The sequence below is a fragment of a genome, unplaced genomic scaffold (genome assembly GCF_019419815.1).
Source record: "Pyrus x bretschneideri cultivar Hongxiangsu unplaced genomic scaffold, Pyrus_bretschneideri_v1 Contig29, whole genome shotgun sequence".
Taxonomy (NCBI): Eukaryota; Viridiplantae; Streptophyta; class Magnoliopsida; order Rosales; family Rosaceae; genus Pyrus; species Pyrus x bretschneideri.
In genome coordinates this window covers 3878906-3950994 of record NW_025999601.1, presented here as the reverse complement: position 1 = coordinate 3950994, position 72089 = coordinate 3878906, and the positions used below count along the sequence as shown (strand labels likewise).

Below are 72089 nucleotides of genomic sequence, written 5' to 3'. Positions count from 1 at the left end.
TCCGAACTTGGTCACTCATTCAACCACACGAACACAAAACAACAAGTTTCTCTGTGGTTTTGTCTGACAGATCTCACGCTAGTCTTATCCGGTTGAATGTGTTGTTGGTCAGCTACCAGAGATCCGGACAATAAACTTTTACACATTACAGACATGATTGCTTTGTAGGTCTCCAATGGTTGCGGAAGCCCATGACCTAAGTCAGAAACATGTCACCATTTTATTTAGGAGAAGGATTCTCTACCCTCTTAATTTCTCTACCTTTTCATTTCCTCTTATTTGAACGATCACGGTTAAGCCACGTCAACATCTTATATTAATTTTTTTATAGAAATAATAAAACAAAAAACAATATATGAGAGGAGAGAATAAAAGAGAATGAGAATAAGAGGGTAGAGAATCCCCTTCCTTTTATTTACCCATTACTCATACACCATTATGTAGCCTTGGTAGTTTCCTACACATGTTGCTGAGTAATTGCAGGTGCAGATATGATGATTAAATGAGTCATGACTCTGATCGTTAACGACAGTGCTGAAAATGATATGACGTTTTACGAACAAACCTAAATTGTTCTCTAAGTTTAAATTTTAAGAATATACTTCAAGATATCCTAAGGTTTGATAAATGGGATTCGGAGATGTGATTAATTAGCTTCATATATCCTCTTTCTAGCTCCCGAAAGAGTTAACTATTGAGGCAAAGTCATCGGCTGATCTCTTTTCTTATAAAAGAAAAAAGCCTCATAGGCTCTTGTTGCTTTATTGGTTACATAGTAGCCTTTAAGAATTGATTTGCCCTGCCCTTGATGATTTTTTAATATAATCAAATTTGGGAAAGAGAATCTGAGCCGGGTTCTTAGGGGTGACCATAGTTTGCTTTGATTCAATTTGATACCAACAATATTATATAACCCAATCGATTAGAATTCAACAGATTGATATGGCTTGGTTTTGAATAATATTATCATTGAAACCATATCATTGTTAATTGGTTTGATTTGGTTTGGTTCAATTAGTTTAAGCCTATTCCGATACATTAATAAAAATAGGTCCAACATTCCAAAGGTTCTAATTTTCTAAACATACACACCTCTTATCTCACACATATTCAATCAAAATGATTAAGTTTCTCAGAACAAAACAAATTCATCAAGTCAACTAGGACAAAGTTTCAATTAATTAAAATCTCACTAGCAAATGACTTGTTAATTACACATAAGCATAAATTGCAAACAAATATACCAATTGTTAATGGTCATTACTACTTATAATATGTTGACACTTATAATGTGAATGGTAAGACCTCTAAATAAATTAAATTAATAGTTGGACATATGGTCGGTTTGGTTCGGTTGGAATTAAAAGTATCAAAGTTGAATGAAGCCAAAATTGGTACTGTTCAATTTGGTTTTTAATTTTTTTTTACTTTTTTTTTTTCTTGATTAAAACCAAACCAAACCGACCAAAACGGATTGAATCGATGAATTTGATGCCTATCCCTACAAGTTGAGTAAGTTATAATAAGTATCAAACTTGTCGCCCATTTGAGTCGAAGTTAAACCTTCATACTTACAAGTGAAAATGATTATTACTACATTGTAGTACTAATGACCACTCTTTTAATAGTTTTGTTTGTTCATATTCTACATTCCGATCAATTACAATTAAATATCTGAGTTCAAAATAACACTTTATATTTTTCGATATTAAAAAAAGAAATACTATATAGAGTTTTGGCTCAATAATGCATGCATTCCATGACACGTGAACATTGTGGTGTTGAATTTGATGAACGAATACAAGAAAGGAAAACGAAAGGGCATCTCAGGCTAGATATCCTTCATTTTTAGGGGCCATACTTCGCCATGTGCCTTTAATTTGAAATTGAAAGTGTGGTCCTCCACATTACAGGACAGCCACGGGGTAGCAAGCGGTCCAGCTTCCTACATGTGCAGTCATTATCAATGCATGTGTTGGATTCTCTTCTTTTAAATTTTTTTCCCCTGTTAGTTTCTTTCTATTTGAACAATTACAATTAAACCAAGTCAAACGTCGAATAAATACAGTCGTTTCACAAAGTTGGCGTTTATGTTTTGTTAAAAAAATTTTGGATTGAGGACCTCTTGAATTTTACTCAAAATGTTCTCGTTGATGTTTGTATATCAATTTTTAATATTAGAATAAAACCGCAATCGTTTGGTTTAAAAAAAAAAAAAATAGAATTACACATGCCTTAGCATTATTAAGGGGAATTGTGATCACTTAATGTTCAATCTAATTTAACGACATATGAGAAAGTAAAACAATGAAAGTTAAATATGTTGAAATCTCCCACATTAACTATATCAATGACAAAAGAAGAGTTTAAATACCCTAATCCCACTCCAACTGATACCGAGGCCTTTTGTGATAAAACCCCACACCTGATGGATTGTGCCGGCAGTAATTACCAAGTTGGGGACAATATCGATGTTGTTGGAAGTGGGTCGTATGACCCGTCTCTCTAATAATTCTACTTGGTATCAAAGCCAGGGAGCGAGCCCGTACCGTACTGCCACATGATGGGTGAGTCCCCTTGGCCCCTTGCGATGATGGTGGTTCCCTTAGCCCCGCGTGTAGGGTGAGTTCCCTTGGCTCCACGTGGTTGTCAATATGTGAATCTCCCAAATGTGACCCACTAATTGGGTCCCACGTGAGGGGGCGTGTTGAAATGTCCCACAATGATCGTATCAATGACAAAAGAAGAGTTTAAATACCCTAATCCCACTCCAACTAATACCGAGGGCTTTTGTGATAAAACCCTACACCTGACGGATAGTGCAAGTGGTAATTACCAAGTTGGGCACAATATTAGTATTGTTGGAAGTGGGCCGTATGGGCCATCTCTCTGATAATTCTACTATGAACACGTATTATCCTTTACTATTGGATTAAATCGAATGGTAAGTGACCACAATTTTCTTAAATCATAAAGTCCAAAAGAATGAGGCAGTTATGTTACTAGCTATTGATATTTGCACTCATAAGGGAGAGCCAAAGGTGTAAAGTGAGAAAACCTAGTATGGGTGTTTGAGCAGCTATAATATGATTAGGGTTGGAAAAAATTTCCGAAAATTAGAAAGAAAAATACACTTGTGAGGAGTGTAGAATGAGATTTTTGGAGTACTAATAACAATTCCCTATATATATATTTGAATTGTTGCTAACTAGTAGCAATATAATTGGCGTGGTTTACAGGTACTAACCATAAACCTTTAATGCCACATTGTAGGTACGAACCTCCCACACACACACCCACCCTACACTGCTACTTCTCAGCCAAATTTGTCTATTTCTTCAATACGAAATCAAAAAATTGTATTGTTAGTTTTCAAACATATTAGGTTGGTAACTTATTTTTTTGCTTTTGGGTTTGTTACTTATTTTATTTTGGTTGCATGTTAATTTGACTTGGTATGAATGATTGGTATTTCAATTTGAATGAAATTTGGGAATACTGAACCTCCCGAAATACCGAAAATATTTCGGGAATCCCTAAAATTGGGAATACCAAAATTTTAGTTTGGGATTGGTTTTTAAATTCCTGTCTAGAAAATTTTCAATTTGGGGCTTGGGATCCCATACCAAACCACCCCTAAATATGATAGGATGGATTTTTTGTGTTATATATATTATGGTAGCTTGGATTTTGTGGAGATTTTGTGTTGAGAATAGTCTTAACTCCTCATCAGATTAAGTAGATTAGGATTTAATGTATACATTAATTTAATATGTAGTAATTGAATGGATTGTCAAAACATCCATTAATTGTATTTGCATAAGTTAACTGGGGTTCATGTATTAGTCTTTAAAATCATCGAGTTAGTGCTTATTAGAGGAAATGAAATTTTGATGGGTTAACTAAATTCAGGAATAAACTTTCCTTCTAAATAATTGAGGATTCTTTACATGAATATACAAAATAAGGAAATAACGATGAGAAGTTGGTAAAAGTCTACTCTGGTTTTGACCACTTGGAAATTGTAAAATGTACATCTACAATTAGGCTGTGTCTCCATTTTGATGAAGAGCTGTGAGTTGGAGGAGAAAAAGCATAAATATTGTTGAAATTCTACATCAGTTAGAGAAAGAAACAAAGAGGAGTTTAAATATTTTAATCCCACTCCAACTAATACCGAGACTTTTTGTGGTAAAACCTCACGTCTAACGGATTGTATAGGTGGTAATTACCGAGTTGGAGTATCAGTGTTGTTGGAAGTGCGTCCTTGGCCCGTCTCTCTGATAATTCTACAAATACATGGAGCTCTTTATCACATAAGAAGAATGTTCTCTTGGCATGTGGTCAAATATCCTAACGGACATGATGTTGGGTTTTCATCCTTGCATTTTGAGTTTGAAACTCTCTCATCTCCTAAGTTATTGTAATAGTTTTGAACTCCCCCTCCCCTTAATAATAATATTTTTTTTTTAAAAGGAAAATTATCCTGTTGCAGATGATAAAGAAGCTCGTCGCTAAACTTAAAGGATGTTCCCACCAGTGAACAACCAATGTCATTATAAGGTGGTAAGAATGAGGCATTGGCTCAAGCCAAGTAACTACAGTTCCATATGTCGTCCAAACACATAGAAAAGCATTATCACAAGATTTGAGAACTTTAAAGAAGGAAACGGTTCAGATACAAAGAGTTGTCTACGCATAAAACGTAGTGAATCGATGATCACTATGGCGATGACATAAAAGCAGTTTAATTAGTATGGGTGTTCGTTATTATGATCATAGGCTTAAGTGCAAGCCAATTTCATAATATTGGATATTACGTAAAAACTTTATTTTTATTAATTAATAAAAGAGAAAATTTTATTCATTCATGGGTTTGGCTCCCAATTGACATACAGGATAGAAACAACGTCCTAACTATTGTTATGGCAATTAGACTTGTATTTTTTATTTTTTTTTGGTTTCTTAGTCCTTAAGCATTGTTCCTTGCCGTTGGAAAGTTAACTTGACGTTGACTATCCAGAAAAGTCGATGTATATCACACCAAGGTCAGCATGGTCTTATGGTACGCGTGTTGAACACTTGGTGGATATACATTTGCTTACATTTTGAACTAGTTTACTAACACTGAGCAATCCTAAAACCTTAAACGTATGTATGTTTATCACACGCCAAATGTTACAAAGCTTCCGGTTGTAGTATTCAAATAGTTCTTCAACTTGTTGCATCATCAACTATAACGTGCTCCTAGGTATGAAATTTGACTTCACCTCCCTTGCTAACTCATAGGGGCACGATAGTGTGTTGCTTGAGTTCATATGTATTAGTACGAAGATACATGAATGCACTGTTGGAGAACAATTTAGAAACAACAAAATAATAGAAATACAGAACCGAAATACTTATACTTTATTATTCAAAAATACTTGCACTACAGAATGCAATTACACAATAATTACAAAAAATTAAAATGATACTAACTTGAATGAATTGAAGTTAGAGGCTAGCGCAAAAGCTATGTCCTTCGAACAGTATTTCCGTCTCACTCTTGTGCTTGTGGTTCTACAACATCTGCTCGACTAGGATACAACTACCTAATTCTACAACCCGCACTGGATTATAGAGTGTTTACTCTCTGGAAATTTTGTACGGAAGACAAGGAGGAAGAAAAGATGATGTTTGATGGAACTGAGGATGTTTGATGGAATTGAGGACTCCAGTTATATAGGCTCTTTCATACCTCTTTAAACACCTTTTGGATGTATTTGAAGCTATACAACTCTTTCCAAAAAGTTGTGTCTATTAATCAAAACGTTTTTAATTAATTTAATTAAAAACTTAATTCGAAATTAAAACTAATTGATCAGATTAATTTTAATTCCTTGGCCCTAAGGCCCAAGGCCCTTGTCTTGATTAATTTATATTAATATTATAATATAATCATCAAGCCTAATCCACACAATTAGTGGCCCAAACCTCAATCCTCATTCCAAATGGTCCAACACCTAATCACTAATAAAAAGGACTTGACCTATATAAGGCCTTTGACAAATTGTTATTTCCCAATGTGGGACAATGGGAGCTCAAAACTCCATCAATATCCCACATTTTGAGCCGACTATTAGGTCCTAGGGTAAGTTCAAGAAGAGAGTAAACAATAGATGTGACACACATCAGGAGATGTGTCTTTTGGATTTGAACCTACCTTAGTAGATACTTATCGGATTTACTAGATGACGCAATGAATATAAAATATTGAACTGTTCATCTCCGCAATAAACCAAGACAATAAGCAAAACATATGTCACACCAACACATTGCAAATTCATACGTTTGTGTTCATTTTGGTCCTGAACAAATCCTGGATTCATGAGAGCTTTAGAGAATGTAGCTATGTAATTCTCATAAATGCGACCCCACATTTAGGTGATATTGATTAAGAATAGGCTGCTACTATTCCACTTGATTTACAAGTATCTATATCATTAAACTAATGTATCCTACACCATCAGCAATCACCACACTTCTTCCATCATAGGAATGGGTATGTAAGTATGTTTCTTCTTGAATCTAGCCAAACCAGTTTGCCTATTGAACCTAGACCATGGGATCTCCAATCAACTAGGTTAGGTTTCCGTTTGGCAGTTTCATTTTACTCTATTGGCTTTAAACCCATTCCCCTCGATGTATGCTTAACTTGCTCTCTAGATAAACCTTTAGTAAGTGGATCCGCAATATTATCTTTTGACTTGACATAGTCAATAGTAATTACACCACTAGAGAGCCATTGCTTTATTGTATTATGTCTTCGTCTAATTTGTCTAGACTTCCCATTGTATACACTATTTTTAGCTCGATATTGTGCAGCTAAACCATCACAGTGTATACATATTGCCGTTACAGGTTTAGGCCATATGGGAACATCTTCCAAAAAATCTTTTAGCCACTCAGCTTCTCCTCCAGCCATATCGAGAGCTATAAATTCCGATTCCATAGTTGATTGGGCTATGCATGTTTGTTTGGAAGATTTCCAAGATATTGCTGCTCCTCCCAAAGTAAATACATATCCACTTGTGGATTTTGTATCATTACTATCTTATATCAAATTTGCATCAGTAAATCCTTCAAGCACAAGAGGACACCTAGTATAATGCAATCCATAATTCATTGTATGCCTTAGGTATCTTAATACTCAAATTAAAGCTTCCCAATGATCATACCCAGGATTGCATGTATATCTACTCAATCTACTCACTAAGTATGCTATATCAGGCCTTGTACAGTTCATAATGTACATAAGGCTTCCAATAACTTGTGAGTATTCACGTTGAGATATAGCATCTCCTCTATTTTTCTTAAGTTTGCTATTAGCATCAAAATGAGTAATTGCATCTTTACTTTCCAAATGACCATATTTTCTAAGTGTAACTTCTATAGAATGGGACTGTGTAAGAATATATCCTTCTTGGTTTCTTTTTATTTTTACACCAAGAATCACATCAGCTAGTCCAAGATCTTTCATATCGAAACTTGATTTCAACATCTTCTTGGTCCAATTTATTATCTCTTTGTTAGTTCCCATTATAAGCACAGCATAACACAAGCATTATTTTGAGTTTTTGTGTAGACACACTTATCACACTCATTTATCTTAAAACCATGTGTGATCATGATATGGTCAAATTTTTCATGCCATTGCTTTGGAGCTTGTTTAAGCCCATATAGCGATTTCACAAGTTCACAAACTTTGTGTTCTTGACCTTTAACTACAAACCCCTTGGGTTGTTCCATATATATTTTCTCATCTAAGTCTTCATTTAAGAGCACAGTCTTTACATCCATTTGATGTATTTCCATGTTATGGAGTGCAGCCATAGCAATCAACAGTCTTATTGATGTAATTCTCGTTACAGGTGAGTATGTATCAAAGAAATCCAAACAATGTTTTTGACAGTATCCTTTAGCTACCAAACGAGCCTTATATTTATCAATTGTAGCATCAGGTTTCAATTTCTTCTTAAAGATCCATTTGCACCCAATTGGCTTATTGCCAGGGGGCAAATCGACTAATTCCCATGTATGATTTTGCATAATGGAATCTATCTCACTGTTAATTGCATCCTTCCAAAATGGAGCTTCAGGAGTAGACATGGCGTCCTTGAATGATTGAGGTTCTGTCTCGGTTAATAAGGTCACAAAATCAAGCCCAAAGTCCTTTCGAATTTTTGTCCTTTTACTCCTTCTAGGTTCAAGTTCTTCTTCTTCTTCTTCTTGAACTCTAGACGAGGATGAACCATCATCATGTTCTCTAGGTTCGTCATTAACCTCAGATACATCATCATGTAATCTCTTTTTCAATAAATTAGACTTACCTATTTTGTATGGAAATATATCCTCAAAAAATATTGCATTTATAGATTCTATAATAGTATTGACATGTATATCACTTACTTCGGAATGAAAAACTAAGAATCTATAAGTTGAACTATTAGATGCAAAACCAATAAAAACATAATCTATAGTTTTAGGCCCTAATTTTGTTCTCTTTGCCAATGGGACTTGTACTTTTGCTAGGCAACCCCACACTTTAAGCAATTTAAACGTTGGGGTTCTTCCTTTCCATAATTCATATGGTGACTCCTTTCTCGTTTTAGGTAGAATTCAATTCAAAATTTTATTTGCAGTAAGTAAAGCTTCACCCCACAAATTGTGTGGAAGCCCATAGCTATTCAACATAGAATTGATCATGTCTTTAATGCTCCGTTTGGATACAGTAAAATAAAACAGAATTTCACTTAAACTAGGGAATTAGGATGGGAAAGCAGTTTTCCCACGTTTGGGAACCTTCCTGTGAGGGAAACGGCAATTTCTACGGGAAAAAAAAGGGGAAATTGGGGATGAAGATTACCGAGTTTAATTTCCATCTAAATAGGTGGAATTTCACAATTCCAACAACAGAGAGAATCCCAAATCCATCGGGGGAAATCTTGCAGGCGCCAAATTTTGCAGATTAGGGCGCCAAACTGGGAGTAACAGCCAAAGTTCACAGTAAAAAGGGCTCTCACCAATCTTCGAAGGGATTCTCGCTCGTGCGCTCGTGCTTCATCTTCTTCCTTCGTTCTAAGTCAGCCTCTTCCCTCTTCTCTCTTCTGTCTTGAATTATTTTAAGCTTTTTGGGTATACTCTTTATAGCAATTGTGAATTTTGGTGATAGTCATATGCTTGGTGTGCTTATGAATTTTTTTTATCCGATTGACAACATCTTTAGTTCCTGCTACATATCTTCTGCGTTTAGGGTTCGTAGGAATTTATCCGCTTCTATTTTCAAGCTGTGGTCTAGGTTTTGCAGACCTGCTTTTCCCCAAAACTGATGATTTTTGTATGAATTTGAAGGAGGTTGGGTTTCAGTTATATCTAATTGACTTGCTTTTCCCGAAAACTTATGATATTTGTATGAATTGGAAAATTTGTAGCTTAGAATTACACTGTGTTTGGATGGACAACAGATACTTTTGAGGGACAATTAAACGAATGAAATTATACATGGATGTTTGGTGTCATATTCATGGGGTCAGAATCTTGAGGCGGTTGGTATACTACAATCTGCATGTTTTCGGGGTTTCCACGGTCTGTATTCTCTGACCACCTCGCCTTCAACTCTGCTGTTTTTGCCTGTGTAAACTGAAAATGTTCCAACAATTACCGTATAGTCAAATTCCAGTTAAACCAAGAGTACTTTTTAATTAGAGGTGAGGGGCCAAATTAGCCAAGAGGCAGGGACTTACAGAAATCAACAGGGGCCTGTATCTCATGCATAGTACTACTCGAGCCCTCCATAGGACTAATAATACCTTTTGGATCAACAGGGGCCGGTATTTCATGGTTTTCAAAGGGTAGGACTCCTCGAAATACCATTTGAGGTGTGGAGGATGGTGAAACAAAAAAGTTTTGAACATCATTTGAGGTTAAATTCAAAAGATCTTCAAAAGGTATCCTGATGGCATACTATCACATGAGAAAGACATTTTGGAGAGGAGATTTAGGGAGAGATAGAACTACTTTGTGAAAGGAATAGAAGCAAGAGTACAAGGACCGATGGAGAGACTGTATAAAGATGTAGGGAACAAATGCTAGTTCTAAATTTATAGCGAAGAAGGAATCTGCATAGAAGGCAGGCACATTAGGCACGGAGATGTTTTGGAAAAAAAAAAAAAAAAATTTATTGCGGGCCTTCATTTGGATAAAGGATTGCCAATTAGGAAAGTTGACGGGCCAATAAAATGCTTAGAGAGGGGGAGGGGGGGAATTATCTACACACCGTGTCCAACTGCTTGGCAAACCACTGATTTAGCTCCTTGATACAAGATGAATCTCCAATTAAGTATGGATGAAAGTCTGCGTAAGCTAAATAGATGCCATCCCCTGCAAGTTAAGTAGGGCTAAAAGCTCATAAATATGAAAAGGCAGAAATAGTGAGCTTGAATGTGGAATTCCTAAGCAGAAAAGTGAACATGCATTCCTCCTTCAGTTGTGCACAAATCACATAATTATTCTCATGTCTCTAATGCACAGTTCCAGAGGTCTTAATAATTAATACATTGATCATGTCTCTAATGCAGTTCATGGATGATGCTGCTCCTAGTCCGAATATCTTTAATTTGAATGTGACTTGTATTGCTACTCTTTTGGTTAAAGCAGAAAGTTGCATATCCCATAACTGTTGTTGCATGTCACATTATATCTTTGTTCATATATTCAAACAGGTATGGAAAATACTGATGTTGTAGACATGGTAACGAGGTTAAAGCGAAAGCGTGCTATAAATGAAGAGGAAAATAGGAAAAAGAGGAAAATTATTGTCGGTACGATTATATATGTTATTGTCATTGTCATGCATTGGTATAGTAAGAGTGTTCTTCTCAAAGAACCTTCAAATGATTGGGATCAAGAAAGACAATCTTTCCTCGGCCGATTGTTTAATGGAAAAGATTCAACTTGCATTGAACAATTACGAGTTAGCAAGAGTGCATTTAAACGGTTATGTGAAATTTTACAAGGGATTGGTGGATTAGTTCGCACTAGACATGTGTCCATTGAAGAATCTGTTGCAATTGTTTTGCATATACTTGCCCACAACTTGAAGTTTAGAGTCGTCGGTTTTCACTAGTATCGTTCCAAGGAAACAATTAGTCGGCAATTTCACAATGTGTTGCATGCAATGATGAAAATAAGTCAAGAATATGTGAAATATCAACCATGCATTATTGGTAATTCTGAAAGAGAGAAGTGGCGGTGGTTTGAGGTAATTCTGAAATGCATTAGTTGTTTGTTTGATATCTTCACTGGCTTTTTAGACTTTAATCTTTTTTTCATTGTATGAAATTTTTATTTAGAATTGTCTTGGAGCACTTGATGGAACTCTCGTTCCGGTAACAATAACGGCTGAGGAAAGACCAAGATATCGAGATAGAAAGGGTGATATATCCACTAATATGTTAGGAGTTTGTGGTCCAGATTTAAGATTTTTTATGTGTTACCTGGATGGGAAGGCTCTGCATCTGATGCTCGTGTTTTGCGTGATGCTTTACATAGGAGTAACCGGTTTCATGTTCCAAATGGTAATGTGTGATACCAATTAGTTCTATGTTAGAAAAACAAAACTTTAAAATGTATCTAAATTTGTTCTCTAAATTTTTATTGTAGATAAGTATTTTCTTGTGGACGCTGGCTATACTAATGGACCGGGGTTTTTAGCACCTTACCGTGGAACTAGATATCACTTGAAAGAGTAGGTTGGAAACCGTCGACCTAAAAACTACAAAGAATTATATAATTTGCGTCATTCAAGGGCAAGGAATGTTATTGAGAGGGCATTTGGATTGTTAAAAAAACGATGGAGCATATTGCGCACACCATCCTTTTTTGATATTAAAACACAAGTTAGGATTATAAATGCATGTTGTATCTTGCATAATTTTATTAGAACTGAGCAAGCAGCTGATCCAGTTCTAGAAGCTCAAGATTTACAATTTTTAGCATCTGTGGACTCAGAGTTGTTAAATCGTTCAACAAGAGAGGAAAATGAAAATAACTCTGATGGGATTACATCTGTTCAAGCTACTGCCGAATGGACAGCATTTCGTGATACATTGGCATTGCATATGTTCCATGATTACCAAGCTCAGATAGTTGCCAATACTTCTTAATCGAATATTAGTTGTTTTTCTTAGCATGTTATCTTTAACGTCTCAGTTAATAATTTTGTCAATGACATTATTGCTACGAAATGCATTAAGTTTTTAAATTTTATGGAATGCCCCGGTTTTCAGATTTTGGTTTGATTATATTGTCTTAATGAATGCTAATACTCTGATTCTTGATATGCATGCTATGAAATGCATTAGTTTTTATATTTTATGGAATGCCCTGGTTTTCAGATTTTAGTTTGATTATATTGTCTTAGTGAATGTTAATACTCTGATTCTTGATATGCATGCTCTGAAATGCATTAGTTTTTATATTTTATGGAATGCCCCGGTTTTCAGATTTTGGTTTGATTATATTGTCTTAATGAATGCTAATACTCTGATTCTTGATATGCATGCTATGAAATACATTAGTTTTTATATTTTATGGAATGCCCTGGTTTTCAGATTTTCTTATTAGATTTAGTTTCCTGAATTGAGTATTTACATCATGATGTTGCCTTCTGGAGTGTTATAATTTACTTACTCAGTATAATAATCATCCAGTAAGCTGGATTTACCATCAAATTGTTTCAGTTATGAGTTCCAAAGTTAGTTCATAGTTTTTCTAGGGGAACAAATCATTTGTAATGGGATAGTCGTGTGATGGTGGATATACAAGCGTCACGGAAGGAAAGCAAACGATTGTAACCTAAATGCATTGTCACAGACCTACATTGCCATCTTTAAAAAGTAAAACCATGTGCATATTTAAACAAGCTGGTAATTTCATGAACATGCCTGGGTGCGCTAGCTCCAAAATATGTCTTCAACATGTTGCTGCCAAACTGTGTCTTCAGTGCACATTGCAGAACGATTTCAATGTGCTGAATCATCATGAATGGCAAGAATGCTTTGATGCTTCATTCCAGGCACATAATGTTGTACTTGATTGCGTGCCCGAGCACATTTATCCGTTGTCTGTTGGTATATTGTTGTTGTTTTCTTGTTAATAGAATAAAATGATCCAAACAATTGTATGACTCAAATCCATCCCTCTTTTTCAGGTAGTTGGCAAAAAGTATATTGCTTAGTGAATGTTAATACTCTGATTCTTGATATGCATGGGTTTACGAATGACTTAAAATTTCAATTAATATTTGTTTAATGTTAGGAGCAATGGAAGGATCCGATAGAAAACCAGTATGCAAACAAAAACCAAGGAGAAAGAAAGAGAACCAAGAAATTGAAAATGAAGGAGATGAAAATAATTATTTTAGATGGAATGTAGATATGGAACGTGCTTTGGCTGACATACTTCGTGAAGAACGAAGATTGGGTAACAAAGGAGATGGTGGTTGGAAGACAGCTGCTTATAATTCTGCTGCATCTATATTATCTGCTCAATTTGATATTCATGTAACTGCTGATAACATTCGAAATTGTGTGAAGTCTTGGAAAAATTTCTATGCAATTGTGAGTGATATACTAAGTCAAAGTGGATTTAGTTGGGATGCAACCAAGAAGATGATAAGTGTAGATGAAGATCATGTCTGGCAAGAGTACGTGAAGGTATGACAAATTCATTATTTTTCTTTTGTGTGTGTGATATTATTTTAACTCTTCTTATACTTACGGTTTGCTTTTTTGATTTTTATGTTTTGATTGGTAGTCACATAGTGGCGCTAAAAGTTTTCGTTGGAAGGTCATTCCAAATTGGGATGATATAGTGGATTTGTGTGGCAAAGATAGAGCCACGGGTGAGGGTGCTGAAACAGGTGTGGAAGCTGTTGAGATTATGACTCCTCCGCATAATGAAACTAATCATATTGATTTGGATGGTGATACGCAAGGTTTAGAAGATATTGAAATTATTAATAATATATCACCTACTTCAGCCAATGTTCAGAAGACTCAAAGTAAGAGAAAACCAACAAATTTTGTTGATGTGCCTCATACAAAGAAAAAACCAACCACCCCTAAAGATATGATTGCAGATTCACTTGCCAAGATGGCTTCATCCTTTCAAGAATATATTTGTGCAGACACAAAGAAGCTTGATCCAACAGAGGTATATGATGAAGTAAATGCAATACCAGATCTCAGTGAAGAAGAACAAATCAAAGCATGTGCTTGGTTGATCGAAAATGACAAACAATTTCTCATGTTGAAGACACTCCCAGTCGAGAAGAAAAAGAATATGGTATTATTGTTTACTTCACGAGGCGCATAGGATTATTTTCATTATATTTCCCATTTTAGTTTTCCAGTAAGATTTTAGTTAGAATAAAAGCCTTGATGAGATTACGTTGGTTGGTCTCATTTCGGCTTCTGCACAATTAGGTGCGTCTAAGTATGCTAATTGGGTTCGAGACATTAACCTTGATGTTTTTTTCAGGGAGTGAGGGAAAGAAACGTATTTTCTCATAGCTCAATGATTTTTGTTTCATGACATTAACCTTGATGATTTATAACCAGTTTAACATTTTTATTCAAATTTGTATTCCTCTATTTAATACAAATTCTAGAGAATATCCAAACAATGAAATTTGGAATTCCCTTCATTTTGTAATTTCTATGTATCCAACATCCAAACGATGAAATTTCAATTAACGGGAATTTAATTACTGTCAATTGTAATTCCCATCATTTAAAATTCTGTGATAATTTAGAAATTCTCCATCCAAACACAGTGTAAAAGTCCTATTTTTCCATTCGGCAACATCATTTTGTTGCGGTGTATATGGGGCTGTTGTTTGATGAATTATGCCATGTATGACACAAAATTCAGCAAAGGCATGAGACTCATATTCTCCTCCCCTATCGGACCTTAAGACTTTAATCTTCTTGTTAAGTTGATTCTCAACTTCTGCCTTATATGTAAACATATCTAAGGTCTCATCTTTACTATGAAGTAAATAAACATAACAATACTTACTGAAATCATCTATAAATGTTACATAATAGTTCTTTCCACCACGAGTTGGATATGATCTAAAATCACACAAGTCACTATGAATTAAATCTAATAAATCATTGGATTTTTCATGCACTGATTTAAAGCTTTGACTTGCAAATTTCGATTCTACACAAGTCTCAAATTTAACATTATCTAGATAATCAATTTTGGGCAGCAAACCTAAATTATGCATTCTAAAAAGAGAACGAAAATTTACATGTCCTAATCTAGAGTGCCATAAATTAGACGAATCAACAATATAAGCAGAAGCATTATTTATTTCATTCATAGTATTAGCAAGTACATTTAGTTTGAATAATCCATCAGCAAGGTAAACCTTCCCTACAAACATTCCCCCTTTAGTTAGTACAAACTTATTGGACTCAAAAACTAGTTTGAATCCCTTGATACTAAGGATAGGACTAGAAACAAGATTCTTCCTTATATCGGGGACATGCAGGACGTCAAAGAGGGTTAATTCATTTCCAGAAGTGAATTTCAGAACACATTTCCCTATTCCAACCACAATAGATGTAGATGCATTTCCCATAAACAGTTGCTCGTTCCCCTCGATTTTCTGGTACGTAGAGAACATATTTCTATCACCACATACATGGCAAGTCGCACCGGTATCTATACACCAATCAGCATGGTCAGATACAATGTTGACTTCAGAAATCATTGCAGCCAAGGCATCCACATTGTTTTCAATCAGGTTCGCGCAGTTGTTGTTGCCTTGATTTCCAGGACCTTGATCCCTTCGATGGCGCCATTCTTGAGCCCTATGGCCTTGCTTTCCACAAACCCAACAACTTCCCTTGATTTTCTTGAAGTCTTTGCCTTTCGCACCAGGGACAAAGTGTTTTTCCTTCTTCTTAGTTTTCTGGAATTTCAACCTTTGCTTTGATGAACTTCCGTCAACAATATTAGCCTTGGCTTCCATACTCGAAACCAGGCTCTTCTCATTTTTTATGTTGTCTTCTTCAATTCTCAGCCTTACAATGAGATCCTCAAGGGTCATGTCCTTACGTTTGTGCTTGAGATAATTATTAAACTCTTTCCAAGAAGATGGCAGTTTTTCTATAAAGGACGCCACTTGGAAAGACTCATTGATCATTATCCCTTCAACATGAATGTCATGGATGATTTTTTTGGAGATCTTCAGTTTGAGAGACAATGGACTTGGAATCCACCATTCTGTAGTCCAAAAATTTGCCCACGACAAATTTTTTTGAACCGGCATCCTCGGTTTTATATTTTTTCTCAAGTGGTTCCCAATGTTCCTTGGCTGTTTTGCCACCAACAAAACCAAACCAAGAATTGGCAAGGTTGGAATTAAATTAAGATGTCGCGCTTAAGTTTGACGTCTAACCAAACGATTGAACGATCAAGTAAGAAACCATGTCTTGGTTCAGGTCCAATCACTAAATTGTTCTAATTACATCCACCCAATAAAAAAAGACCAATTAAAATACTTCGGCGCCAGTTGACAAACAAAAAGAAGAAAATACTTTGGTATCAATCGAAACTCTAAACACGTACACAAAAAACAGTTTCGACCAATGTTTCGATTTTTTCTAATACTTTATCGGGTGCCATCAACATATTCAAAGTTGCTAGCCTGCTTTAGAACTCCGCGTTTCTTGTACCATGATAGTTCTCAGACGTAGAACAGGATGTTACTTAAGTGTTGATGAACATATATCTTGTTTGTTCGTCTTACTTCATACCCAGCGCAAGACCTGCACAAATAGCTAGAATAATATACAGTGAATGTTATATCAAACTGTGATGCAACAAATTCAACTTCGATGTGATCAGCATCTTGTCGTGTCTTTTCCTTAACCTATCCTCCCATTAAGGTTGCTCGCGAATGGGAGGGTGAAAGGTGGCGGGGGTGCCCATTGAGCATTGCCTTTTTCCACTTTGAGCTCCATGTGCCGGATTGGCTCACATAAAACTCTCCACAATATTATGTGCTGGCACAGATTCAACTTCTCACTTTAATATATAGCAAAGAGTAATGCTTCCCGAGGACAAACAGTCTACAGTGTTTTCGAGTATAGAATATTGTAGATTTTTTAACCATTAAATCTTTAATTTTTATAATTTTTATTGAAGATCTAACCGTTAAAAAATTCGGAATATCCAATACTCTGGAATACTATATATAAGCAATTCTTCAAGAGAGGCACAAACGAAATAATTAAAACCCTTTACTAGCGAGGAAATCTACGCTAATAATTTTTTATGCTTATTTAAGTACTAATTTCTCGTCCTACCTATCTTCTTCAATTTCAAGATAGTTAGCAACTTTCATATTTTGATCTTCTCGTTCTTTCTTTTCGGATATCCTTCTCATTCTGCCATTTTACACAATAATATGTGTTGTTTGTCTTTTAAGCCACCCTTCAAAGACCAAATCTGCTAAAAATCAAGAAAATAAAAACCATTAGGGCTTGTTTGGTACGCATGAATGAATTGGAATGGATAAATCTCAAATTTCAAGGTATATTGAAGGTGGAAGTGAATGGTCTTCATTTGGAGGGAATTAGACGAGGATTAGCTATGAAAGAAGTCCATCCCTTCTAATCCGACCATATTAAGGAGAATTGGAATTAATAGGTTTTATTTATGAATAATTCTTCTGTCCTCTAGGTTGTCCGTAGTCATAATTGTATAAATTCTCCCTCAACCTATCTTTAATTTAGTAGATTATCCATTATAATCTAATTACGTACACCAAATGAGCTCATAAACATGTAACTATTGTGTAATAAATAGACCTAACAGTTATTTAGTTAAACTCTCAAACATTAATCAAATAGTTAAACAAGATTAAAAGCTGATTTTTAAATAGTGAACTAAAAATGAACAAATAGAACTAGAAAGTTCGACAAAAAAAAAAAAAAAAAAAAAAAAATGTCCCACCTTTTCAAATGCAATATTGAAACCCACATTTTAGTGGATCCCACACGTGTTATATTTTTTTCCCAAATACTACGCTTTTTTACAGAATACTAATAAAATTCTTATATATATATATATATATATATATATAATGACAAGAATAATCCAAAAGAAGAAACTAGAAAATGAACCAATGAAGAAAGAAAAACATTCAAAAAAAAAAAAAATTGTAAGAAGAGAAATGTTAAGTAGATTCTTTAAAAATAAGATCCTTCATGAATTCTTTGTCATTTTACACAACTTAACGTTAATTTCTGTACTAGCAATATAAAATATATTCTAAAAACTTTAAGCGACAAAAAATTTATATAAAATTTCATTTTGAAAAAGCCATTTTAGTCTTATCATTTTTCATGTAAAAAATCAGGGAAGGTGAGGCGAGCGAGGGTAGGTGTGGGATTTTACCAAACCCGCCCTCCATCTCCTCCCAACGGACTCGTTCACTCATTCCCCCTCTCTCAATAAATACCTAGCGCCAGCCTCAACCCCTCTCAGCTTGACGTTCCTTCTCCCAAAGAGAACACCAAGCTTTTTCAGTTTCCCATTTTTCTCACCATATAAGCAAAAAACAAAACAAAATCTCAACTTCCCTTTCTGTTCCCATTCTTTTCTCTTTATTCCATCCGAGTCCCCGACACTTCCCCACACACCGCAACACAATGCAGGCTCTTCTTCCACCCTCAACTTACAATCTCACAAAACCCGCCCTACGCCTCCCCCGGGTCGCCCCACCCCGCCTCGCCGTCCTCAAATGCGCCTACCGCTCCGACTCCGTCCACTTACCCAACAGCGTCGGCTCCAGCCGCGCTGACTGGCAGAGCTCCTGCGCCATTCTTGCCAGCAACGTCGTTTCCCAGCAGCCCCAGCCGCCATCTGACAAATCGAGAAACGCTGACCATGTCGGCTCGGTCAACGGCCACAAGACCTCCGTTGACCTCGAGATTGTCCCCATGGAGAAGCTCTCGTCGTCGTCGTCGTCCCCGGAGGACAAGTCGTCTTCTCCGCCTCCCAGGGCGCTCACCATCACCGACCTCTCTCCAGCTCCGATGCACGGAGCCCAGCTGCGTGTCGCCTACCAAGGCGTCCCCGGGGCGTACTCCGAAGCCGCCGCTGGAAAAGCCTACCCGAAATGCGAGGCCATCCCCTGTGACCAATTCGAAGTCGCCTTCCAAGCCGTCGAGCTCTGGATCGCCGATCGAGCAGTCCTCCCAGTTGAAAACTCCCTTGGCGGCTCAATTCATCGCAATTACGATCTCCTCCTCCGCCACCGCCTCCACATCGTCGGAGAAGTCCAGCTTCCGGTCCACCACTGCCTCCTAGCCCTCCCCGGAGTCCGGAAGGAGTACTTGAACCGAGTCATCTCGCATCCTCAAGCCTTGGCTCAGTGCGAGCTGACTCTCACGAAACTCGGCCTCAACGTCACTCGCGAAGCCGTCGACGACACCGCCGGCGCAGCCGAGTTCGTCGCCGCCAACAACCTCCGCGACACGGCGGCCATCGCTTCGGCACGTGCCGCCGAACTCTACGGCATGGAGATCTTGGAGAACGGGATCCAGGACGACTCGAGCAACGTGACCCGGTTCGTGATGCTGGCCCGGGAGCCGATCATTCCCCGCACGGACCGGCCGTTCAAGACGAGCATCGTCTTCGCGCATGACAAGGGGACGTCGGTTCTGTTCAAGGTCCTATCGGCGTTCGCCTTTCGGAACATCAGCCTGACAAAGATCGAGTCGCGGCCGCACCGGAACCGTCCGATCAGGCTGGTGAGCGATTCGAACGAAGGAACGGCGAGTCACTTCGAGTACCTGTTCTACGTGGACTTCGAGGCGTCGATGGCGGAGGTTAGGGCACAGAACGCGCTGGCGGAGGTTCAGGAGTTCACGTCGTTCTTGAGGGTGCTGGGAAGCTACCCCATTGATATGACTCCTTGGAGTCCATCTAGGGGGGGTGATTAGTGCAATTACTTGATTCTTTAGACCCGTAAATTGTAAAATTATTACTGCAAAGAACAAGGACTTGGGAGAAAATTTGATATTTTTCGATTTTCTCTATCATTCACTTTCCTACTTTTTTTTTTTTTATTTTGTAATTTTGATGGGATCTGAATCGAGATCGACGGTTGGATCCACTCCGTCACAAACAAATCAGAAACAATTTGGAACGTGTTTGGGTAAATTTATTTTATTGGCGTTACATTTTTAATTTTTTAATGAACTTTTCGTATGGGGTTACTCACGTGTAAGTATGTAAAAGCTCCCCTCTTCCCGCCCCCATGGATATGGGTTCAAATCTGGGTAGGGGCGAGCCATGGTACGACGGGAACCAACGAACGGCGACGGAGAGCAAATTCTCGACAATAATCAATTCATAATATATTCGAAGAAGAATGCGTACACAATTTAAGCATAATCTATAATTCAAGATGCGTAAAAGTTAGGTTCAAGCATCATGGTGTATGTTGTATGCACTCAATTTGAAAAGTATTGATAATTAAGACTTTGCTTTTAGAAGAACCTCGATTGAGTGATGATAATTGTGAACTAGTTTATAGTAGAAAATACATTTCAGATTGCTTAGCGCAACGACATGAACGTACTTATAATGTGTTGTGGCGATTTGCTAAACGAAGAGAGAGTGTGCGGGGAGAGAGAGAGAGAGAGAGTGGAGAGAATAAGGTGGAGAAAAATTGTAGTATGTATTCCCCCTATGTCAATGCCTTTATCTAAAGTAAACTATAAGGAGAGAGAAACTTGTTTCCTAAGTAATATAAAATCTAATAAAAAAATCACTAGAACAAAAAGTAATCATAAACTTATACTACCTAAGATTTACACAATTACACATGTGCTAAATATTAATTACAATATTTTTGAGATTTATAAGGCTATCGCAACGCCCATTTTCCCAAAATATGATTTCCACTTTCTCACTAGCTTAACCTTCATATTTTATACTTTTTTGAGAATTAAGTAATTTTCTTTTTCAATTTTTATCAAGTCTTATGTGACATCCCAGTCTGACTCCGCCGTAACGTAATATTGTCCGCTTTGGGCTTACCATTCCCTCATGGTTTTGTTTCTGGGAACTCAGATGAGAACTTCCCAGTGGGTCACCCATCCTAGGACAGCTCTCACTCAAGCTCGTTTAACTTCGAAGTTCCAATGGAATCCAAAGCTAGTGAGTTCCCAAAAGGTCTTGTGCTATAAGAGGTGGGCATGTACATATAAGGCACATCACCCACTCTCCGTTGGTCGATGTGGGATGTTACATGTTAACAATGTTTAAAATATCGATATAGCTCAAAATATTGACATGCAAATTTATGGAAATATCGATATTGATTGCCTTCGACAGAATTATGGAAATTTTCAAAGGGATGAGTATATTAACTCATTCAGATTTAGTCGAAATTAGAGAAAGTTTTCTAAAAAAAAGATTCAAAAGTTTAAATTCTGCAATGGGTTATGGCAAATTTCTGTAGTGAATTGATAAATATCATCGATATTTATTATTTTTTTTATATCTCGCTGATATATGGTGAAGTTTACATTTCACCCCCTTTCCATATTGATCATTGATTTTTCGAATATTTCGACAAAAATATTAACAATTTCATAAATATTTTAAACTCTAAGTGTTGCTTGTATAGCGATTTTTGCTTGCTCTAAACTTTTAAAACACTTCCTATTAAAAAAAAAAACTTTTAAAACATTTCCTGAATTTTTTTTTTTAAAAACATTTAACATTGTATTTTCTAGGACAAGCATGCAAGCAACACCATTTCTCCAAATTAGAAACATGCAAAAATGCTCAATTTAGGGAAGCATTTTTGGTATATGCTCACCATATAACTAATTATTTGTCATATGTTCTTTCACGTAACTCTAATTAACTTTCACATTAAATGTTAGTTTTTCAATTTTGTAGAAAATTAAATAAAATTAAGTGAAAAGACTCGTGAAAGATGATTGAATGTATGGTGAGCATACAACAAAATTTGGAATGATGAGCAAAAATGCCCCCCCCCCCCCAGGTGAATGTGGCACTTGTGTTCTCACCCTTGGGTTTAATTAAATGTTTCTAATTCTACCAATTTATAGCATTTTGGTAATTCCCATTTTTCTATATACTCACTTGAATTACATATTGTGTTTGAAACTCCTTCAATATAAGGTCGTTTGATTGTCAAATCACACAATTATAGAGATAATATTGGCCCTGACACTTGATAGGAACAACTCCTCCCAAAATGTTATGGTGGGGAAGAACATTTCTCGTCCTGTGGAGACAAATTGTTACAACATGTTGTTAATGGGACAGACTATATTTTAAGGGGCATCAAACTCACAGATTCTCCCATCTTCTTTTCTTTAAATTCAGGAACATACCGACATGTTTGAGATGCTTCTGGAAGATTGAAAGCATTTTTATTACATTTGAAAAAACTTAGAAATGTTATTGATTTATAGAATTTTTTTATTTTTTTTACAAAAAAAACACCTGTCTCAGTAAGCATTTAGATTTTTAATAAAATTTCAACGTATTTATTCTAAAATAATAAATCCTAACCAAAACGCTTAAGAGAGTGCCTACTAGAAAAACAAACCTTAGGTTCTACAAGAACAAAATAGTCAAATTATTGATACATATTTTATGTTTTTTTTTTCCAAAAAAAAAAAAGGGACTCGTTGGTGGTTTCATTATGGCAGTCCCCACCTTTCTAGGGGCCGAGAAGACTCACAGAGACAATCTACCCTCCCCCTGGCTACCATCTTGTGATTCACCTGTACTAGAAATCGAACTTAAGACGTGCCATGTGGAATACAAGCATGAAATTCGTCCCCGATCACTAGACCACCCCGTGATGGTTATACAGATTTTATGTTCACATACTATTTTTTTTTTTTGTAAATCTATTATTATTAAGGGGAGGGAGGATGGTTCGAAACTTGCCCAACCATTTAACCATTTTTATAAAGGAAAACTAATAAAATGACATGAAAACTTTAAGTTTTAATGATAAGGACAAAATAAAGGGTAAAGTGAATAGTACCATGATTGACTTTTTAGTGTAAAAATGTGGTTTTTCGTTAAAATGAACAGTACCGGAAGTTTTTTTTGTTAAAGTTCCCTTTTTATAATCAAAGGAAGTGGTAGAGTTAAGCAAGAGAAGTAGTTTGTGAATGGATAAGAATGTTTGGAGAGGCTCGTGCTTGGGGTTGTTCAAAAACTTACCAAGGCTTATTTTCGCCAACCAAAACCGAGTGACATAAGTCTAAGTTTTGATTCAAACTATTGCGAATTAGTCAAGTCTCCAAACTATATATAGATTAAACTAGGGGTTCATGCACTTGTCTTTGTTCTTGCTTCTTCACCATTTTCATGGCTTCACCAACCAAACAAATGACTTCGATCAACAACATCACCAAGGTTTCAAATTTTCATTTTTATACAAATGTGAAATTACCTTCTATTATGATGAACTATTCTCCGCCATCGTCAATTTTTTGCGCACATGCGTGGAAATCAACAATTTTTGTGTAATTTAGATCTTAAGGTAGGAGCTACATTAATTAATCGCTTTTAATTGTTGATGCAAGAAGCAAACGCATGGCGCGCGCGCGCGCGCATATATATATATATATAAATATGTGTGTGTGTGTGTATTTAGGATTGGTCCAAATTTCACTGTATTTTAGATTTTGTTCATGATCTAAAATCAATTAATTAGGGTCCCTCAACTTAACAAAAACCATTGATCTATGAACATATATTTAGAATTGGATATGTATATGCCCTTTAACGAAAGGGATCCTCGTTTTTGGGGTAAAAATGGGGACTAGTTGTAGAGTCCATTCTACATCGAACTTCAATGATTTGTCTATTTTGTAAGTCTTGATTCATAGTTCATCCTTACAAAAATTTAATTTATTCCGAAACCATTTACCTATTTAATTATCACGATGAAATTTCATTGTTTCTTATAAAACAAAATATTCGTCAATTTCTTTAAACTTAATTAGATGTCTCAAATATTTTCGAATTGACTAATGTTTTGCAAGGATAATCTATAAGATCCCACTTAAAATAGACGGTTCAGATCGTTGAAATTCAATTTGATGTGAGCATCACAACTAATCTCTATTTAAAAAATGAAGATTCCCTCCCTTAAAGGCTTTCTAAATATGTATATTATTATTATTTTTTAAATTCAGCAACCTCAGTCCATGAATTTTTAGTGTATGGACCTATTGTAAACTATGACGAAAGCTCTGACCATTTCTATCGTTTCTTGTTTCAAAGTGCTACTCAAAGGAAATATCAACCCAAAACAAATGTGTACATGTCCTATATCTTAATAGGAAAGTCGACCCTTAAATGATTGGATTATGACCAAAATTATATTCAAGTGTCATTAAAGTAGAACAATAAACAATGTTAAAAAGGGTGATTTGGAAAAAGATAGGATTAAACGAAAAAAAAAGAATAAGATAGGATTAAGTGGGTGAATATGTATAAACCCAAAACGAATATTAATTCAACGGTCATATGGTTTCAAATTTATATGATTTTTGGTAAATATAATTTTTTAGGAAATACCTAAAAAATAGATGGTTCGAATCGTTAAAATATATTACGAAGTAAGCTCTACAAAAACACATTTCTAACGTTGTGTACAAAAAAAGTGTGCCACGAATCTGTTCAATATATATAAACAATGAGAAAGAGAGTTTGGTGGGGGAGAGGAGGGGCATGATGGAGAAAATGGGTTGTGGTAGGTGGAGCATTGTGCAATTTGTGCTTTGGCACCTTTGCTTTAATTGCTAACAAGTTGTTGATAGCTACTCCACTACACTCTCCCTTCACCGTGACGCCCTCCCCACCTCTCCCTGACGTTCGTGGGTGTTCCCTTCCATATGAGTGGGCCATATTGGTCTTGGGGCCCATGTAGCATCAATAATATCTATCTTAATCATAAATATTGGGTATTGGCCCATCCTGAGAATTATTTGTGCGGCAATTGATATAATACGTGTAGTCTGTATAGGTGTGAAGTTTCATCGCAAATTTCACTTAGTATAGTTGATTAATTTTCTTCAATTTTTTTTTTCATCGAATAAACTTCTATTAATTAAAGAAATATTACATGAAGTAGAAAGCCCCAAGGCAGTCCAATAGAAAATACAACATAAAAGTCTAAAAAGAGCAAGCCAACAACAATAAAAAGCTCTAGATCTGGAATACTGTTGCCTCCACCACAACAGCTGCACCACCATCGCCGATCCGCCACCAGCACCAAGAGGAAGAAACCAAAATAGGCTGGATGAAGCGAAAATTGATGTGAGCAATCCTCCCATACAAAAAGCGCACCCATAATCCTACCAAATAGTGCTAAAAGCACTTTAACAACCACCCAACACCAAATTGCTCCGTCGAGGGGAAACACAAAATGGGCCTGGTAGCAAAGGTCGGCAGTGGAGGACTGGCAACGAGGAGAAGCAATGGAGGAAGAAAAGGGCATAAAAGCTCAGATCTAAGACAAGCTCAGGGAGGTTGAGACAAACTCAAGGAAACTAGAAATTAAGGAGGGTTACAGAAAAGGAAAACAGGAAAGAGAGGAAACATATAAGATATGAGGGAAAGGAATGGGGTCGGGAAGAAGTAAGGCCATCTCCAACCAATGGCTGGCTAGAGGGCTCGTTTTAGCCCTTTGACCCTCCAAGATTCTCCAAGATATTAATATTTTAATGAACAGTGTAGGGCCATATTTGCTTCCGTCTCCAACCGAGGGCCAAAGGGCCAGAGGGCTCGTTTTAGCCCTATCATAAAAAATCGTCTCCAACTGAGGGCCATAGGGCCAAACAAAATTTATTATTTAAAAACTACAACTTAAATGTTGTTAAATGTTTTTTTTTAACAAATATGAAAAACTAGAAATGTTTTTAATAATTTGTTAAATGTTGTTAAAAACTACAAATTCTGTAAAATAGAAGTTATAGGAAAAAAATAGAATTTAAAAAAAATGAAAAATAGAAGTTATAGGAAAATTTTCGTAAATAAAAAATAATAATAAAACTGTAAAAAAAAAAATTCAAATCAATCATGTCGGTTAAAACCGATAGGATTGATTTGAATTCTGGCCAGCCCCGGGCTGGCTGGCTGGCTGCATGCAGCTAGCCCTTCAGCCCTCTCCGATTCCATGGGGCCCTCTTAGATTCCACAACCCTCTAGCTTAACCCTCGGTTGGAGACAGTTTTCGGATTATTTTTGGCCCTCTAACCCTCTAGACCCTTCGGTTAGAGATGGCCTAAATGGAGAGGAGCTGACAAGATGGGAGGGAATGAGGAGGAATTAAGGGAGGGGTAGCGGGTTAGAGAGTAGGAAAAGCGGGGAGGTCAGGGGGTGGCATGCCTGACCCCAACCAACGGAAGAAGTTGGCAACGAAGAGCAAGGCTCTTTTTTTTTTTTTTTTTTTTTTTTTTTGTTTCCAACAACATGTGCTTGTTGGGTATTCCAAAGTGCATATTCTATATCAGTACCAGCCACTCAATTCACATGGAAACAACCACTCAATTCCGGTATAATTATCATTTAATACTATGATTAAGTTATATGCATCTTCATTTATAAGTGAGATATCGTAAATTTGAATTTTATGAATGACTGAGTTTAATTCTAATTTAATCTTCTTCCTTCGGTGCAAATATATATTGGATAAAAAAATGTTTGAAAAAAATTGGCTTTGAAGCGAATCAAAGGGGAATGCTGGGCCACGCACAAGTTGAAGTTGATAAAGGACCAGGGTCATAATGTTTTCTTGGGCTTGGATAGGCCCAAACTGAACTGGGCTAAAAGCCTAAAACCATTGTTTTGTTATGCTTTTGTTAGGATAATAATTAAGTACTCACTTTTTAGATTTCGGTCAATAAAATTTTAACATATGTTTTATTATTTTAAAGAGGGTGATACTATTCGCATACTTATTTTTACCTCTTATATACTTCTTGTTAGTTTCTTTTCTTTGATCTTATTAATTCTTTATATTCGACGACCGAAAATTGAGTGGATGTGTAGAAGGTAATAAGGGGTGTATGGATAACACCACCATTAAAAAATTGTGCATATGTTATTTAATTTTTCTTAGACTTTTTCTTTTGATTGGGACAACTTAGAAAGTGAGTATATATGGTACTTACTAGTGAGTACATAAGTACTACCCATTTTGTTATAATCATTGGCTAAAATGCTATTAACAACAAAAATATATGGTACCACTGTTGAAATCTTTTTTTTAGTACATTGATCGATATTTTAACACGAGGGAGAGAGGGAGTACGGTTAAGCCACACAATAGGCAACCTAATTTGGTATCAAATTCGTTATCCACGACATTCGAACCTAAGACCTCTCACTTCTAACCAAAGAAGAATATCATTAAATCGTAATACTAAGTAGCATGCACCACTGTTGAAATTTATTAATTTATTTTTTTGTTTTGCGACTGGGGTTATCCTATGGTAGTGAGGGTGGGTGGGTGATGAATAACAGGGACAATATTGGAAACTCTCCAATGGTACAGTAAAAGGCGTGGGAAGTTTCGAACTCACGAAAGGTTGCAAGGTCAAGCCCTATTCACAAGATGAAGTATGATTCTTTCTTCTCTTTTTTTTCCTTTTTTTCTCTTCTCTTTTATTTGAACAATCATAGTTACGTCACGTCAATATTTTATATTAATTTTTTATAGAAAGAGAAAGACAAAACAGAGAATGTGAGAGGAGGAGATAGAAAGGGATGAAAAGAGGAAGGGAGAAAATTCTAGTCCCATAATATCTTGAGTTCAAAACACTTGGATAGCAGTTTGTTAGTTGAAAACAATTGGGTTGTTTCAGTCCTCTCCGGATCAAGTCATCCAGGCCTTTGAAATTTCATCCAACGGTTGTGATAAAATGAGATCAAATCTAATGGTAAAAAAAAAAAATTAAATAAATATTTGACAGCCCAAAATTAAATATGTCGCCTTAAATGATTATTTAATAATCTTGAACTAAAAAAATTAGGCTATAATCATTATTTAAGGGTTTGAGGAAAAAAGCAGTTTATGAGTTATGATTTAAAATTTTGCTAGCTTAAATTTTTAAGCTTTATCCCTAAGGTTAAAGATGGTCTTAGAGGGGTAAATTATATCACTTTGATTCTGTGGAGAGCCTCTGGTAGAGATGTATGCATTCGATGACATGAAACAAAAGGCAAAAGAAGTAAAAATTTGTTTTCATCCACAAAAAGAAAGAGAAAGTCTGACCTATATTGAAGGTCTTATTATACGCTACTTAATAAATCAATAAATTACAATTTAACGGTATTCTAAATTAATAATGTCATTTTTTTGCAAAGTAAAAAAAAAAGGTACAAATGTATTAGAAACAAACAGATCACTCACTGACTATAAATTTCACGTCTCATGCTCTTCGACGAAATCATGAGGAATGCCGCATAAAACATTATGTAAAAATAAAAAGACATAAAAGGGGCAGACTGGTAAGTCAATGTACAGCAGAAAGCAGAAAGCAGAAGGGTGAAAGTTTCACTTGTTTAATTGACCGAAACATGACTCTCCAGACTCCATTACAAAAGAAACATCAAACATGTTTAGTAATAAAATAATGCCCGTACTCCATATCATAAAACGTTGTATACGAACGTCCGTATACGGCACTACTCACACAAAAATTGAGCCTTACATGTGTATCTCATATATGCTTATTCTTTGTGTGAGTGTCGTCATATAACCTGTATACAAGATTTATTCTCTACATTATAGCATAAAAGTTTATACCTAAAATTGACCATGAAAAGTAGAATATAGCCATAAAAAAATATTGAAAACACATCATAGTACCAAATTTAATAATAAGATATATAGAAACTTATCAAATAGGTAGAAAATTAACCAAATCTTAAATAGCACAAAATATATATTAGTTCACTCCACGCCGAACTTATTCAAATTCACTAGTTCAGATGCCAAACCCAACATAAATTGAGCAAGTCATAAATCAGTCTAGTAAGTTATGCTGATAGAAACTTATTCCATGGTTAATTAAAACAAAGAAAACATCACGTCTTCCGGAGACGATCGAACAAAGCGACCGAGAACTATCTACTTTCCATCCTCATCCTGCTCATCTTCAGACATTTCACTCTCCAGCTGTGGGGAAAAAAACAAGAAGATTAGAAGATTCGTGGGAGGACAATTACCATGAAAATTAGTGTGTATCTTTGTACTTGTCCAGTCTAGAAATTATCAGTCAATGTATGTATTTATTTTTAATCATATGCACGATAAATATGACATCTACATAAGGCGTTAAAGAAACAGAAACATTGATTATCCTATAGCATATAAGCTGGGAAGAGATCAAATTAGTTAAAAATTATATGTTTAGTACCTTGGCAATGCGAATCAGAAGCGCCTTCGTGGCATAATATTCAGTCTTGAGGCTCTCAAAAAGTATCGGGCACCTACAAACACGACACTTTCCTTAGATAAGAATTTGTATAAAAGGTGGTGTTTCTATAAAACCATACGTACATACATACATACATAATTTTAAATTACCATTGTTCTGAAAGAAAAAAATAGAGAACTTACAATCGTCTAAGAGACGAAGGCAATATATTGCTCTAAATAATTGACGAAGAATTTGAAATTTTATTGGTTGTGGAAATTGAAAACATGTTTTGTTCCCTCAAACTTGGTTATATATGTCGAAGAACATGATCAGCTGATCATTAAACATGTTAATTAGAAGCTTTAATTAAGTGCTGATGCGTGCGCGCGTGCGTGCGTGCGCGCGCGCGTGCGTGCGTGCGCGCGCGTGTGTGTGTATATATGGTGAGGGAACAAAGTCTTACTCTTCTTTGTTGTTTCTTGAAGCACATGTATCCCAGAGGTCTTGCGAGTAATTGGCCAACCGAGTACAACCGTAACTGTTAGTCCAAAATTAACGCATCAATCTTAGCTAGCTTTTGAGTTAGATAAAAGCAAAAGGTTATTATATAATGTACAACAAAAAATGGAGAGGTGATGAAAATTGAATTTTTTATGATCATGATCTATAAATTATCTGCGATGCATGTTAATCAGTGACGAAGATAGGATTTCTTGTGAGGAGGGGTCTCACACAATATAGAAAAAGAAAAAAAAAACAAATAGTGGTTATAAAATTACGAATGCAAAAACATCATAAAAATATCCAAATAATTAAGTAGTCAAAATTAACATATGCATAGATAATTTTATCTATTTATAGTAATTATAATTATTCTTGACGAATTTCATATTTTAAAACCATTGCATGATGTCATCTATACTACTGAAAGAATTATTAAAATCAATGGAGAGAAAAATTTTGCAAACCCTAAAACTCAAGTAAGGTAGGATAGAATAGAAACAAATATTTTATAGAGAATAACAGAGTTTTACAAACCTTATTTGTTCTTTATTCAATAAGTTTGGGATTTGGAATGACTAAATATATGAAATTCAAGAAGAATATGAGGAATAGCTCACCCAGTGCAGTAGTGAAAGACAATTTTATTAGTTAAAAGTGAATGATGGGTTTTAATTTCAAAATTTTTTTTTATTTGTAATAAATGACCATTTGAAATATTATTCTTAATTCTAGGATGGGATTTGGATGAAAAGATAGATAAATAATTAGATAAGTGTTGAGAAGAGTTGCAAAGCAATAGAAATAGGTGTAATACTAATCTTGTTTTTTCAAGTCAGGGTAGGCCTAGGACTACTCTAGTCCTCATGTGCCTCCGCCAGTGATGGTAATAATATTTTTAGTTAAAATTTTAGTTATGTAGAAGCTTTATAAATTAATGCACTATATGTGATTCAGTTTAGATAGATCTTAGACACCAAATATCTTTTTCACAAGCATATTATTTAAGACCACACACATATATCATACACGAAACAGCTTAATATGAAATTATTAGCAATCAATTACGTACGTCTCGGCACATTCCTTGATCTTCTGAGAGAAATGTTGCACCATGGCATAGTTGGCATTAGCCTCACTCCTAAAATTGAATTTTCTCCAATCAATATATAAATAATGTATGTCAAAAACAGTTGATTATTCTTAAAGGAAATGGTGAAGGAAATTACAGATTTGGTGCGAGCTCTTCTATTTTCTTTTCAAAAGCAGTAAAGAACTCAGGGAAGAGATCTTCGAAAGGGCGAGGATCCTTTTCTTGTAACACTTCCATGTCACCAAAAAAGTCTTCAAAAATGCCCTGCAGGAAGCATGGTTAATAATTAGTCTTTAAAATTCCTATGCATGTGTTCAAGGCGAAACTGCGGTGGGGAATAATTGAGAAATAGTATAAAAAAAAGTGGCAGAGAAAGTGAGTGTAAAATTTGACATTAAATTACTGTAACACTTACGTTGTTTAACACCAATAACTACAGCCTCTTTATTGCAGAGAAAGTGAGTGAGTGTTTAAACCCTTCTTTGATATCGCAATCTTTATTCAAGTAATCGAAAAGACTACTTGATACACAACTAACATTATCATATGTTTTTTTCTTTCTCTGTTACATAAAAACTGAGAATATTGACCTAAGTCACAAAAAAAAAAAAATAAAAACCAAACCACTGACCTAACGTTGAACATATATAGATTATCTGAAATTTCATATCAATAAAATATACTCTTTCCCAAGTTAATTAAACAAAAAGAAAACAAAAATAGATTAAGTTTGTTTCTTAATAAAATATATGCATTTCATTAAGGGAGACACAAACATCCATATAATCTTGCAACGGATGGAAGAAATTATAACATCAAACTCCAAACAATGATTTAAAAAGATAAATTAATCAAAATAAGCATAAGCAGATCTATTAGCAAATAAACGGAATAAATAGCTAATGGGGTGAAGTGAACGTAATTACTCGTTGTTCCAAGGAGTGGACGAGTAGCGCGAGCTCTCGCCTAGCCATTCTCCAAGTAGAGAGAGAGAGAGAGAGAGAGAGAGAGAGAGAGAGAGAGAGAGAGAGATTAAAGGATAGTAATGCTGTCTCGAAAGAGATATATGCATGCATGATTTTATAGCCTCAGACTGAGATTCATGTTGTTTTCATGGTTCATACGATGTTTGAGTGGTCAAATTAGTATGGTAGAGAGTTTTGCATGTATTCAGTTTTCATGAGCTTCGCGCTGTCTGCTCGGCTACTTTCTTCATTTTTAACCAACCACGATTATCAAGTGGGGACCGGTTCATCCAAAACCCGGCGGACCCGAACTATGAATCTTAATTCATATATGGGCTGGTCTCATACCAAGTACTAGTTCGGTTTGGGTTGACAAGTTATCTTTTGGGCTAAGGTAGAAACTAGACCGAATTAGTACTTGTTTGGAATTTGATAAGCACGACCGTTATATGTTTCTTAATGAATGCGTGGCTGGAATAAAATCTCATTTTTACTCAATCTTTTACAACTTTGATCAATATAGTACTTTGTTACTTTGATTTGTTATTTATGGTGTAAAATTACCATGTAGATTAGTATATATTTATGTCTTTAATCTCGGATGGGTTAAATGCTTAGACGCTTCATTCAAATCTTCCTCTTATTGTTCGTCATTCTCTGCATTTGTATGGTGTGCTATGTTGCTAAAAGCATATGTTATGTAAAGATTTCCATTCTTAAAGGGGTGCATTATGTATGGATTTAATGGAGTTAACCTGATTAAAAAACTCAGGTGTATGCTGAATCAATAAAGCACATTGTATTGAAAAAAGGAAAAAGATCATTTTTATGACTTCTAAAAAGTCTCTTAAAATCTTGTGGTATTCTATTATGACTTTCTGCAAGTTTACAAGAGTTTAGATGTATTCAAAAGTTCATTGGTTTTAAAGGATATTAAAAAGTTATGGACTTTCACTTTTTATGCTATATTTTTAGTCATAACAAATCCAAACTCTCCCTATAAGATTTTGATGGACTTTCATAACTTTAATACTTCACCATCCACCATGATGCAATGAGGATTACTATTTCCACTTCCATCGCACCATGTCTAACCACTACCATCCTCACTACCCTGTTGCTGCCATCGCCACTATTGTTGCAACTATCATCACCACTGTTGGACCATCGTATCACTTCCTCTACCACCACCTTGTCATACTGATAATCATCATAGCACAACCTCCTACAATCATCTTTCTGCCGCCATTGACACGACCACCATGATTGCCACCTATATAGTACCACCATGTTACCTTAGTCGTCGACACCACTCCCACCACTACCTCTACTACCATCCCCTTGTCACAGTCCTCGTCACCATAACTTCCTACTGCCACCTTACAAAGTCTTTAAACTCCTTTTAAACTCTACAAAAGTCTTCATTAAACTCTCAAAAATTTGTTGAAGTCTATCATTTAAAAATTTGTAGATTTCATAGAGTTTCTAATAATCAATAAAAGTCTACGAAATCTACAAAAGTCTATCACATAGACAAACCTTTGCAAAAGTCTATAAATTTTGAATACAATGACTAATATAAATTTGGAAAGCAATAAACCCCCTTCAACCTACATATATTTTGAATTTTAATATTTGAGAGTATTTACATAAGGTGAGAAACATTGGAGTCAATACCCAAATTTTGAGTTTTGGTAATGTTGAGTATGAGCATTTAATATGATTGGACTTATAACTCAAACTTTCTTGAGGTGAATAACATTTTTCTAAGCAACATGAGGTGGACTCAAATCTTACATTAAAACTTAACTTTAAATCTCACTTTGGCCGAAAACTTAAATATAAATTTTAATTTTATAGTGCATTAAACAGGCTTTTACACATATTAATTATATAAAATTTGAGTTCAAATTTTCCTCAACACTAGTAATACATATAAGCAAAGATAATCAAGCACTAAAACAATTACTAATATTTAAAAGGTTATATATGATATCAAGAACAAAATGATCAGTTCCCAATGCTAGTGTGACATAACATGATCATGATCATGTTCTCCAATCACACTTTTCTTGGACTAGCAGACGCAACCTCGCTGTATTCCAACTCACTTCCCTAGAGAATAAGTTACTATGAATCTATGATAAATATGTCTTCACACAACCCAAACCCACTAATGGCCTTTGCTTGAATTATTGCTCGTGCTCAATAATGAGTCGATTGTATATTATATATTTAATTATATTTTTAGTATGCTTTGGTAATTATTTTAGTAAAATTTTGATACTTTGCTTTATATTCTTAAAGTAGGATTTGTGATTTCTCCTTGAGAAAAAAGTATTCAAATGGATGAATTTTGGAATTATTCCAATTAAAGGATGTTAGCAAGACTTTTAAGTTACTTGTGTTAAAGTTTCAGATTTTTCTACCAAGCGATTAATTTATAAAGGATCAGGGTGCAATATTGTCAAAGTGATGTTTTGGGCTTATTTGGACTTTTTGACGTCCAATATGATGTCTTTGGGCGATGAGCCCTTCTAGAAATATGTTCACAACATCTTACGGTTTTTTTTTTTTTTTTAAAGTAATTTTGGATTGTTTTTGAGGTATCTAAGTTTCATAACGTGGCAGATTAGTTTACTTGCAGTTTCTCCATGTTTGACTAGGAGATTGTTTTCTAATTTTTCTTAATTTATTTTGTTTCTTAGTTTTCAGAAGACGAAGGATTTTAGTTTGTAATAATGTAAATAAGGCTAACTAGACACTAGGGTTCTCTACACACTACTTTGAAGAGTTCAATTTATAGAGCTTTTGACGATTGAAGTTTATTTATCACGTGTTTTCTATCCATGTTCTTATTATTATTTGTATGATTATGCATAACTAACTTTCTTTTGCTAGGGCGAAACCATGAGTCTTAGCATGAATACGTATTATTCAATTGCTTATAATATTATGCATGTATACTTTGAATTATTAATCTCCGTGTTTAAACTGTCTTTATGTCTTAATGATTCGCGACCATTAGGCTGTTTAGATAAGTAATCAGATGCAATTTATGTTGGAGTGTCACCCTAAAAATTGAGTAATGCTTCTTGTGGTTAATAATTGTAAGTTCACTTAGGGTGGATGCCACACCTTAAGGGTTGTATGGTTTTTCAAAGGGTTTTCATGAAGCTTAATGAGTCAGGCATGTCCACATTTGATTTGAATGCCACATACGGATTGCATGTCTTAAGGGTTATATGTTATATTCATATATGTTTCCATAAGAGTATAAATTTATAAAATGTGCTTAACTGAACATGAAGTTTAATTAGAAGTAGTGGTTTTTGTTATTGAAAATTAACAAGGATGTCTTGGGTTCAAAATGCTATGTGTGTTTATTTACTTTCTACTATTATGATTTTTTTTTTTTCATAAGAGTATAAATTTAAAAAATTTGGTCAAATGATCAAGGAGTTCATCCAAAGCTGGTGGTTTATACTTGTTAAATTAACGAGAAGGTATTGAGTTCAAAAATGCTGTTTTTGTTGTTTCACTTTCCAATTTTTGTGAATTTCTTTTCATAAGTGTGTAAATTTATAAATTTGGTTAATGATCAAGAAGTTTAATCAGAAGAAATGATTTTTGTTGTTTAAAATTAACGAAAGGTTCTGAGTTTGAAATGCTATGTGTTTTTTTTTTATTGTTTTCAATTTTTACGAATTTTTGTTTGGTTGTTAATTTTTTTTTAACTACTAGCCAGTAGCTACGTGGGTTGTAGTTTTTAGACATTTATTCCAATTCAAGTCTAACCTTCAACAAAGAGTAATGCATAGACTAAATTTTTTTATTAAATTTGTAAACTATATGACGTGTTACCAATTAGAAATAAATATGTTAATCAACACTTAAATAATAATCTAATCATCAACAATTACATTATATGGCCTGCAAAATTTGGTTTCAAAACTTTGGTATTCAAATCTTCCAAAAAGAAAAGCATAATCTCCTTTTTACAATTTATATTAACCATTCTTTGTTTAGAAGAAACAAGAATCTTCAAACTCAAGAATTGGTGTGCACCCACCATTGCCAAAAGATAATGACCTCGTAGTGACTGACCAAATGGTTCAATATATCCGCATGCATATAGATTTGATTTTTTTTCTCATAATCTAAATCATTGGTCATGTTGATTTAGTAAAGCAAATTTACATTCTAATAATAAAATTAAGGAGGTGCTATTCACACATTCTTTTTGTCTTCCACACATTCTTTATTAATATTTGTTCTTTGATTATCTTTAATTAATTTGATTTAACAGCTGTAAATTAAAAACTGTATTTGAAAAGTAAAAAAAAAGGTGTGTGTATAGTACTATTATAAAATTATGTTTAGGACCTTAAGCATATGTAAACCCTAACACTTTCTCATGGTTATTTTTTGTGTTATACTATACAAATACTTAAGTCGAAATGTATATTTGTTGTTAAACTATGAATCTGATTTGTAGAATAAACAAAATCTAGATTCACACGTACACACACACACACAAATATATATATATATATATATTAGATTGTTCTAAATAGGGTAATGGTCTTTATAATACTTATACAAATTAAAATGTTCCTAAGATGATGCTTATGTTGCTAAATAAATATACTTATTTATATCGTCGACTGGTGTATCTCAATTACAAAATGAACTTGTTCAATACCCTAATTATTGTTCGATTCGGAATGTAAATCACATAATCAAAGAGATCAATGGTCTCGATTCTTAATGTACCAACTTAGGCATCTTATCTTAGGTGAAATAGACTAGAACTCATTAAAAAAAGTTGTGATAAAATTGTGCGCTGGCACATATTTGATATTTCAATGTATAAGATGAGGGCTTGGATTAAAATAGCACAGCTCAGTAGAAATATAGGCTGGTGTGATCACTGATGCCACTAATAAGATGGGTGGTGTGGCCACTCAATACCGGTAGTATATACATAAATCTGGCGTGAAGCAAACGTGATTTTTAGTATGATGTCATTTATCTTCATATTTTAATTATATATCAAGACCAACTTATCTAGAACAAATTTTATTGTTATTATAATATCTTAATTCAGTAATGTATACAATATTAAAAAAAATTCAAAAAATGATAATATTTTATTAAATTGGAAGGCCACAAACTCGTTCCATTCAGATTCGTATCTCATAGAATAGAAATTGGTAAAACTTAGGAAGTAGAATTCTCTCTCTTCTTGTTTTTTCCTTTTCTTTCCTTCCTCTTATTTGAACGATCATGATTAACTCACGTTAACATCTTATATTAATTTTTTATAGTAAGAGAAAAATAAAATAAAAGAACGTAAGAAGAGAAGATGGAACAGAATGGAAAAATGAGAGAGAATCCTAATCCAAAGTTTAGTAATGATGGCAGCAGCTGTCTCAGGCAGCTTGTCCAAAAGGTTGACTTGTTAACACTGTCCATCAGTATACAACATTGATTTTTGCAGCGTGTTTGGACTCTTTTGGACTACTATTATGGCGGACAAATATATGGACAATAACCAAACCAGCAACAAAGCCCGTTCCCTCTTTCTCTCTCAGACACACACATGACATATATCATATATCAAAAGTAGTGGAGGGGAGAGGTGTTGTCACACAAAAGCATGGAGTACAGTAAAATATGAAGATGGTGCTGTTTGGCCCCACGTTAAAAGGTATTGCAACTGCATGCCTTGTTTACAAGGGAGGAGGGTTCCTTCATGTGACTTATTTGATTTACAGAAGCTGAGTGAGTGCCTGCTGCATTCTTTTCCGCATGTATAGTTTCCCCCATCCTCGTCTTCCTTTTTTCCACCACCTCAGGTTCCAAACTTTAAGCTTGTCTCTCTCTCTCTCTCTCTCACACACACACACATATTTGAATTCGAAGCCATGAAGCAAAGCTTCAAATCAGGCGCTGTTGTTGTTCTCTGCATATTTTTCATCCTTTTTTCCTTAACATTATCGATCCGTCTCTTAGTGAACAAAGAAGGTAAAACACTTGTGCTGTTATACCAACTAGCTATTAATTTGGAAGTAGTGTATTTTATTACTTCTATGAAAAAAGATCTGAAATTTGAATCCTTCTTCCTGTTATTTTGTAAAAAGAGAAGTTATTATTCCTTAACTTCCCTTCTTATTTTTAGCAATATATAAATCTTTGGCATCTGTAGAGGACATGAGAAGGTGAAGCTCAGTGAAATGGTTAATGGTGGTTCACTGATAGGAGCATATTCATGCTACTTAAATGGCTAGTTCTCGTGCATTTACGTTATGTTTCTCTAGTTATTTTAGTCATTTATGCTTCTTTTGTGTGTTTTCAGGTTCTAAGGGCTTAGAGAGCAAGAAAGTGCATTTTGAGGCTATTTGGAGCATTTTTGGGTATGGATTGGATAGCTTAATCATGGAACAAAGAGGATGGACGAAATTGAAGCCTTGTATGCTCTTTGGGACATAAAACAAAGGGTCTAGCCCAATCAAACAAATCCTTTGAGCCATGGAAAACCTCTAGCCCAATCAAACAATCCATCAAAGCCATGCAAAACCACCACAAATCAGCCACTCACATGCATCCACACACACTTCACACAATTCCACAAGCCTTGCCAACACATTCACCTTGTGCCGTGCACATTCCCTAACATTTCCAGCTTTTCTTCATCATTATTCCCCCTTTGTTCCAGCCATTTTCAACCCACATGCATCCTTTATTCTTCATCATTCCAGCCATGCACATTTAATCATTCATTTCATCCCTATGCCGTGCCTTTCACATGCAATTCCAGCAAGCAGCTTCACATGCCTTTCCAGCTTTCCCTTTCATTTCCAGCTCTCATTCTTCATCATTGCAGCCACCTACATGCATTATTCATTAACCTTTCATCATGTAGCCAGAAAATAAGCAAGAAAACACTCAATGCCGTGCCTTCACACACCATTCCAGCACATTCCAACACCTTCACATGCAATTCCAGCTTTCACATGCTTTCCTAGCTGTTTTTCCATCATTAATTAGCCACTTGCATCCTAAACAAACAGCCATATACACCTCCATTCCTCCTATAAAAACCCTCCTTGCATTCTCATTCATTTGTCATTCATTCACTCCCCACTCCAACTCTTCCATTTCAGAAAATCATCCATTCACACACACAAACTCCCTTTTGTGCCGTGCCTTCCCCATCAATCCATTCTTCCATCTCCAACCACTCCCTACTCCATTCCACATACACCTAAAGTCCTAAACATCTCCTTAGACCTTGTGCCACAACGAAGAGGAAGAGAAGAGTGCCTAAACGTTCATACAATTCAAGTTTGAGTTGTTGGAATGTTTGGGTGTTTCTTTGATTTCAAAGTTATAATTTAATTCTCTTTGTTTTGTACGTATGAGGAATGGAAGATAAGAGGGCCTAAACGTTCATACAATTCAAGTTTGAGTTGTTGGAATGTTTAGGTGTTTCTTTGATTTCAAAGTTATGAGGAACTAAACCCCCTTTAGCTAGGGGGTGATTCGAAACTATGTTTATATTTGCAATATGAATTGATTAACTTTCGTTGGAATTTCATAAGTTGTGGATTCAATTTGTTTAACCGTTTGATTGATAACTTATTTATGAATGTTTATTAAGAATGCGCGCTTAATTTTCATGCATAAATATGACGCTAGAATATAAGTGAATTTCATCTAATCGTTATGAACTTATATTCACAAGTAGTGGAGGTTGCTTATAAACAATCGCGTTAAACGAATTCTTGGCATAAGTTTCATGCGTATTCCATAGTAACAAATGCCTCGTCAATACTTATAGTTTTCATAATGCTTAATGATCTTTGATTGTATCTTTATTGTGCTTTTCACGTAAAGGACTTTTGGAGAATGTGGTGAATTGCGTTGCGCTAACCCATCCAATTCATTAACTTAAGGAGAACTTGACGGTTAATTTAAGCGGACCTAATTAACCCGGGGTGTTGAGTTTCATAACTTATCGAAAGACCAACTGAAAATCAATCTTGTATGCAAGTGTAACATGTGTGGAGAAGAACCCCTTGGCTATTCCATCATTCATATTTTCATCACATTCATATTTACATTTTGCCCTTAATTTTATTCTGTCCATTTAATTTAATATCGTCCAAACACATTTCCCCCATATTTCGTTGAGTCTTAATCATTCGTATTTGTTTTATTTTTGTGTCTTTAAGCATTTGGAGTCATAAACACTTTCAAATTCGTCTAAATCAAGTTCTAGTTTCTATTTGAGTCAATTTGATTGTTTTAGGCAGTTTGAGTTTTTCAAAGCTATTCTGAGTCATAGTAGTCTTGTTAAGAGTCTTTACATTTAGTTTTTGTGTTTTCAAGTCAATTCAAAATAGATTAGCACCCCTAGTTAATCCCCGGTTAGAACGATCCCTACTTACATCATTACTACAATTGTCACAAATAGGGTTTAATTTGTGTGCGCATAAATCTCGCATCATTCACTTGTAGAATTGAAAGGCAATGAACTAATGAATGTATGTTTATTTTATTTTCTTTTTTCTTCTTCCTCTTGTTATTCTTTTTCTAACCCTAGCTAGAGTAATTAATCAAGTAGATACTATATATGTCTTATACTGCTTTTCTGTTGGGATATATTTTTATATGGGGGTGGAGGATTGAGTTGATGGAGATGAGGACTGTTCAAAGAGAAGGATAATGGCTGAAGCTCACTTGGACTACATCTACACACAGCACCATAAGCCTTGATACTCCTCATATTTTCAACTCAATAATTCATTTCTTGTTATTTTCATAATCTCCTTTATTAGGAAACATTTGGAAAGCTAATTATCAGATTGGAGATATGTATCCTCCTTTTAACATAATGCAACAGTTACATCTAAAGTAGATAATGATATTTAATTGTATAAGTGTGTCCTCAAACTCCCAATGAGTCTTTTTACAAAATAGACAGAATAAGTGCGCTAAAACAAATTGTCATATTTTCATTTAGATCATTTTCAATGGTTGGGCTAAAAGTTAAATATGTAAACTATCGTAAATTAATTTTATGAACATTTTAATCTAAAATAAATTTAAATTCCGATAAATATTGGGTGGAGCCCACTTCGATTTCTGGGCTAAATTTTGGGGGGAATTTGGCATTGGTTTAGCATTTAGCCCAAATTTTCTCCTTGGGTTGGAGTGGGTTTGGGGGGTAATTTAGCTTTTAGCCTACCATTGGAGTTGGTCTTAGTAGGAAAATGTTTTGTTGTTGTTGTAGTATTCAACCCTTAACTATAGCCTATATTATCATTTTTTTTAATGATAGGGTGGGGGAATCTAGGAAAGCCTTCCGAACCAGAACAATTGTATAAGAATGATTTTCAACCGTTTATAAATAACTTGTACATTAGTTAGTTAAGAATATTCACGGGCACACACTCGAGGTATGTGTTGGATTGATCCCAATTTTTCTATATTGCTTGTGCTACTTCTGAGATTACGTGTTACGTCATAAGCCATGAAAACTTACAATTGGTAGGTGATCTTCGGACATGGCATTAAATAAACTTTCCAATTAATTAATTTGCATACAGGTAGGGAGTTAGGAAGTTTAGGCTGAGTAAATTTAGACACAGTTGGGAAGTAAACAAGATTTTGATAACTTGTAGTCCGAAAGCTCACGTGAAGGCATTGTGGAAAGAAAGCTCTTAATTCTCTCTTCAACTGGTTTGGTTGTCGGTTGAGTTCTTTCCTCCGGTAGTTTCTTTGGTGGCACTTAATACATTATATATGTGCTCACAGAAGCAAACGGCTGATTTTAGTATCTGCTCGTAAAGTTTCCACCAAGGAGAAACTAGCCAGACACTTGCATTATTTAATTGATAGGATATTAAAGACAAGGTGGTCACCTTCCCAATTGTTTTGGTCCAACACTAGATAGTACATTGCAATATAGAATCCAACAGCTGTATGTGTGTATATTCTTGAAGATAGGTAAAGTAAATTGCAAAGTTAGAGAACTAATTATGTATTTGAAGTCTTAATAATTTTCAACCATCCAATATCGATGGCAACAATGCCTCATGATATTGAATGATCTGGATCGGTCTCAATGTTTAAATCAGGTCCTTCATTTTCCCAAGTATTCCCTCACTTATATTAAATTACAATATCACAACTTGAAATGTCGGACCTCCTCCGATTCTGGAAGGCATATCCACTGACTGAAAGTTTTTAAGTTATGGGGTTTTTGAGGGTGAGGCACATTTTTATATTGTTTTTCTTAATGCACTGCGTTTCTGTTATTTCAAAATTCTATATTTTTTAGTGTTCTTTCCTGTGGTAAAGAATATCTTTAATATTCTCCACCCAATCAATATCTCATGAAAATATCGGTGCATCAGCGAATATTTTCATCGTTGCATACAATGAACTTTTAAAAAGAAGTGATGATTTCTCATGAAAATATCGGTGCATCAGCGAATATTTTCATCACACACACACGCGCGTATATATATGGGAATCTGTGACACTATTTTTTTACATAACTTTTGACACAAGTTTTTGTGAGGTCTCATCCGTAATGTATTTCAATAATCCAAACAGTATATCTTTTAGTTCATCATTCATAGATCATCCTTGCAAAAAAAAATTGGACAATTACAAAATTATTAAGACATTCATTTGTAGTGAATAAAATAGACGAATACGATCTCACAAAGAAAACCTAAACCCTTAATCCAACATTCATATGATTTCAGATTTAAGTGATTTTTTGTAAATATGATCTTTGAAGGAAGATCTAAACGACAGACAGTTCGGATGTTGACATACATTATGGAGGGGTTATCACAAAAACTTGTGTAAAAAATTATGTAAAAAAATTGATGTCATGAATTCGCCCCTATATATATTGTATGTATAATTCAATTATCAGATATGATTAGTGCCTTGATAATTAAAAAAAAAAAAATCGAAAAAAAATTGAATGTTTTTTTTGTGTGTTACTATTGCTGCTAAAGTGGTCTTCCTCAGTGCTTTTTTCTTCCAAAAATTCTGTATTAGAGGAGGGTAGCGACTTCCTGCCTGTCCAGCAATTGACGGTTCTTCAAATTCGGAAATATATTTTCTATCTAGACTTTTATGTATATATAATACAAAGTAATCAGCCTTCAAATTTTCGTTCTTTTCGTTGAACTTTTTAGCTCCAATTCACGCCAATCAAAGTGGTACCAAGGCCATTCAAATCCTCTCTTCTCCTTGACAATATTAGTTTCTACAATCTAAATGCTCGGCCAAGGATTCAAGGGTCATCCAATTTGGAGTTCTACAATTAAATCCTAAACGAGATCAGAGATTTTGCAAAGGGCTTATATAGCTTAGTAAGATACGAATGTTCACCCATGACTTCCATGTTTCAGCTTAAGTCTCCCTCCCCCAAAATCGTTGGTGTAAAAAAAAATCTTACCTAACCAGAGGCCGTGGAAAAGCGAAAGCATAAAATGAAACCTCTTGCATCCTCCACTCTATGAATAGATGATGCCTTCTCTCAACACTAAAAAATGGGTGCACTTTTTGCTCATTACCATAAATTATGATGCATGCTCATCATACACCTATCATCTAATATGTGTCATTTCACTTAATCTTAATTAATTTTTTTTTTTTTAAAAAAAAGAAAATTAATATTTAATGTAAAAGTTAACCAGAGTTGAGTAAAATAACACGTGACAGATGATTAGTTGTATGATGAGCATAGACTATAATTATGGTGGTGAGCAACAATGCTCCCCTAAAAAATTTACATGCTCATATTGTGCAAAAGATGGCACAGATTTATTTTGTCAGAAAAACCTACATATATGACGTCTCTTTCTTTCTCATTAGAGGCTTCAAAGGCAGTTATTGATAAATGTTTATATTCCGCTAAATTGGAAATCTACTTTATGCATCCAAATTTGACGAAAAGAATTATAACTAGTTTGTGTGTACGAAACTGCACATTTTAAGAATATTTTTATCATCTAGTGTTTGCATCATCATCTCCTCCGATTCACAACTCATCCTCTTTTTTGTTCTTCTTGCCTCCCTTGCCTCCCTTGCCTCCTTTGTCTCCTTTCTTAGTTGGTCGAACGTGGAATCTATCTGAAAGTTCTTCAGGAGCGCGTGTTTTCCGGTTGAAGGCTCGGACACAGATAAAACCTGAAAGGGAAAAGTTCAAGATAATTTAGAATTATTGTTAAATTTCATATCGTAACATGAGATGGCTATATATGCTCGCAGGCCAGATCAGATCGCTTCTGTATTTTCTTCCTTATAAATTTTCTTAATAAAGTAGTTTGTTGTAAGATGCACATAGATGCAACTAAATTACAAAGATAATTTCATGTTTGCAACTTCAGTTTTCAAGTTATACCATTAAGACAATAGTTCACATTCAACAACAATAGCATTAAATAGTTCCTACTATATCATACTTAATCGCTCATTTTTGCCCTCCAATTATCAAGATGTGTGAAGATTACAAATAAGACTGTTTCATCAAACATGCACAATTTGAAATACGTTATTTGGTTATTCTCATTACTCTTTTTAATTTTTCTATGACGATTTGTGTGATCATGCTTCGTTCTATTCCACAGTTTGAACCCATAAATCTTTTAGTTATTTCTTTCATTTTAATTCTTTTTTTCCCATACTAATCTGACTTATGGTGATGCAAACTATCTAGGTTGTCATTGCTACTTCTATGAAAAACGATGGATTTCTCATACCAAATCGATGATGTAAATACATAGTAGCAGGGGCAGAAGTTACAAACCTTTCACAAAGCAGTCCTTAATTTCGTTCAATTGTAAGCCTGCAATAAGAAGACATTATTGAGATGCACATGATTCGCCATATCAACCATGTCATTTGATGATCTAGCAGCATAACATGCCAAACTGAAGGCGACTGAAGGTTTGTTTACCTTTAAGGATTGAAGATGTTGAGGACCCACAGTATACAGTTAACCTAGCTAGACTCCATAAGCTTGATCTAGGAACTTCAATGGGGCGTATACTGGTTTCATAGTCAGCAAATATCTGCAAGGAGATGATATATACATGTGTTCTAGTATGGTAGCTTGATCTAAAATACCTGACAGTATATGCTGACAAAAAAATATATATATTATTGGAGAAATTGTGAGTAAACTCACCTCATTCACTTGAAAGTATGTCCCGTTGAGTGGAAAGCTCCCCCTTGTTGCAGTTCGACACGGCATCTGTTTATGCATCATTTTATATTATGTCATTCTCCATAATTGTCTAACGTACTTGCTGCAAGTTGGGACTTTAAAAGAATGTAGAAGTGTTTGTGGACCCTGAGTGTTGCTCACCAAAAGTGTTCCACGAACCATTTGTGAAGCTGCTTGTGAATGATTATTAAGTGAAAAAGATGGCTCTACAATATTGCTCAATTCTCTCGACTCCTGAGGATCGCATCGTTTTTCATCTGATAATCACATTTCCACATAATTTGATTAGCACATATTCCAACATTGAATCTTATTTTCAAGTTAGTATGCTCTAACTTTTAGACCTCACAGTCCTTGAACTTTTGAAAACACGAATCTTTCACATATAAACACATTGCAGTTATAAATATTGTTTGCTCCAGTCATGTAATACCTGATGGCCATATAGCAAGAAGGTATGGGCATGGATCATCGGGATCTCTGTTTTCTAGCTGTGACATTAAAATTATGAGAGGTTTACATACCACTATGCAGCTGAAAACACTTTTGCACAGGAAAAGAATAGTAAATGACTTACAGTCTGCAATAGAGGATGATAATCTGGAAGAACATAGCTGCATGATAATTAAAATAAGTTACGATGCAATGAAATATCATAGCACAGCATTTTGGGGATTTATCTGAAAAATTCCCACAAGGATTATGTCATATGTCAAAACACAGACAATAGTTAACCTTTGCATTTATTTTATTTTTTCTGTGAAATAAAAATTTATTAATTATTTAATTCAACCTCACCCTCTATATCCACCAATTATCTCTCTTAAAACAAAGATTTGGCATCATTTTTCTCTCATTGAAGCTCATGCTCATCATTAATCACAAATTTTCAACCTTCTGCTAATGGTTTTTCTCTTGCATTATATCAAAAACATCTTATGTCAAAAACAAAAATAAAAAGAATAGGTCTGATATCTCATATGTATAGCAGCATGAAAAGGACCAAATGAATGATTATACTAAGAAATAAGACCAGAAAAATTGATTTGTCTAGAAAAAGACCAAATCATGTGAGTTTATATGAGAAAGAGAACCATGAGAGAGAAATGTGTCACGACAACTAACATGCAAGGAGCGGGAGTTTCCATTGAGGGATTTCCTTGAGAAATTAATTTGTATAAGAGAGAATTCGTGGACACTAACGGTTAAGGTTAAAAATTAAATTACTAAATGCAAAGGTTACTCTTTATTTTTCATATGAATTTATAACTTTCTAAAGAAATGAAAAAGGCAAACCCAACTTACACTAGGTGCTTCGTGCATAAGCGGAAAGCATCCTTCGATTTGGGAGCTTGAAAATTTGCATATCGGGAAGGAACTAATCCTGTTGCCATATCGTTTTCTTGAAATACACCTGTGTACGGCTCTAATATTGTTGAAAATCTTTCATCTCTCATTTTAATTGTTGGCATGTCATTAGGGTCATCAAGAAAAAGATCTTCAATGTCTCTTAATGATGTTTCTGTATATTCAGGCTGCGGTGATGATGGTTCCTCAATGATAGGTTCACAACTTTTGCTTTGGTATTTTGAGTCAAGGCTGACCTCAAGAGAGGAGACAGTTGGTGGATTGAGTGCCTGAAGAGCCATCATCAAGGGATCGGTAGAACTACCGTTCTTTGTTGAACCTGGCTTCTTTTCTGGCCCTGGTAAGGCAAGCCTGGCGCTGTATCAAACATGTACATTAGACACATATCATACACCAAGAGATTCAAAGTTACAATGCATCTGAAAAGGTCTGTAATGTAATGGACATAAAAGCAAGAAACTACCAAGATAATAAACTAATAGTGTAAAATATTTAATACTGTATTGTTACTATCCTTTTTTTTCAATAGCGAACATTGCAATATCTAAAATTTCATGTACAATGACTCGGCACAATGATATATCCTAAATCCCACCACTTGCCGTTAAATTACAAATTTTAAATTTTTTTTTATCTTTTTGCAGTAAATACTTTCTCATTTTCTACATTTTTTTTTAAAATCTCACTGTATATATAAGTGATATAGAGCTCGAATTAAAAATTTAAACCTTGCAAATGCACTAGCGTAATGTCTGCACTCTCCCTTCATTGGACAAGAATTGCAATTTGGCTTTTGCTTTGTACAAAAGACCTGCATAAATATAGAAACACACCCATTATGTATAAATATATTTAACGAATTTTAAAATCACATTTCTGCTTCAAATAATTACTCTGCAAAAATGTATTACCTTTCCAAAGGTTATCATTTGGTAATGTAGTTCGTACCTGTTGAAAAATATACTAACATGAGTACGAGTTTTACTTTATCAAAGATGATTTTTTGTAAAAATAATCCTAACGGATGTTGAAAATTACAATGTTTTTGGATCCAAGGTTTTTAGCCGTGGCCAAAGATACTTCTGAATGGTATCCAACAGTGGCATCCTACACATAAAATTTAGATACCGTCAACAGATATACATGTAATATCTCTTGTTAGTATAGTACTATATACTTACTGTTTTAATACATGTAGTTGAACTTGTTCAGGCAATGGTTCAAGGGGAGCCCACCCTAGACGAATCGCTATCCGGCCAACATTTACATCCACCTAATAGAAGACAAGAAGAATTCATCTTTGAATTTATGAAAGCATAGTTCGCATTTAGTCGTTGCACAATAATCATTTAAATCATACCGGGAAAGCTACATGTTGGAGTGCCAAAAGTCTCACACACTCCATGCTTTTCAATCCAATGCCCTCAATTTCTCTTAGGTACTTCCTACAATTATAAATGGTTGAATGATTAAATTTTCACGAAGCAATATATAACTAGGATTAAATGATTGGAACCTTTTATCAAGCTTATACTGTAAATGCATACTTACGTTACTAACTGAGGCGGGGCATTTCTTAACCACTCGAGGTCTATTTGTTTATGATCCTCATGTACTTGGTTAAGAAATTTCTGTAACATTGAGTAAAAGTAGTCGTTAGAATTTGTGAAGAGAAAAAAAATTGTGCAACATCAAATAAAAGTACTTGACTGTTAATATGATGTTTCATGTAAAGAAAATATTATGAAAGTCTTTTTGTCCAAAATTCCCGAATATGAGAATAAGAATAAATTTGTTTTACCTTGATTCGTCCTGCAATCATATTGTGTTGGCCACGCACTTTAATAGCCGCAGCAATCTGACCAACTTCTGCAATTCTAACTGCCTCCCAGTCTGCTGAATCCATGTGATTCCTATTTCTTTCTCTACTGGTTGAAAATATACTTTTACACCACCCCCAACTAAGTTTAGTCTTCACTATAGCCTTCTTGTTTTTTCTTCTTCGAGGAGCTTTCGTCGTCTTATCAAATTTCATGTCTGATTGTTGATCATTTAAATCCGGTTTCTCTCCTTTCTGATTTACCTGGTTGAAGTTGTTGGCCTCATTAGGTGGTTCCACAAGATTTTGGATTATAGTATCAACTGGGCTCTCAGGCTTATCCACCAGCATATTCTGAGAACAAAGATAACTCTCATCGTTTGGTTCTACGATCACATCTTTTGTTTGGGAACACAGCGGTGGCAGACTAGACATTTCTACAGATGTATGAAACTCAACTTTTTCGGAGATTACCTGAACTCCACAGTTATCTGACACAACATTATCTTCCGAGACTCTGAGATGATTTACCTTTTCACTGAAACCAATTTGGGAAACCTCAGGAGGGTTGTGGAAATCACACAATGGCGTTGACGACCCTTCAAGGTCATTGGGTTTGTCAGAGCTTGACTCTTTGTGTCTATAGTCCATTGAGAGTGCCACTTCACCTGTGTGTAACTCCTCCTCAGATTTTGGCATGATAGCAAGAATATTACTTCCAACTGATTCTTGGGTGACAACCATGTTTGTGTATTCACAATCTGTTTCGTTGGAATGGGACTGACAAGGGAATCTGGCAGCAAGTGACATGAAGGCGTTGCTGTAGAAAAGAATAATCTGTTAATAGTCTCATTAGGAACCTCAAACAGAAGAAATATAATTGAGAAAATCTACTATAGCAGATTTTGAGTTACCTTGAAAGATGATCCGACACATTTTGAGTTAGGAAAACTCCAACTATTGAGTCCACCACAGAACCTTTCCAGGGTGAAAATTTCCTATCTCCTGTTCAGAATATAGTTTTACTGTTAGGAATTTAGAATATAATTTTCTGTAACATTTTCAACAAGTATTAGCTGGAATCAATTGCTAGTAAGGTTGTACCTTGGATTGTGTTCATCCGGGACATAAGTAGATTAATCCGTCCATGTAAGACTTCTCTTTCATTCGTCCACCATTCCTCTTCACTTTCTTTCTCTTGACCCTCATTAACCTTCGCTTGTAATTGAAGTTTCCATGACTTAACTCGTTCAAGGTCTGTGGGAGAAAGCTCTGGACGCCTTTTACTGTGCTTGTCCTTGTATGGAACTAGAATGCCATGGTCATTGCTGGGAACATGTACATCTTTGTCATGGTTAACTCCATGGCTGATATCTGGACATTTCTGTACAAACGGACTGATATTATCTTCCTGTGAATCTGCACCAAATGCAAAAGAGACTCTTACAAAATGATTTACAGTGGCATTCACTTAAATTTGCTTCCGATAGCGTACACTCAATGAAAGAAAAATAATCTCTACCAAAGTACCTATCAATTTGTATGTCAGCCCCAATATCTCATTTTTCAGTAGGCTTCTGTCACTTTTATGGTTATGAAACTCTAAATTAATACAGGAGGGTACAATGTCCCAAATTATGCAAAATATAGATACCTCTTATGTTGGTGGAGCAAGGGCCCTCATGCTTAGATGGATGTCCTTCACATTCACCATTGTGAAGCTCTATATTAAGGGAATGTCCCATGTTAGTCCATTTCTCTGTCACCAACCCTCCATTCCGTCCCCGAGTATGTCCCTTTGATCTTTTCTTCCTTGTCATAATCAGTGGCTGCAGTGCACCAATTAGATCTGTGGTTTCTGTTTTTTGGAATGAAGCATGTCCCTGATTTTTGTCACCAAGCCCTTTGAGAAGGTATCTTTCCCTCTCAAGAAAATATCTAGCTATTGTCGACCAACAATCTTCTTCCCGCCTCCTCCTCGCCAACCTTTGTTTCCTGCATGTAGCTGGAATGTTCAGTCCTAAATTTTTTCTACAACTGAGATTCATAAGTGCTCCTTGACTAGCTCTAACTTTTTGTGGAGGAGTCGCTAGAATGATGGCATTCTCCGTGTTTGATTTAATTTTCAGGTCACCATCTAGAGTTGCTCCGTCTGACACAGAAAATGCAACCTTACCCAAGGTGACTTCTATGGGGGCCAAGTGTTTGGGGCTGCTTGAAGACTTCTCGGCTGACATATTTTTGTCGGAAGAAACATGCATTTTAGTTGTAGGCTTTGGTGTCTTTGGTTTTGAAGCAGGACGCTTTGGTGTTGCCTTCTTTGGGGTCTTAGGCTCTATAGGCCTTGGTCTTCCTATACATACCACTTTCGGCCTATATACTTTCTTCTTCGGTTTCTTTTGTGGCCCTTCATTCAAATCTATACCACCATCTGGGCTTCTTTTCAAGTTTTTCTTTTTCTGAGATGGGCTCGAAGTGCTAGGAAATTTGGAGCCTCCCATAAAATTTGCTGCATTGGACGTCCGATTCTTGTTTTCTGCCCGATGGATGATATCCTCCTGCTTAACACTTTCTTGATTTTGTTGATCACCTGCAGCCAATTACACAATCTCAGAATATTGAAAGCAACCAGTAATATCAGCAAGAACTGAAAGTATATAAGCGTGTGATGCCATCTGGAATTACAGTAGACATTACTCTGATACAGGTTGAATGGATGCTTTCCAATTCTCACAAGTAAGCAACAACCAGTAACTTCGGGTTGTAAAATTCATGTTAATATTATAAAATCCTGTTCCTCAAGTTCAACAATTGATTTACTTTGTCTTAACATGCAAATTTAAAATCCTTAAACAGTAACACAAAGTAATAGGATCCTCTCCTTTCTTATCTCTTTTGCTCTCATTTTTCGTCCCTCGTCAAAATTGAAATCTCAACACTTCAATAAACTCAATCCTGTTGTGCCGAAGCTTCAGCTATGAGGCCAATATGTAACAAGGCAAAATATGATAAAGAAAGTTACGAGGAATTATACTGGTCCGGCATAAGCCTACGTTCAGCTTGGAGATCCCGAGGAAAATTTCATTAATATCAAATGGAGACTACAAAAGTGTTTAGAGGCTCTCACAACCCAAATCACTCTCACAGGCAGATGAGCCAAGAACAAATCTCAGATTCTCACAAGACCAAAGAAACGTTTCCTTCTTGCTCCAAATGGTGCGACAATCTTTAGTAACAAAGAAGAGATGATTGGTCTCTTACGCTAACAATTAACGGAGACTTCCGTAGCTTTAATTTTGGACTTAAATCCTAATGGACAGGTTTAAATTTGTTAGTTTATACCAGATAGGTTTTCTTTCGACTACCGGGACTTGTAATCCAATTAAGCCCAAAAACAGTAAGTAAACAGATAAATCAACTTGAACAGAATCCTTACCGGACTTGCATTGCGACATACCATCTGGAATGGCAGACCCCTGCTGCAGCTTTTCTTCATTGATACGAGTTTGCGCAACCGGAATGAAACAACCGTTTATCTTTTCAAATAAACCCCTTTTAGTTGCATTTGTTGATGACTGAGAAATTGGAGGTTTTACAATTATCCCCTGCAACACCAGCTCCTCCCCAACTGTCAAAATTTCACCATCATTCGCCGCAACCTCTTCTGCTGCCACTAATCCCTCTAAACAACTTTGGCTTGCATCCTCGGAACCCCCATGAGAAAAACTCACACAACCCTCATCACATTCCAACACAATCTTATTCAAATCGAACAACCCAACAGAACCCAAATTTGTGCTTCCAATTCCACCCAAATTCTGTACCTTTTCCTCCTCTCTAGGACATTCTTCAATTGGGTCGATCAGGCAAGTGTTTTCCTCTGAAGAAGTTGCAGCAGCAGAAAACACAGAAACCCCATCAGAACGCTCCAATTCCACTTGGGAATCACTCACCACTACGCTATTATTTTGTCCCGAATTGCTCTTGAATCGTCTTCTGAAATATGATTTTTGTGTCCTCCCTGTAGCAGGCTTTGCAGGCGTTTGTGGCACCCACAAACCCTGCTTCCGATTCTGAACCACCTCCTCTTTCGCTTCTTCTTCCATGGCATTGTCTCTGGAAACAGGTTCTCTCCTCTGGTATACTTGCAGTTCGGCCATGCCGAATTCAAGTTACCAAACAACTGAGAAACCAGTTATCAAAAAAACAACTGAGAAACTAATAAAACGAAAACAGAGACAGTAAATTGATCACAAATATTAGCATAAACAATACGGGCACACAATCACAGCACAAGAAAAAAAAAAAAAAAAAAAAAAGTCAATTACTTCAGCCATGCATGGCCGGCTGAGGGAAAGGAGAGCACAAATTTTGCAGAAACGGGAATTTACCTGATAACAAACCAAGCTAGCAAAATCTGCCGTAATTTTTTACTTGGGTTTAGTTAGTTTAAAAGGGTTAGAGGATCTATGTCGAGAATCTATCTGCTACTTTGAAGGATAATTATTAATAACGGTGAGTTAGAGTTCTTTATGGAACCAAATACGTTATTTTAGCTTAGGGAAGTAATTAAGAGTTTGACTCGGTTCAACTTACCTGAGTCTCAAGCAAGCGAGAAATTTTTCAATGCGATTATATGGAAGAAATTTTTCAATATGACTGTAATATAATGACACATGCTCGTATGATATTATGAAGTTGCATGTTAAATCGTTTTAATTTTTAAATTTTGTGTAGCAGGTAAATTATATTAAATTTATTTAACCGTAATATTTTGTTACTAGTGGTGGCAACTGTTTTTTTTTTTTTCCGTTAGTGCTTGAAAATTTTCTGGTTCAAAAAAATCTCGAGTCACTATTCAACAGTGACATGAAAATATTAAAAAGAGATGCAACTTTTCATGTCAATTACTTTTTTGTAGCGTGAGTTTGTTGTTATTTATAAAATCATTAATTTATTATTTTACCTTAATTCTTTAAGTGTTTCATCCACAAAAACAGTTATTTTGAACTTTTGACCTTATTTTCTCACAAGTTTATCATTTGTTATTTTTATACAAATATATATGTATACTGGGGTGGGCAATAAACTGACTTTCAACTTTTGCCTTCTTTTTTACAAGTTATCTACTTATTTTTTGGTACGAAAAGAAAAACATGTCACGTTTGTTTCATAAATTTACGGTGAACTACTAAAATGTACATTAGGCTCACGAACATGAAGTTTAACTAATTACACGCTTTGAGAATTCATTTATCAATCATGTTCATTAAAAAAAAAAAAGTTGAAATGTACAAAATAACTTTGAAGGCAATCGGGGTGAAGAGTTGAAATGTTCGAAATAACCTTGAAAATAAGTCATGTGATTGCATTATTTTGGATGAAAAACTTAACAGGGTAGAATTAGATGACAAATTAATGATTTTCGAATATTGATATCACAAATCGTTTAAAATTTTAGTTTTATATGACAAATTTAAAAAAGAGTATAAATTCATATGACATATAAAAAATATTTCTAATCTTAAAAACTGGACTAAAGTTAGCTTTTGAAAACCATTAAGGTTTTTTTTGCAAGAAACCATAAACTAAAAAGTAAATCACAAGGCAGTCAGAATACAAATTATTAAAAGGGAGAGCTTGCCTAGTGCCAGCGGGAAAACCATTAAGAAGAGAGGAGATTTTCCAATGCGATAAATAATTCATATTATTATGTTTTAAAAATATGATTATCTTTTACAGGGAGACGAGTGAGGGATACGCAAGTACTGCATATAAGTTTGGGAAAACCGTTGGGGGTGGGAGAGTGGGTTAAGCCTCACTTTAGGTTAGTAATGTTTAAATTCGTCTTTAGTAATAATCGAACTTAAAACCTCTCACTTACAAGTGAAGAGGAATCTAGACCATAATACTAAATGGCAAATTATTTGCCCATTAAGGATTAAGGTTTGATTTAGTTTTCTCCTGTAAATAAGAGACTTGTTTCCGTTATTCTACAACAAGTCTAGTAAAATGTAGTCTTACGAGTTATATAGCCATCTCGACAAAAAAATATTATTCGTGTTGTAAGCTGATAAGAGCATATTCATGCGACTTAAATGGCTTGTTCTCGTACATTTACGTTATGTTTCTTTAGTTATTTTAGTCCTTTATGCTTCTTTTGTGTGTTTTCAGGATCATAAGACGTGTTTGACGAAAGGATGCATTGTGGAGTGTTTTGGGGCCTTTTGGAGCACTATTGGGCTAAGGATGGATAGCTTATGCTTGGAGCCCAAGTGTTGGATGAAATTGAAGGCCTAGTATGCACTTGAGGACACAAAACAATGGCCCTAACCCAATTATATTCACCTTGCTATGGGCTTAACACAAACACCATTCCTTGCCATGCAAGGGGGAGCAATTTGGGTCCATTTCATGCACTTAAACCCTACCCCAATTACACACCATTGCAGCCAAATCCATTCTTTGCCATGCACATTCACCACCAATTCAACCACATGCACTTATTCCTCCATCATTGCACAACATTGCAGCCACATGCACCAAAAACTACACTATGTCGTGCATTCCATTCAATTCCAGCACATCCATTTATTCTTTAATCACTAATCCACATACATTCATCATCATTCACTCTAGTTTTAATTCACATGCAAACACATGCATTTCAAGCACCAAAACACCCTTTGCCATGCATAACCTTTGCCTTTCCAGCTTTCCCCTTTGCATTTCCAGCATCCCACTTCATCATTTCAGCTTTCCAACCTAGCCACATGCACATGCATTCACTCATAATCATTCACCAAACTTGCAGCCACATTTCCACCTATTCCTAGCTGTCATGTTCCCTCTCATTTACCTATAAATAAGCATGCATTGCAGCCACAATTGATTCATTCCATTCACAACACAACACACAACACAAAACTGCCCATTCTATACCGTGCAACCTCTTCCATTTTCTGCAGTTTTTCTCCTCCATTGCTTCCATCTCCAACCACTCCCCACTCCATTCCACATACACCTAAAGCCCTAAACATCTCCTTAGACCTTGTGCTACAACAACGAGGAAGAGAAGAGTGCCTAAACGTTCATACAATTCAAGTTTGAGTTGTTAGAATGTTTAGGTGTTTCTTTGATTTCAAAGTTATAATTTAATTCTCTTTGTTTTGTACGTATGAGGAATGGAAGAGAAGAGTGCCTAAACGTTCATACAATTCAAGTTTGAGTTGTTGGAATGTTTAGGTGTTTCTTTGATTTCAAAGTTATGAGGAACTAAACCCCCTTTAGCTAGGGGGTGATTCGAAATACATGTTTATGCTTGCAATATGAATTGATTATCTTTGGTTGGAATTTCATAAGTTGTTGATTCAATTTGTTTAACCGTTTGATTGATAACTTATTTATGTATGTTTATTAAGAATGCGCGCTTAATTTTCATACATGAATATGACGCTAGAATATAAGTGAGTTTCACCTAATCGTTATGAACTTATATTCACAAGTAGTGGAGGTTGCTTATAAACAATCGCGTTAAATGAATTCTTGGCACGAGTTTCATGCTCATCATAGTAACGAATGCCTCGTCAACACTTATAGTTTTCATAATGCTTAATGATCTTTGATTGTATCTTTATTGTGCTTTTCACGTAAAGGACGTTTGGAGAATGTGGTGAATTGCGTTGCGCTAACCCATCCAATTCATTAACTTAAGGAGAACTTGACGGTTAATTTAAGCGGACTTAATTAACCCGGAGTGTTGAGTTTCATAATTTATCGAAAGACCAACTAAGAATCAATCTTGTATGCAAGTGTAACATGTGTGGAGAAGAACCCCTTGGCTATTCCATCATCCATATTTTCATCACATTCATATTTACGTTTTGCCTTTAATTACAATTTGTGCAATTTAGTTAATTTCGTCAAATCAAACCCCCCCTTTACTTTCTTATTCTTTAGTGCTTAGAATCTGTTTAGTTTATGTTTTAAAGTATTTTTGAATTCTTTGAGTCTAGTATAGTGTTTTATATTGTGTTTTTACGTTTTTTTAGTCAAATCCAAGTGATTAACAATCCCTCTTAATCCCCGGTCCAGAACGATCCCTACTTATACTTATACTACAATTGTCAAAAAGAGGGTTTAATTTGTGTGCGTATAATTCTCGCATCATAAGCCTATTTGATTGAACGATCTAGGGTTTAGAGAGAGAGAGGGGTTTGGCAATATTGAGAGAGAAGAGAGATTGATTTAATTGTGAGGTGTTTTTGATTCACCCCATTGTGCCTTTATTTATAGTAGTAGGATAGGTAAAAACATTTTCCTTTAGGATTACAACATTGAATAGGTAATCTACTCCTAATAGGAATATAAGATATATTCTCGAATTCCCTAGGATTTATACAATCACATTTCTATTCTAAATATGACTGCAACAATTCGTAGTTTTATATTATATGTATGTTTGTCACGTAATATAATTTTCAACTAAATTGACTAATCGTATCAAAGAAAATCCTATATATATGTGTTTGGGCCCGAAATAATATTGTTGGGCCGAGCATAGGGTCGTGCTCGGCCTAAAGCTATGTCAACTACTATGGGCTGCTTGATAGATTCCGGGCCAGTTAGCAGGGTCGGTCAAATCCTATCCTAAGAAGGAGTAATCCAAATAAACAAAAAGGGGCGAGGAAGTCCTGGTGCAACTAGGATTCCCGGCCAGCAAGGAATAAAGCCTCGGAAGAGGGGAAAGTTCAAAGTCCTAATGGGAGTAGGTTTGTTCGAAGTAAAGTTGGAACGGGACAAGGACTCCCAATCCAGATAGGGGCGCGATTCGGTCTCAAGGAATGGGTGCTATAAATACAAGAAATCATGCAACAAAAAAGGACCTTCAATTCAACATACAATTGCCCTGCGCAAAGCCTCTCAAATACTTTGAGATTTTTTCCTTTTCTTTTTCAGCCGACACACCTTCAGTTTGGATAAACAGCACTGTGGAGGCACCCGGCGAACACCTTCAGTTTGGATAAACAGCACTGTTGCCACAGAATCAGCCGACCGAGAAGCACCTTCAGTTTGGATAAACAGCACTGCGTCGAGGCCGACTGGTTACCTATCCAAGTCTCGGCCGAGAAGGGTTTTCGAATCCTTGTTGGCAGAGGTCACCTTGTTAGCCCTCTCAGCGTAGTAAGGTGTTACGAATTACGTTATTTGGTGTACTGGACGCCGAGTGATTCTATGATTGGATACTCACAAGTGAGTTTCAGAGTTCGGCATTCTAACGGCCGAACTACATTCACCATCAAGACATACATCACATTTGAGTACTTGTGTCCATATAGTTTGGTGTCGATTCGACGTGCCTATACTCTTACGAATATAATCACAGTGATCGAATCAGGCGCCGACGATTTGTGAACTTCGCAGAACTAGCAGCCTCGTCTTCAGGCTCTAGAACCCAAAGACCGAGAGTGTTCCTTCGTCGGTCGCAGTCGCAAGATAAAGAAGTCAGCAACGCGCTCAACACAACATCAATAAATTTTACTCCTCGGCCGAGCTCGGCCGACGAGTTGGCACGCCCCGCATTCAACCGAATGATGTAGTTAGCTTATTAGTTACTCGGCCTGCACGCCACGTAGGCTTTGTAATTCTTAGGGTCAACAATATGGCAACTTAAAAAAAAAAAAAAAAAAAAAGTTAAATTCAAACATGGTTAACTTTTACAATCTTTATTCATTAATGAAATCATATACATGAATAGGATTCATGTGTAGACTACAAACAGATAGATTTATACAATAACAACAGCTCATAGCTAAAACCAAATTCAGTTTGCAATATCATTACATATTATCATACGATCGTTGATCATCCACTATTTATTTTTAAGGGCTTACGACGTTGTCATTTGGATTTGTTGTGAGGGAAAAGCTTTATTGGAAGTCCTTTCGTAGGAAGATGCACAGGAGTCCATATGAATTTCTCATCAGGAAAAACCTTGTCCAACTTGTATTTGGTGACCACGTTGTGCATGAACACCAGTATTTTGAGTCGAGCGTATTCTTTGCCGGGACACATTCGAGGTCCTCCTCCGAAAGGAACAAATGCGAAAGGAGGTGGTCCTTGTCCCTCAAACCTCGACGGATCAAACTTTTCTGGATTTGGGAAGCATTCTGGGTTTTTGTGTGTCGAATGCGGATGCCAATACAACTGCATATCCATCCATGCATACATATACATATGTAATCAAGTTTAAATTAAGTTCAGTTATATATATTGTATTAAAAGATTCATTTATATCATGTCCAGTGCGCTCATATATATTCCCCATAACTTAAGACGTTCCCCTTTTTAATATTTACCCGAAAGGAATCAAAAGTAGATCCACGAAACAATTATGTTGACTTTCATGGATCAACCTTACCAAGGAAATCAATGAAATAGGAACCCATAGTCCTCTAACTATATAATAATGTTGTCGAGAAAAACGGAATGTTCATGGTGATGGTCATTTAGTCAAACAATTTCCAATTTTAGTATTTTCATACACAAATAATTCTCAAATGTTCACGATGAACCACATTGTAGAGTGACTCTAACAATGACCCCTATTCATTAAAAGTCCCTCTTAATTAAGTGTAGGAGACTAGTGCACGTCTCGGATTTGCTTTCGTCCCTTGATTAGTCACTTAATGTAATGATATTTCTCTTCAATTGTAAACAAAAGGTCTTAGATTTTAATGCTGTAAATAGCAAGTTCGATGTCAACTTATTATAATAAGCATGTGTGGCTTAACCCAAATTATTATAATAGAGTTTTGCTCTCCTATGGTTCTCATTTTGAGGACCTATGAGGAGCAAATGCATATTAGCAACAAGATTATATTAGTTTAGATCTAAAAGGTCTATTGAGTTGTCAAATATCTTAAGCATTTGAATTTAAACTAATATAATCTTGCGGCTAATATGTATTTGGTTCTTACATATCCTCAAAATGAGGACCTTATGAGAGCAAGGCTGATTATAACAATCTATAAATGTTTTTTTTTAATACTTTTAATTTATTAATAATTAGTGAAGTAAGATTTATTTAATTTATAATTATCTCCATCCCAATAATAATAGGGGTGTGCTATCCACACACTCCTTTTTACTTCTCACACACCCCTTGTTAATTTATGTCCGTTAATTTTTCTCAATTCATCCGATCCGACGGCCGAAAACTAAAAAGGTGTGGAAGAAGTAAAAAGGGGTGTGTGAATATCACATCTCTAATAATACTAATAATAATTATTATAATTATAATTTACCTTCATTCCTTTTGGTATTAGATGTCCTTCATAAACGAAGTCGGTCGTGGCCTCTCTAAAAGTCCCAAGACTTGGTGGCAACAATCTCATTGCTTCACATGCCACGCTCCATGAATATTTCATCTTTTGTACGTCTCCCCAGTTCAGCAGCTCTTCTGCTGCTTTTGAGTTTGCAATCTCCATTTGTTCTGTTCAAGTTTAATTTTGGCCACCGTATTAATTAGTTAGGGTTTAATTAATACTCTTAATTTTGTTCAAAAGAAAAAAAAAATTAAACACTCTTAATAGAAACAAGCTTTGATGACATGTGGGTGAGTAAAGGAAAAAAAAAATGTGTGAAATTATTTTAGTACCTATATTTTTTTCCTGATATTTTCTTTTAATTATGCATAAAAAATAATATTTTTCTTTGTTTTTGGTTAACAAAGAGTCTTTTATTAATAGGTAGTACAGTGTCAGTAAGTGTCAGTAAGTAAGCAACCTATTCTTAATTAGTTGAATAAAGTGAAATTATGTACATGCATATTATTAACTGGTTAGCAAGTTAATGTGGCACTAAGTCATTTTTGTCCACTCCCCAACGTCATTTCATGATATTGACCATTTATTTTCTAAATCCTTAGTTAAAGATAATTATTTTTACCCAAAAAAAAATCTGAAGATACATCCTTGTAAAAATAAACTGTAAAACCTAATTAATACATGCGTACAAAATTCACATAATTGACCTCGATCACTACTTCTCTTAATTAACATGGCCACTTGACAAGCAGGTTCTTAAAAGACTAATTTATTGAGGTGCCATATTAATCCCTCAATTTCCTGAATCACGTTGGATGAGAAGATTATGATGGTTGATTTCCTAAATTTTAAATAGAGAATTTTGTTTCTACTTGGCTAGAGCTAGAGCCTAGAGAATTACAAATTAGTTAGGATAATTCTTGTATTTCTTTCTTGGAGAAAATGTGCGCATTCCTCCTTACAAATAAGGTGTCTTGATCATAAGATTTCATAATCGGAACCGCGCAATCTCTTAATCTTTATTTGAAGATCCTTACAAAAAATCATTCGAATCGGTGCCTGTTTAGTCATCTAAATTTATCATAATAAATTAACGGTATATGTACCAAATAGCATATTCATTATAAACCATTGATTTGTTTGATACATTTAAATGACTAAACGATATCAAATTTGAATAATTTTTTTTTTATAGATGATCTTCAAATGAATATTAAGAATTTATTTCGATTATAAAGTTTTATTTATGAAGATACATTATTTATAAGTGGGGAATAACCGATCATTCCCCAACACGCAAGCATTATCCAATTCGTTATTGCAACTTGAGTAGAGACCAAGTCTAGGGTTGTGATAATTTATATAATATTTCAATTTGACTACGACGAGAAATGATTCTAATTGAGGATATTCATGATAAATCCATGAAAATGTAGCTTAATTACCTTTAAACACGGCATCATAGACTTGAGGAAGCTCCGCCAGATACATCATAATGGTAGTCAACGCACTGCTTAGACCGTCGTGGCCAGCAACTATAACACCGTACAACTTGTCGGCAATCTCCGATTCGGTTATCTGTTTCCCGTCACTATATGTCTCCATCAATAAGCTCGACAACATATCTCCGTGATCACCATCTTCGTCGACCATACTATTGGCACTAGCAGTGGAAAGCTGTATCCTCCTCTCAACCACAATCTTCTCAATTTCTTCCCTGAGTTGCCTCGATGCTCGAATGGCTCGGTTAAATGTTGTGCCCGGAAGATCGATTGGCAATGCCGTGAACCCAGAAGACAAATCCTTCAATAGCCTTTGTAGTATGCCCAATAGTTGTGGATCCTCCGTATCTAACATGAGTTTACATGCCAACGTAAACGCATATTTCTTTGCATGTTGATGAACCTTCACTTGATCTTTATGGTCCCAATAGGTAACCAAATATTTTTTGGTGACCGAATCCATGGTTCCTATATACTTTTGGAGGCCGGCAGGCTTCAGATACGGAGCGAGAATCATGCGAAATCGATTGGACTCCTCAGTAATATTGAGTGTTTTTTCTGAGTTACCAACGATAAGCTTATCCAAGTAAGCCGGCCACCACGACTTGACCAGTTTTTCCTCGTTCGAAAAGAGGAACTTGTTTCCTCCCGCAGTGCACAGCACTGCCATGTCTTGAAGCAACAGCGATGTCTTGAAAACCTTGCAAGAATTGCCGGCGGATGACAAGTACTTGTTTATCCTGTCTAACACGAAATTTTCCGGGACACCCTTTTTAGCCGTGCTTAGGTACTCCAGGGTTTCACCGATGATTGGCCATCCTGTGCTTCCAGGTGGGAGCGGATGACGATCAAGTTTTACATTTTTCATGCCGCCGGCGACATGGATATTGTTAAAAACATAGTAGAGAGAAACACAGGTAAGCACAGAACTAATTAAGATCATGTACAAAAGCTCCATTACGCTCGATCTACTTATAATTCAAGTATTGAACCCAAGCAAGCCATAAATCGATCCTATATATATATATATTAAGAATGGAAGGATCAATGAATTAAAAGAAAATAGCTGAGTTAGCTCGAAGCAACAAAGCAAGCCTTCTCGCGAATCATATAATTTTGTACACCAAATTCTAGTCTCCACAAAATTTTTGACTTTAGATTAATTTTTGTATGCCCAGCCGTCTTTGTTTACTGCCTCCTTCTTCCAGATGAGGTAAAAAATACATAAGTCATTATCTAAGTGTTTGGACCTGATTTTACGTATTGATCTGAGCAAACGAGGTCAATGAATGAGCATATTTTTAGACAAATGGATGACATAATTGTTAAAATAATTTTTATCATTTAAGAATAATATTATGATTTTAGTTATAATAATTATTTCTTAATAATTTATTCAGTTATTTTGACTTAATATTATCTAGATCCTAGCTAGTTGGAATGGTGGTGGAATAATGTGGATGTACATCCAAGCACGGTTGTGTTTATTATAGATATGATTTTCAAAGCAAGAAAGATGGGATGATTATCACATGAAGACAAATGGTATATCTTTTTATTATTCATTTGTGATGTTGCTTTGGCCACCTTGGAGATTTTGACTCCTGATGCAATGGTCTGGTGATGAGAACTGATTAGACTGAATGGAGATAAAGTCAGACATTTGGTATTTTAAAAGGGGAGATGGTATTTGAAAGGAGATGGCATTTCACAGCTGCATGTGGTCTTCTATTTGGATAAATATCAGAAGGATTATTGTCACGCAAAAATGGGTGGAAGGGATTGTCATGATATATATATCCTAGAGTTCCATTGGATGAAAGATCAAAGATGCATGTGCACGTGGTCTTCATTAGCAAATAGTGGCTGATTGAGTTAGAGTGTGGTAGTGTCGCTGCACTTAATGCACGTGGTGGTTAGTTTATTATTATTATTATTATTATTTTATCCGTAGATCTTCAACTCAACATACAGACGTTATGCGCAAACTCTCGCTTGGATAAACAATATTGTGAAAGCAATCTACGATAGAGTCAGGCAATTAAGGCTTGAGTTGGAATAAATAGCACTACTTCGGGTTTGGTTGGCTACCTATCCAAGTCTCTATTAATCAGGAATTTATGAGTCATTGTTGGAATAGGTCATCCCATTAGTCTATTGGCGAGTGAGATGTTATCAAGGTACATTGTTCAACACATTGAAAGCTGAACCCATTTTATGATTAGATATTTACAAGTACATTTTAGAGTTTGTCATTCCAACGGCCGAACCACATTTCCAATCAATGCACTTATTTCTTTTGAGTATTTGTGTCCATACAACCGATACTAATTCGGCAAACCTTGATTTTCACGAATATAATTTAAGCAACCGATAAGATTTAACATAGGTTTAAATATTTTGTTTCTTAATTTTATGTCTATTTTACCCCTAGGCTAATAAGAACAAAATAAGCTCTTTAATTTCATGCATCCTTTTATTCTTAAATTTGAATTTTTGAATTTTATATATTTGATTGTACACATTAAATTAAAGAACTGAAAGCTTAGTGCACTCACCAAGGTCCAGGCAATCAATTTAATTGTGCTTTATGATAGCTTTGCGAGACTGTTTTAGAGTGAACATAGGGAATTCGATGTTCGATTTCAAACCCAAAAGACATGCTATACTTGTAGAAAAAATCTTCGATATAAACTCTCCGACATTATCCAATCTTTTAGACTTTATGGGATAATCCAGATGGTGTGCCCTCAAAGAAAAATTGACCCAGAGGTTAGTAGCAATGTGTGTGGACCTATATATGACTAGTGTGCCGATACATCAACCAAAACCATAACTATTTACATGGTCCACATTTTGATTAAATTAGTCCACAATTATTCCCTTGAATCCATTGTGAAAAGAGGATCATGTAGTATCCTTGATAGGGATGATATAGAAATCCAATTTCCTTAACAAGCAGACTTGGCAAAGTGTGCTTGTTAGGTGCTTATTAAACCCAAGTGCAGGTGTCGCGTAGCAATCTAAACTCGAAGTCCGAGTGTCGTATGCCTTAGAGAGTGTTGAAAAAGAACGCATAATTATCAAGATTGGAACAAAGAACAATATCGAATGAGATGTAACTTATAGAAGAAAAGTTCAACAATTAAAAACACTAAAGCATTAGGGTTTCACCCGCAACAACTATGCAACTTCACTATTTCGAATCCTTTTTATAACTCAACTGAGATACCAACAACAAGTACTCTCAACCGGAAAATATAGCAATTAAATTTTCCTCAACAAAACTACTTGAAAAGTGATTTTCATTGTAGATATTCAAAACAAAATGCCCATTCAATTTCGTATAGAAATAATCCCAAATATAATTTGTACCTACGACACAAAATATTAAGAAATTACTCTGTCAAAATCATAGCAATCTACTAATTTATTAATCCACTAAAAGCATGAATGTGAAACAAAACTATAGGAAAAACATGATTAAACCTATGAATTATAACCAACATTCATCAATCTGAAAATAGAATAAATTAGAAATTCCATTGAACATCCACAATATAAAATTGACATTGAAACTCCGAAATAGAATCGAAATAATAAAACTACATAATCATAACATAGGTTCCCCCCCAGCCTTAGCTAGGGAGATTTAAACTGAAATAAAATCAGAAAAAGTCTAAAATTATGAAGGGGCAAGCTGATCCAAAAACATAAAAATGGGAATGGTTATATTGAGCTGCTGCGAAGACAACCTCCATATCGCTCTTGAATAATGGTCATTTATCAACCCATTATTAAGTCAATTATAACTCAACCGTTCCTTGTTCTTTGCCTTCCCATGTCTGTTTCATTCTCTTTCCATAACTGACAAGCTTAATCACCAATTTATTATCCTTTCCTCTTGGATTAACTCGTTGCAAACAGCCCCATCTTCTATTCTTCATCTCATCGTTTAACTTCTAAGAAATTCCAATAAATGACCTGACAAAAAGATCAAGACAAAATGAATATCAATCCACATCTATATTGAAAGCCCCAAAATGTGAGCTATACTTAAACCAATGTCATAAGGCACTCAAATTAATTAAATTAAGGGAATTGTTATTGGCACTTTTGTTGCAGAGTTTTGTAGAAGGATAAAAAGGTGAATGAAAAATGAAATTGTAGGTTTTTAGTAAAGGTGTATATCGGGTTCGGGTTATGTGTTGACATCTGCAATTTAGGAGATGTTAGAATCATCCAATAAGCTTGAATTTGTTGGTCTTCTCTGATGAATATTTTGATATGAGTTTTATGGTAAGCATCTTACAATCCTTTTGGTAATTGCAGCGTTTTTGTTCATTTCTAGTGTAGCAGAAGGTTTAGCTGTTTGATTGTTCTGTGATTGCTGGTACGCAAAAGGTTTAGATTAATAGGATATGTATTGGTTGTTAGATGTTACAACTTATCTCATTGTGTCGATTAGTCCATGGTGCCTGATTGTCTTGGTCATCTTACCTTACCCTTTTGGCTCTTGGATTTTCACTAGACAGTATACTTCGTTGTGGGTATTCATTAATTCTTCCATTCACATCTTGTTATGTGTTTGCGTGACTTAGGAACATATATCTTCCTTCCTTAAAATATTGGTTTGTTGTGGTAGTATGTTATTGCTTAGTCTAGTTGAGTTACTCTTAGGTCACACTACTCTCATTATGTTTGAAATTCTCGCATGCATAAAATGCCTTTTTATTTATCGTCTAGTTCTATATCCTGTATGGAATAGGAATGCCCTCTACTAATTAGTATTTTGGGTCTTTCTTCGTGCTTCCATGTATAACATAAGTATGATCATATATGTTGCAAAATCCTGAGTCTTATACTTTTATTCATTTTATTTTAATAAAATGAGAATTAGTTTGCCTACTATACTTGTATCTTTTCATCTGACTTACCATTTGTTCTATTTTCAGACAATGTTGAGCTTGGTACAACATGTGGAAAGTACTTCCGGGTGTTTTGCCTTAGCATCATTGATGTAGGTACTCCATAGTTTTCGTATCATTCTAAGCAATTTGTTTGCCGACCTGTGAAAAACTGATTTGGCTAACTTTGTCATTTGGTATTGTCTTTAGGTGATTCGGATATTATCAAGACGCTGCCTAGTGGTCAGTGAAAGAGAGTAGGATGATACCTCTATGTTGAGTGTAGTGTTTTGTTTTGAGACTTGCCATTTCTTTTGTCTGAATGAAATTCTCAATTTTCTTTGACAATGTTGTGTTGCTAAGTTTCCAAATGCTTAGATTCTACTATACGTGTAAGGTGATCTTTGTTGTGATTTGATGCATGGTATCTTGAGATTCATTAAAGTTAATTTTGTTACATTAAATATCCCATTCGGGGTTTTTTCTTCGAACCTTGAACTGAAATGCTTCTGTTAAGTAGTTAAGCAAAAAATAACATAATATGAAATGTTGGATAACAAGATAGGTTTCAGTTTTGTGTGGGATTTTGCTTCTTTAGAAATCATTTTTGTTCATAACTACTATTAAAAAGCTGGTTTGGTATTGCTATGCTTTGAAAAAAATAAAGTATATTTAGTAATTCATCTTTATTTGTTAAGAAAATTAAATTAATGGCACATCTAGTATTATATCTTTTTTGGTCATTTCACACAGTCATAGTTGTTTTAAATAAAAGTTTACCAAAAACTATAATACTGCTTTTTTTTCTTTCCAAAAGCAGTTTTACAAAAAAGTTTACCAAACACTCTGCTGCTTTATTTCACAACTATTTATTCTCACGGCACAGTAGGAGCAGTTTTTTTTCAAAGCACAACAATACCAAACCAGACCGGTCACTTATACAAATTATTGTTGATTATGAGGTTAAGTTTACATTTTTCTTCTTAGTGTAGATAATATCGTTTGTTAAAAAAACTATACAAATTATAGGAAAAACCCACTTATCCACATCGGCAACTTGATGGCACTTAATATAGGTTTAAATATAGGAAAACTAATGAAAATAGTTTGAAAACTTTGAGTTTTAACGATAAGGACAAAATAAAGGGTAAAATGAATAGTACCGAGATTGACTTTTTAGTGTAAAAATGTGATTTTTCGTTAAAGTGAACAGTACCATGAGTTTTTCGTTAAAGTTTCTTTTAAATATTTTAATTCTTATTTTTATGTCTATTTTGTCCCTTAAAGGCTAATAAGAAGAACAAAATAAATTCCCTAATTTTATGCATCCTTTTTTTAAGTAGTACGATATTCATTAGTAATGAGGGAATAAGTACAATGCTAAGACTAGGGTGCATATTAAGGGTCTTGATAAAAAATTTGTAGGGAATTTAACACTGTCTAAGAAAAAAGAGCGTTCCACACCATATTACAAAATGAAATTATTATCCTTAAATAGAGAATATTAAATCAAATCTGGTAGTTCTTCAAACCACATCAAATAATTGGTTTTTTTTTTTTTTATGCATCCTTTACTCTTAAACTTTGAATTTTGAATCCTATATATTTGATTGTACACTTATTAAAATCCAAAACTAATTTAATGCATCCTTTTATTCTTAAATTTGAATCTTGAATCTTATATACTTATTAAAATGAAAACTAAAAAAAATGGAATTTACCAAATTTTTTTTTTTTTGAATTTACCAAATTAAGAGGTGAATAAAAAAGGGATAAAAAATCCATACAAGAGGTAGAGATTACTAAAGAATTGTGTATCTATACAAGAGGTACAAATTGATATAACGAAGTACTGGTTTGGTACTGAAGTTTTTTTATAAAAAGTGGGTATAAAAAAAAGCTGAACTCAAAAATGTGTTTAGTAAACACTTAAAAACAACTTATTTTAACAGTTTTAGGTGAAAAATGCTGAAAACGTGAAGCAACAAAAATGAGCTTATTCTCACAGCACAATAGAAACATTTTTTTTTTAAAGCACACCAATATCATACCAACCCGAAAACTAGGGCTGGTATCAGTTCAATAACCGAAATGAAAACCACAAACTGAGCCGAACCGAACCGAACTATTTTGGTTTGGTACCTGACGTTTTTTTAGGCTGAGGAATGCGAATTGGATTTTATTGTCTTCGCAGCCAAACTCGAGAACCACGAACCCAATCCTGGTTCGTCCTATTCGGCGAGTTCCCGTTGCACGAGATGTCGCGGCTTAGTTAGGGAACCTAGGGTTAGGGTTGTGTGCAGTCAACGTCGGTGAGAGTTGGGACAGGGATAGGGGGAGATTAATTGGAAGTGGAGGATCGTACGCTGAAGAATTTTGTGAGAAAGAGTGTGGGGTGGTTGTTGGGGCTGTTCCTGGTGGCAGGGGTGGTGGATCGAGGTAAAGGTAAGAGAAAGAAACGTGGCTGATATGACGATTCATGGTGGTTTGTATGTTGGGGTGTGGTACTTTGCAGGGACGAAGCTAGAGATTTTTTTAAATGGGGGCATCCTAACACAACCAAGTAAAATAATGGGTTTTAGGTTGTTGAGAACAAGGTACAATAAAAAAATCTCTAAATTAGAAAACTAAATTCTAAATTGTAATGCCCTTAACCAATGGATACAGTAAATTCATATAAATACATTGCGGAGTAAAATTGTTGTGTCATTGTGATACTTGATCATTTGAATTCAATGTATGTATGAAACCCCCCATTTCAATTGAGTTTGGTTTAGGTTAGGAAACGTGGAATGTTTGGAACCAAACTCAAACTTTTAATTGTTATATTACATTTTTTCCTCTCACCCAAAAAACTGAGTGGGGGCGGATGCCTCCCCTGGGCCTTATGTAGCTCCGTTTGTGGTGCTTTGGACAGTGGTGGGATTTCATACCTTCTTTTTTCTTTTAAATTCTTCTTTATTTGTTATTTTTTCTTATTATTCTCTAATTAATCCAAAACATTTTTATAAAAAATTTAACAATAATTTGGACGGAAATGACTAAAGTAGGCAATTTTGTACTATGAACGTACAATCACAAAGAGGTGGATTTTCTGCCTTCTCATTTCCATACTCTCCTCATGCCCTCCTGTTTGTGTGGTCACGGTTAAACCACGTCAACATTTTATATTCCTATTACTTTTTATCAAATTAATATAAAATGTTGACGTAGTTTAACCATGACCACACATCATAGGAGAGCATGAAGAGAGTATGGAATGGGAGGGCAGACAATTCACCTCCCAATCACAATGTAGTTTGAAAAAATGTGCAGCAGTGAGGAAACTGACAATTACATCTGCATGGAAAAAGTTTCCTTGTACAGGTAAAAGATTTGGATGTGATTAGCATAACTGAAACGTCCAAGCTACCATTTTGATTAACATGAATGTAAGGTGTTAGTTGTAAACCATCAAGAAGAAGAATTTCTAGCCAAATTTTGACTTTTATCCAAAGTTTTAAAAAACATCAGGCATTAATTAGTTGGCAAACTGAGACCTAATGCTTAAACGGCTACGCTAAAATTAAGCAGGATTTTAGACGGTCTAGACGAATTTACGTAAATTTGTATAAATTAATTAAATTTTTCTACATAAAATATAATAACATCAAATAATATATATATATATATATATATATATTCCTATTAATTAATGAAACCCTTTTTGTCAACCAAAAGAGGGTGAAAAGAATACTTAGTCTTCTATCACACAAAAAAAATGATGGGCAATAATGTAATTTCACACGTCCAAATTTTACTGTTTTTTATTGAAGCCTCACCTACAGATGATGTTAAAATACCTTCAATATTTAAAATAAATAAAAAATAAAAAACCAAAAACAAAAACCTCTCACTCCCCCCCCCCAACGTTTTCCCTCTCTCCCTCTCTCCTTCTCATTTTCTAAAAAAATGTGTTTATATACACAAAGTGTGTAGACAAATGCTAGAGTGTGTATGTGTGTGAATGTGTGTGTATGTGTGTGTGTGTGTGTATAGAATTCTATCCTCATCTTCGACAACAATGCAAACCTTTATTTGATCGTTTTAAAGATAATCCTCCATCATGGTCTCCTACATCATGGTCTCCTATGCATACTTTCATTGTCAAACAGATAAAAAATCATGTCAAGACTTTGCATTGTCTTGGCATTCCAACTCCCAACTCATTCAAAATAGTTGAAACCGATGCATCTGACATTGGTTATGGAGGTATCCTCAAACAAGCAGACAATGGTGGTATTTACAGAACCAGATGGGTGAAATGGTGGGTAGTTCAGGAAATTGCTGGTCTTCTAGTAAAGCATATGTTGAAGGTGCAGAGATTGGTGGCGGTAACACCGTCCATAGAATTAAGATTGCGGAAATAAAAGACGTACAAAGAACCTTCAAATGGGGAGGAACCAACAGATATCAACAGTAAATAAAATATCAGAGATAGATTAGGCGGTAAAACCATCCATAGAATTCAGATTGCGGAAATAAAAGATGTGGTATGGTAGTGGGGAATTCCTTATTCTTGTTCAGAAAGAAATTTTCCGATGTGGAGGGAATGGTATAATATTTTATTTTCATGGGTAGTGCTAAAAATAGGTTTGATAGCAATGCTTTCTGTCTCAGAGAGAATGGCTTGGTAATATTTGAGGCTTTTGAAAGATTCAGTCGGAAGATAATGATAATTTGGGGGAAGGAGAATTTTGGTAATGCGTTATGGTGATTGATTTTTATCAATATGATGTGGGATGCTAAAAAGCCTTTCTGAATTTGGATTTTTGAGATATGGTGATGTTTTAGCAAAGCTAGCTGTTTTTGGTCTCGAATGAGATGGGGTTTGAAGAGGAGAGTAAGGATCGTATTGGGTAGTTAATGCTGTTTGATAATTTGGTCGGATATTTCCTATGGTTGATCCTAGGGTAGTGAATCTGTTTGTGATGGCTAAGGCTGATGAGGAATCGGGAATAGATTCCTGTTTTACTGGTGCTGGGGTTAGAGTGGTTAGGAGCCTTCTTTGGTTAGTACCCCTTCTTCCCCTGCAAAAATTCTCTGGTCAGAAAATCGGGGATGCAATTCTAGCTGCCTTTAATGTATTCAATTTCAAAATCAAAAATACTTAATACGGCTTGCCAGCGTGCAAAAATCTGTTTTGATGCAATATTTTGAACATCTTTTTATAAAACATGTTTTGCAAATTTGCAATCAACATGTACCAAAAATTTTTGATTTAATAAATCATCTTGAAATTTGCTAATGCATAATATAATAGATAATATCTCTTTCTTAATAGTACTATACTTATGTTGAGTAGAATTTCAAACTCCTGAATGAAAACGAACAATTTGTTCAGGAGCTTCGGAAGAAGTTTTCTGTTTGAGGATACCTCCATAACCAATGTCAGATGCATCGGTTTCAACTATTTTGAATGAGTTGGGAGTTAGAATGCCAAGGCAAGGCAAAGTCTTGACATGATTTTTTATCTATTTGACAATAGAAGTATGCATAAGAGACCATGATAGAGGATTATCTTTAAGACGATCAAATAAAGGTTTGCATTGTTGTCGAAAATGAGGATAGAATTTAGAAACATAATTGAGTGATCCAAGAAAACGCTGAAGTTGAGTTTTGTCAGTATTCTGATCTGGAAATTTTTCAGCAAACTGGATGACTCGATCTATTGGGTGGATGGTAGACCTATGGATATGATATCCTAAAAATCTAACTTTGGTTTGAAATAACTTAATCT

At 35.1% G+C, this 72089-nt stretch overlaps 3 protein-coding genes across 8 annotated transcripts; 1 reads left to right on the top strand and 2 right to left on the bottom strand.

Moving 5' to 3' along the window:
* The first annotated feature begins 18650 nt into the window (after positions 1-18650).
* On the top strand, positions 18651-20148 carry LOC103929870 (arogenate dehydratase 3-like). Its single transcript, XM_009339136.3, has one exon. It carries the CDS (start codon positions 18774-18776, stop codon positions 20067-20069), a length of 1296 nt encoding a protein of 431 aa, XP_009337411.2. The 5' UTR covers positions 18651-18773; the 3' UTR covers positions 20070-20148.
* Positions 20149-44007: 23859 nt separating this feature from the next.
* Positions 44008-53107, bottom strand: LOC103929868 (DNA glycosylase/AP lyase ROS1). 6 transcript variants are annotated; one of them, XM_009339131.3, is made up of 20 exons: positions 52966-53107; positions 52011-52757; positions 50229-51164; positions 49679-49993; positions 49489-49579; positions 48557-49394; positions 48307-48386; positions 48116-48200; positions 47937-48028; positions 47794-47862; positions 47667-47703; positions 47484-47566; positions 46693-47112; positions 45965-46001; positions 45821-45878; positions 45529-45644; positions 45349-45414; positions 45118-45232; positions 44968-45006; positions 44008-44348 (listed from the first exon to the last, which is right to left on the bottom strand). In XM_009339131.3, exons 2-20 carry the CDS (start codon positions 52732-52734, stop codon positions 44200-44202), a joined length of 4350 nt encoding a protein of 1449 aa, XP_009337406.2. In that variant the 5' UTR covers positions 52735-52757; positions 52966-53107; the 3' UTR covers positions 44008-44199. The 6 variants fall into 6 exon arrangements, with proteins under 6 accessions (XP_009337406.2, XP_048444773.1, XP_018498677.2 ...); XM_048588816.1 differs by having other exon boundaries at positions 52011-52784; positions 52966-53048; XM_018643161.2 differs by having other exon boundaries at positions 52903-53039.
* A 5191-nt stretch (positions 53108-58298) lies between these two features.
* Positions 58299-62375, bottom strand: LOC103929876 (beta-amyrin 28-monooxygenase-like). Its single transcript, XM_018643159.2, has 3 exons — positions 61347-62375; positions 59881-60068; positions 58299-58780 (listed from the first exon to the last, which is right to left on the bottom strand). The coding sequence occupies exons 1-3, from the start codon at positions 62359-62361 to the stop codon at positions 58475-58477; spliced, it is 1509 nt and encodes a 502-aa protein (XP_018498675.2). The 5' UTR covers positions 62362-62375; the 3' UTR covers positions 58299-58474.
* Between the last annotated feature and the right edge of the window lie 9714 nt (positions 62376-72089).

Bases quoted from the DNA above. Each gene is read 5' to 3' on its own strand.
- LOC103929876 (XM_018643159.2), bottom strand. From the start codon at position 62,361: ATGGAGCTTTTGTACATGATCTTAATTAGTTCTGTGCTTACCTGTGTT. The intron at 60,069-61,346 runs GTAATTAAGCTA...AAACTTGAACAG, and splicing joins CTATGATGCCGTGTTTAAAG to AACAAATGGAGATTGCAAAC. The intron at 58,781-59,880 runs GTAAATTATAAT...ATGGATATGCAG, and splicing joins TAATACCAAAAGGAATGAAG to TTGTATTGGCATCCGCATTC.
- LOC103929870 (XM_009339136.3), top strand. From the start codon at position 18,774: ATGCAGGCTCTTCTTCCACCCTCAACTTACAATCTCACAAAACCCGCC.
- LOC103929868 (XM_009339131.3), bottom strand. From the start codon at position 52,734: ATGGCCGAACTGCAAGTATACCAGAGGAGAGAACCTGTTTCCAGAGAC. The intron at 46,002-46,692 runs GTAAGTTGGGTT...ATTATCATGCAG, and splicing joins TTATGCACGAAGCACCTAGT to CTATGTTCTTCCAGATTATC. The intron at 44,349-44,967 runs GTTTGTAACTTC...TTTCCCTTTCAG, and splicing joins TAAGGACTGCTTTGTGAAAG to GTTTTATCTGTGTCCGAGCC.